Raw genomic sequence first — 72,089 nt, forward strand, 5'->3', positions numbered from 1 at the left:
ACGGTGGCGTCCAAAAGGGAAGAAGATAGAGAAAAAGAGTCGCCAACAAGTTTTTAAGGAACTTGTAAACCGTTCACAAGGTGAAGGTTACACCCCTTAACGATCCAAGAGATTGCCAACTCCATAAGGTCATGAACCAAATAAGGGTTCGGGGATGAAGGTACAAATCCAACCTAAAAGAGATTGAACCTGTCCTAATAATAGGCCTCTACTTTATTCTGCTTGTATACATGTGTGCTTTCTGACTAACGTGCAATCAATAGGATTAACCCTAAACCTGTTTAATCTATGTTGGTTGAATTTAATGCACAAATAAACTATTATTGGCGGTCACTTGAAATTATAATCACAATTAACCTAACAAGATTATTAAATATCTTATTAAGTGTGGTTACAAATACCAAGTTCCCTTTAACCTGCATGAAAAGGTGATCAAGAAATAACAATATTTAACATATATCAAGTAACATAATAAATAATAATAATCAATTACAATAATAACCATAAATGTTAGGAAATACATAGGAAGCATCACAACAATCATATTTAATATTAAAAATACCCTAGACATCATACTAGGAATCATCAAAACAATCTAAGCATGATATCTACATCATGAAATCAGTTAAACCATTAGAGTACTTACTTGGATGCCTCGTACCTCTTTCTAATTACAAAATACACGCGTTAGTAGCTTCAAGGAAAATAATAATCAAACCAATTAAATTAAATAATTGAAATAGAGATTTGGGACCAAACCCAAAGAAATTAAAACCTTTCACGTCTAGGGCGAAGGCAACTTCGAATATGGCTAGGTGTTTCAAGATCTTGTGAATGCGGAATTTTGTATTTGAGAAAGCAAGATAGAAAAGAATACTAAAGAAACAATGTTATTGAAAATTGATGAACAAAAGATGATGAATGAATAAAGAGAATTGATTAAAAGCCTTGATGAATGAAGAGAATTGATGAGAATTTATTAATAGATGTAGATGATGAAGATAGTTGGTGAATAAAAACGGAGTTTTGATACGATATATATAGAGAAAATCAGCCAAAAAAAAAAAGATAATTTATCAAAACAGAGTCTGAAGATCACATCACCACCTTGGCGCCAGCCCTGGCTCATTGGCGCAAGGACTAGTGGCTAGCGCCAGGCGCCAATGGCTGGCGTTTGGCGCCAGTCCTGATTCCAGGCGCCAAGGCCTGGGGTTGGACGCCAAACCGGCTTTTAATGCGTTTTCGAAATTCTGATAAAATTCCCGTACTGGAAGATAAAATAATATAATTTCAGTCGAAAATACTATTTGATCTAATTAAAACTCTAAAAAATCCTAATTGAGTGATAAGACCTTCTAGAATCTTCTAGAAGACCAAAACCGTTCCTAATTACATTAGGAATGATAAATCATATTAGGCCCTCCCCTAGATCATTGGGCCGTACTTAAAGCTCAAACCGGGCCCAGTTTAGTAAATTGGCGATAACTTCCTCAATATTCATCGGAATTGGGCTTATAATATATCGTTGGAAAGGTCTTTGCAAGCCCCATCCAACTACACCACTATTGGACCCATATCATGGACCACCCAAACTATATTGGCTGTCTTCTTTAAATAAAGTTTTCAAAAACAGAGGGAAAAGAAAAGAAAAGAAAAGAAATAAAACTTTCCACAACACTAGACCTTTCCACACTTTCGTTTCATTCGATTATGATTCGACGTGAAAGGAACTCATCACTGGGTTTGGTTTTTGGGGAGACACAAATGGGGACGGAGAATGATTCAGAACGTTCTAGAAGTTTGGAGAAACGCAAGTTTCGAAAAACGAAAGTCAAAGTATCGATAGGGACGGAGAATGATTCAGAACGTTCTACGATCCTAAATCAATCTTATAACGCCGATACCTGCAAAACTAGCGTTAGTTAAACAGATAAAAGAGTTTAGAAACGCGTATCTTGCACCGTCGAGCACACGTCTCTGAAAGTAACCAATTTTTTTTGCTGCTTTGTTGTTTTGATGACCTCCTACAAGCTAGAGAATGTCATCCGGCTTGAAAACCGCTACGCTCGTAAATGCTTCCAAATTAGAAGATTGCTTCGCCTGAAACTACCTTCTCTGCAATGAAAATATCCCATGTCCAAGGAAATATCATTGAAAATTATTTCTCTTGAAATAACTCTCATCCGCATTATGATCATCTTCCATGCCTCAGGAACTATGATCGAAGACAATTTCGCCCGAAATTACCTTCAGTTGTTTATGACAACTTTCCGCAAGCCAGGGAATGATGTCGAAGACATCTTCTCTTGAAGTCGTCCTCATTTGATGCGATAATCTCCCAAAGGAAAATACCGAAGATCCACGCCCGTCGATCTTTAAAAGTTCGCCTGAACTTGCCTTTTGCTATGCCTGTATGTCGGCGCTCTTTGCTCTTGAACCTGTATGTCAGTGCCTTTTGCTAATGAACCTGTATGTCGGTGCTTTTTGCTAATGAACCTGTATGTCGGTGCTTTTTGCTAATGAGCCAATGCTTAGACGCTTTAAGCTTAGTGAGACGATCTTTTCATCAGGTCAATCACTTTATGTAATCAAGCCGATTACCTAATCATGTCAAATTGCTTAGAGGGGATAACTGGCGTACCAAGGAACCCAAAATATACTGCAGAAGATTAGCACAAACCCAAAAGGAGATTGGCTGCTTTGGCGTCGCTAAAAATCAATCAGTGCCAAACATATGGCATTAGCGCCATGCGTTGAAATTTGCGTCTGGCGCCAAGCCCAGCACGGGAATCACTTTAAATTCCCGTTTTCAGTTCATTTCGTGCTCTGGTTTGTTGCAAATGCTGCTCGAAAGAAGTCGAAACTTCAATTGATCGTTGCTCATTCGTTTCTCAACCGAATTCGCTCAAATTTGTTGCAAATCAAAGCTCTTTTCATCCATATTCCCGATCTATGTAAGTTTTCTTCCAACTCACACCGGTTTTTACGAATTATTGGCATGTTCATTCACGAATTTCATGAAAATTCGAAACTTATAATGCTCAATTTGCTTTGTTTATCAAGTTTTATGACATGAAATTGCTTGTTTATGTTTGTATATTGCTTTGGGAGTAATTTGAGACTTGTTTGACTAAATTTGGCGAAGAAATGAGCAATCCGCCATTGTTGGACCTCCTAAGGTCGTGAAGAACAATGTGGCCCGTTCTTGATGTTTTTGCTAGCAATTCCTGTTCAATTTGTCACAATAATCACTATAGTGTTGCAAGAAATTGTTTGATTGCTTGAAAAAATGCTGTCATGCTCAATTCGAATTTGTGCTCTGTTTTAGTACTACGTACTCTGTTTTTGCGAATATAGTATCATGCGGCAAGGCAAACCTTTAGATATTATAGAACTTTGATTTATGATGATTCTGCACAATGTAGCATGGCTAGACAACGAGGCTCAGGTTCACGGTCCCAAACACACTAGACGGGAGCATGAGCCCGTGGAAGACGACACTACACCGTCCACTTCGCTTGGTCAGTTCCCTGAGTGGGATGAGCAGACCTTGTTCGTTTCCCCTGTCCACCACATTTCTGAGAGGGTGAGATGGGGAACCGAGCCTGGGAGGACACGACATCACGACTCTGGCTGCGATGGCCTAGGCGATTTGTATAGGATGCATATCGCCAGAGAACGAGAGACGAGACTCCTATGGGAGTCTTGCGGATTGGTTGCCCTGTTTGAGACCTCCGAGGCTATGGTGGCCTCCAGCGGGGGTCACCACGTAGTACGCCCTCTGGTAGAGTTCTTTTGGGACACCACCAACACCTTTCATTTTCCATCGGGTGAGATGATGGTCACTCCTACAGACTTCAGTCTCATCACAGGACTGGAGTTCTCTTCTGTGCCGCTGCCATTCGACGGCGGTATCGACGTCTTTTCTCTGGAGGTCGAGGAACTGTTGGGGCCGATTGCTGTCCGGGCCCGAGCTGAGGTCGAGACGACTTAGTTTAGTGCTAGAGGGATTCGCCACTCAACACTGGCAGCGGCTCTTGACGATAATGCGACCACCCGAGAGCAGCGAGTGCGCATCTTTGTGCTGATGTTGTTGTCAGGGACATTCTCCCCTGATAGGGGTCGTAGGGCGTTGCTTTACTACCTCCCTGCTGTTCGCGATCTCCTGCGGATCAGGTTATGACTGGGCCAGCTTGGCCTATACTGACTTCGTTCACGCACTGAGGGACTCGTGTCGCCACCGGTCTTTTAGGACGAATGTTGGTTTATCTGCTTTCTGGAAAGTTGTAGAGGTAAACATTATTCCCTATAAAGTTTAGCCCTATATGTTTAGTTAGCATTCACTCATGCTTTAGCTTTTTTGTAGATCTGGTTCTATGAGTACTTTCCTTCCATTGCGCCGGCGAGACCATCACCGAGAGGGTATCCGGTGAGCGCCTCTTGGGGCGGCCACCATGTGGACCTGTCTACTGCACGTGTCCGGAGTCGGATCATCTCGGAACGATTTTTGGTGTTTATCTTGCTCTTCTGCGACGTCTTATACATGTTCTTACCCGATTGGTATTTTTTATAGGGACCTGAGGTAGTATACCGGCCATGGGGCGGTTGGACAGTTCTGGATTAGCGGTACAGTACTCTGCTGAGCGCCGTTACTTTCTGGGGACCTACGGAGCGGTTGCGTACTTAGGAGAGAGAGTTGCTAGACAGCACTCTTCCGATGCCTTTGTCGTTCCTGCTCCTCCACCACGCCACATGTTCGACGAGAGAGAATTGTCGAGCATGGCTGAGGAGCCTGGTTCTCTTTGGCGGTCCCATGTGATCCTTGGGCGGAGTTATGCTGAGGAGCTGCTTCTTTTGTTAGCTCCAGCCCCCGTGCCGGCCGAGGATGTGAGGGTAAGATTCTTAACTTTTTATTTTTCGCTGAGTAGCCCCCAAATAATACCTTACTGATTTCTTTCTGTTTTATCAGGATGGTCCCACTGAGTTTGTGCCACCCCGTATGTCCATCCACTACCAGGGGATGTACGGGCCGATCGAGGAGATGGTTTCTCCGGCTCCTGAGGGCGAGCGCTTCGTGGAGCGGTCGATTCCTCGTCACCAGACCAGAGTAAGTCTAGCTCTAATTCAGAATCTTGTATTCAGTTATCGTGCATTTTTACTGACTTAACTTTCCTTGACAATTCTCACGCGAGGTGGTTTCGGCTATGGCACGATGCATTGATGCCTTCCGGAGCCAACTCGTCCGGATAAGGAACGCGACTACCTGTCGTCAAGACGACGCTGTCCGAGAGGTAACTTTTCTTTACTTATTGTTTCTGCACTATGCTTCAGTTTTCACCTTGTTTCTGATTTAATTCTTTTGCAGGGTCAGCCGATTGCTTCTCACACCCGTACGAGGCCTGAGGGGCGGAGAGAGTCGGCGAGGTCTAGCTCGAGACGTCGTCGCACTTCGTCAGGAAGTAGAGGTGGCCGTTCCGAGGCTGCTCAAGCCGACATTGCTGAGGGCTCAGGGTCTTCTTCTGAGGACGCTCCTGCTGCACCGTTAGGAGAGGCTACCTCGGCTTTCAGAGGTGGTGGGATGTACGAGGTTGGCTCGTCATCGCAGCAGCCTCCGCGGTCTCAGCCTCAGGTTGGTCTTGGCTGGAGCGGTCCTGTTTTGCGTTTCCCTCCTCTTACGGAGACTGGAGCTAGTGCTGAGGCTGGAGCTGGTGGAGAGGTGACTCCTCGGACGGCGCAGTTTTATGGCAGGATGGGCCTACGTCCTCCGGCGCCGTAGTTTATTTCTGTATATGTATTTTATTTTGACTTTTTATAGAACTTTGCCTTTGACTTGTTATTTATACACTTTGTTCTGTAAATCTATTATTATCTATTATTATCTATTATTATGTTAGTGTGTGTTAGTGTGTGCAGATGTGATAACAATTTTGCGCAAAAATTCCGTCATTTTCATTATTGATGGAGTGTATTATCCGACTCTCTCCCCCAAAAGGAAAAAAAAATAATAATAAAAAGGAAAAATAAAACGGAGAGAAAAGTTGATTTTTGAATTTTAATATAAAATCCAAAAAAAGGAAATAAAAATTAACTAAACATAATTGCTATATTTAATTAATTAAGAAAAGGATAGAAAGATATTTAGAAGAAATTGAAACGGGGCCATAAAGTCATTAACCGTCTTCAATTTAATATCAAAACGCAAACTGAGCACGCGCGACTGTTCTGCTGACTTGGCGCCAGCTGGCGCCAGGCGCTGTTGGTAGCGTGTGGCGCCAATAGCAGATGGGTGACGCCAATTTCGGGTGTGAGACGCCAATTGACGCTGAATACGTTTTCCAGTCAGGTTGAAATTCCTCGCAATTTGTGCATAAATAGCCCCCTGCTCAGCCGATTATTCACATAATTCCAGCGAAAAAAAAAAAAAATTATTCTTCTCTTTAGAAAAAATAATAATCATGTCTTTAGCCACTAAAACCTTCACCCAATATTCTCATGAATGGGGGGAATATATGGCATTAAAGGGGTAGATCTAGACATAGACTTCATACATACTGCTTTAGAATATTGGAACATTGATACACATTGTTTTAGAATAGGGTATGATGAAATTAGCCCTTTGCCAGAGGAATTTGGTGCTATTTTAGGCGTCCCTGCAATAGACTTGGTAGTAATCCCTAGAGTAGATGCATATTACTATAAGGATTTTGAGCACTTTTTTAACTTGAAGGAAAGGGATTTATCAAGGATAGTGAATGGCAACGTGGTGAACTTAAAAGAATTCGCACGCTATTATTTTGATAAACCGCTTTCTGAATCTTTTAACATATATAGAAGAAGGGTGTTCTTATTCTGCATGCTTAATCAATATTGTCTTAGTAGTGTGTAAAATTAATGAGGGTCAATCAATTATAACCACTGTGCTTGAACAAATTGAATCAGGGAGAAATCCAATGCCTTTAATAGTTGGAGAGACTATGATTAGTCTAGATGAGTTAAAAAGGGACCCAAAAGCACCTCTTTGCGGTTCTCCAATTTTATTACAGGTAGAAAAATAATATTTTTAATTTACAGAAATCAAAAAATATATTTTTGTATTATTTTTTTTTTCAGATGTGGCTAATGGAAAGGCTAGGATTAATTAGCCCTCCGAACGACATTGAAAGTTATATGCCCACTTGCTTTGTGAGAAGAAAGAAGCGCATCCCTAAAATTGGGCGCCATGGGTGGAAGAAAGTCTTTGAATCACGTGATTTCACTATCAAGTGGGTCATTCCATGGTGGAAAATAAAAAGGATGGTTGGTGTTAACAAGCAACCTTTCTGCCGTCTTCCAAGCTTGTCTCGCATGACATATTATTACCCCTGCAGAGAAAAGAGACAATATGGCTTGCTTCAAAATATTCCTTCCGGGGATCTTCGTCCTCCCTATGAGTATCCCATATCTCAAGAAGTAGATAAATTTGACACTTACTGGAGCGCTAGACCTTTATGGGAAGTGATTACCCAAAAGGTTCCCCCTTCTTTACCTAATGACGTAAAGAAGTGGTTGCTGAAGAAGTCTTCAATTGATCAGGGTAGAACCGATGTGAAGAATCGTCTAGGTGACAGGGTGACACCGGCCAAGGAATTCTTAGGTGCAAGAATTGAGTTCAAGACACCTATAATTCCTAAGAAGAAGAATACTACTAAAGACAAGGGGAAAAGGAAGGTTATAGATAAGAAGACTTGGGTGGAAAAGAAGCATGGGGTGCTAGCTGAAGGAGAAACAATCTATTCTAAGATTGAATGTAGGTCCTCTAAAGGATGCCTACTAGCTTAAGTAATGGATGAAGAGGAGGTAGCAGAAAAGAATTGGAAAAGAGCAAAGAAGGATAAGAAAGACTAGACCATTGCTTAGCTTTAGATTTATTAGATTCTTAATTTAAAGTTAATTAATTTCAGCCTTATTTAAATTCCATTAACAATGCAATTTTATTTTATTAATGAAATTTCAGCTTTCAATTAAATTGTTACTTTAAATTTATTTTATTAAAGCAATGAAAAACCGAAAAAAATTGATTTTCCAGAAATTCTTCGAGTACGGAAGTCGAAAATTTTCTGAAAAACACCGAAATTCGCCCAGATTTTATTACTGAATTAACGTCAATAATTGCGAATTGCCGCCAGTTATTGAAGTCTGGCACCAGGCGCCAATATCGTCGTCTGGCGCTAAGGGCTTTTTGCTGGCGCTAGGCTCTGTTCTGTGACGCCAGTTGCTTTTCCGACTTTTGTTGTCTTTTTGTTGATTCTGGAATGCGGAGATGTCGAAAAATAAAGTGGCCGCACCCATAATGGGTTTCCTACGTATCCTTTCTTAAGGAATCAGGCCGAACGTAGCTCTCTTGAGTGTCCTACTCAAGTAATTATGGGTAGTATTTTTTAAGTTGGTCAAGATTGGTCATGTTTGAGAATTCATTGCCATCCATGTCAGTTAATTTTGCTGCACCACCTGACAGGATTTTTTTGACAATGTAGGGGCCAGACCAATTAGGTCTAAACTTTCCCCTTGGATCTAAAACATTTTTTCTTAGCGCTTTTAATACCAAATCTCCTACTTTGATATTTCTTGTCTTGACCTTCTTATTAAAATGTCTAGCCATACGAGTTTGATAGCACTGAGTGTGATGTAGGGCTTCTACTCGTTTTTCATCGAGTAGGATCAATTCTTCATATCGTGCCCTAGTCCATTCGACTTCATCGAGTTTACTCTCTAGCGCAATATGTAGAGATGGTATTTCTAGTTCGACAGGTTGTACGGCATCCATTCCATATTCAAAAGAAAATGGTGTATTTCCTGTTGACGTACGGATTGACGTGCGATAACCCCACAATGCAAAGTGAAGCTTGTCAGGCCAATCCTTATAATTTTCTGTCATTTTCTCGATGATAGTCTTTAAATTTTTATTAGTTGCCTCGACTGCTCCGTTTGCTTGTGGTCTATAAGGGGACGAATGATGATGTTGGATACCATATTTATGTAGCAATTCTTCACATTCGGCTTGAAAGTGAGTTCCATTGTCGCTTATCATTTCATGTGGGACTCCATATCGACAAATGATATTTCTCTCGATAAAGAGTGCTACATGTTTTGCGGTGAGTTTAGCATATGATTGTGCTTCAACCCACTTCGTAAAGTAATCAATTGCTACTAAAATAAATTCATGGCCTCCTGTCCTTGGAGGAGCGATCTTGCCAATTATGTCAATTCCCCATGTAGAGAATGGCCATGGTGATGTGTAGGTGTAGAGCAAAGATGGAGGAACGTGCTGTAAATTGGCATAAATTTGACACTTAGGGCATCTTTTTACATATTGATGGCAATCCCTATTCATGGTAGTCCAATAATACCCTTCTCGCATTATTTTCTAGACTAACATTTTGCCATTTATATGAGTTCCACAGATTCCTTCGTGGACCATTCTCATTATTCTTTGTGCATCCACCTTCCCTACACATAGGAGGGCTCGACCTTTAGGTACCCTTTTATGTAGCTCGTTGTCTATGAGTACATATTGAGAAGCCAAAAGTCTCAAGGCTCGCTTAGCTCTTTTGTCATCATGAGGAGGGTATTCTCCATTGGTGACATAGTTGAGAATGTTTGTGTACCATGGTTCTTCTTCTTGTTCTTCATCTTCGTCTTGGACTGGGTCGTCATCTTCTATAGCCTGTATGTATGCCGGTTTGTGCCTTTTTTTTTTATAGTTAGAGGAATTTGCTCGATATCCGTGGGAATCCTAACCATTGAGGCTAATATTGCCAAGGCATCAGCAAATTGATTTTCTTCTCTAGGTAGATATGTGTATTCTACCTTCTCTAACTGATCGGTAAGAGTTTCCAGATAAGTTTGGTAAGGAGCTAGGCTTTTGCTCCTTACTTTCCACCTTTTAGATATTTTATTGATGATTAGAGAGGAATCTCCGAATATCCTTAACTTCTTTACTCCCAATGCCAGGGCTGTTTCAAGGCCTACCACACATGCTTCATATTCAGCAGCATTGTTGGTAACGTCGAAATCAAGCTTTATTGAGATTGGGACGTGTTCTTCTTTAGGTGATACTAGTAGCACTCCGACACCACATCCCTTTTGGTTTGAGGCTCCGTCAAAATACAAGGTCCAAGTATCATCTTCGGTGACCATCAAATCTTCATCTAGAAATTCATTGTCCTGTATTGGTGTCGAGTCTTCTATTGGAAAGTTTGCCAGAAAGTCTGACACCACGGATCCTTTAATAGCTTTTTGTGACATAAACCGTACATCGAACTGGGCTAAGTTGACTATCGATCTTGAAATACGTCCATTGAGCGTTGATTTCTTGAACAAGTATTTGAGTGGATCCAATCGAGATACCACGAGAACGGTATGCACCAACATGTAATGTCTCAACTTAGTTGTGGCCCACACCAAAGCGAGGCACAATTTCTCGAGTGGTGTATAGCGTGTTTCGTATTCGAGCATCTTCTTACTTAAGTAATAGATTGCATTCTCTTTGTTTTCTACCTCTTGTGCTAGCATGGCTCCCATTGTCTCTTTGGTAATCGTCAGATATAACCTAAGAGGTATTCCAGGAAGTGATGGCGCTAATACGGGAGGATTTGCGAGATAGGCTTGGATCCGTTCAAAGGCTTTTTGACACTCGTCATCCCATATTACTAGTACATTCTTCTTGAGATTTTTGAAGATTGGTTCACATATCGTTGTTAGTTTTGATATGAACCAACTTATGTATTGTAACCGGCCAATGAATCCTCGAATTTGTTTCTCGGTCTTGGGCGGTGGCATTGACATGATTGCTTTAATCTTGGTTGGATCTATCTCTATTCCTCTAGAGCTTATGACGTACCCCAAGAGCTTACCTGAGGTGACTCCAAAAGCACATTTTGATGGATTCAACCTCATATTGTATTTTCTTAACCTTTCGAAAAATTTCCTTAAGGCTACTTGATGGCCTGGACGGTCTTTTGATTTCACAATCATGTCGTCTACATATACCTCGACTTCTTTGTGCATCATGCCATGGAGCAAGGCAGTTGCTTCACGTTGGTAAGTAGAACCTGCGTTTTTCAACCCAAATGGCATTACCGTGTAACAGTAAGTGCCCCATGGTGTGATGAAAGTTGTCTTCTCCATGTCTTCTTCCGCCATGAGAATCTGATTGTACCCTGCGTATCCGCGTGATTTGCTGTGTTGCCTACTAGAATATCGATATGTGGCAAAGGGAAGTCGTCCATTGGACTTGCCTTATTTAGATCTCGATAGTCGACACACATCCTTACCCTTCCGTCTTTCTTTGGAACAGGGATGACGTTAGCGACTCATTCGGGGTATTTGGATACCTTGATGAAACCTGCAGTTATTTGTTTTTGAACTTCTTCTTTTATCTTAAGTGCTACGTCGGGTTTCATTCGACGTAACTTTTATTTTACAGGTTTCATTCGTGGAATTAATGGTTAGTGTGTTGAGCTATTTCTCTATTAATTCCTGGCATATCTTCATATGACCAAGCAAATAAATCGATAAATTCTTTAAGCAAGTTAATTAAATCGGTTCTTTCTTGTTTATTCAATGTTAGTCCGATTTTAACTTCTCTTTTATGAGTTGAATCATTTGAGATGTCAACTGTTTCAGTCTCTTCAATTATTGGTGTTTTTTTTTCAAGTGTTTCCATTGCTTTAATAAATTCTTTATCTTTTTGATCGTTAGCTAAGAAATGTTCGTCATCTTGGGTTAGGGAAGAACACGAGAAGTAAGGAGCATGAGCGATATTATTATACTCTTAGATCATTACATCAAAAAGTGAAATGTCCTCAGGGACTGGACCACTAACTATCCTAGGAGAATAAATAGGAAGGGAAGGCGTTATAGCTAAAGACTTAGAAGATTCTAAAGGGAAAGACTCTTACTCAGACTCTGACTCTGACCCTGACGATTCTTCAAACATTGGCCCTTGTCTTGTCGTGATTGATATCTTCCTCCCACTCGGAGTAATCACCTTGATAGTCTTGCGCCACCCTTGCAGTGATCCTTCAGCTGGAGTAATTAGCTTTGAGGGGTCGAAGTTTTCGCTTTGTAGGACCATTTGAATGAGTGAGGAGTTGTCTTCCTCATAAACTGGCTCATTCTTTCCTCGCCCAAACAGTAATCCCATGACGTTAAAGTCAAAGCATGGGGGTGCTTTCTCCTTATGGACGGGAGTTGGGATTTCGTCAGTGAAATGGCAATCCAAGAAAATCTCGAATCCTGGTTGTCGTATGCCATTTACAACAAATGGTTTAGGAAATTCATAGCATGGATAGTCCTCTCCTTCTTTTATAAACTGACCATTAAGCGTAAGAGGGTACAGATCCATTGGAATTGCTTTCTTTTGAATGCGAGCATCCCTACGTGCTTTTAATTTGTCCTGGGCTCGCTTGAGATCTTTCCGAGTCGGTTCGAAACCAAGTCTGAAAGTATCTATTTTAGGGAGGCCAGGTGACTTTATCGATTTTTCTATCCCCTTCTTCTTTCCTAAGGTCATCTAGGGAAGTGTCCTTGTTTCTTTAGCATAGTGTTGATAATCATGTTGGAATGGGGGTCGTGGCAAAGAGATGTCCTTTCATCCTCTTGGATTATGGAGACTTCTTCGTTAAAGCCCCATAGGTCTTCATCATCTTCGTCGTGCTCCACGTTGATGATTGAATTCTCTATTGATTTGATCCTCATTGGCGAAGCATCAATGGTGATGGGGATTCCTCAAACTATAGCTTTCACTTGTTGGTGGAGAGATGAAGGGACGGCCTTTAGGTCATGGAGCCAAGGGCGTCCTAACAACAGATTGAATGAGGCTTTGATGTCTACCACTTGAAAAGTAGTAGCATGTTCTATTGCTCCTGCCGTCACATTTAGGGTTATTTTGCCAAGAGCTTGACGTCGAGTATTATCGTAAGCTCTTATTCCTTGTGTGGACGGAGTTAAATCCTCATCCTTTATGCCGAGCATCCTCGCAGTCCTAAGTGGACATACATTAATAGCCGATCCATTGTCTACAAGAGTCATGGGAACATTCATTCTTTTGCAGACTATTGTGAGGTTTAACGCTTTGTAATACTTGTCACCTTCCGGGGGTAAATCTTTATCGGAGAAGGTGATTAGATTAATTGGACCAGGGAGATCACTCATGAGGAAGTTAGCTAGTCCCTCAGGAGTGGTGTCAGAATCTATCCCGATTTTATCCAAGGCATTCATCACAGCCAACCTATGTTCTCGAGATATTGCCAGAAGTTTCCATACATTCATCTCCACTTTTGTCTTCTTGAATTGTTTAACGATGTCATTGTCTTCGATGATAGGTATGGGAACTTGTTGTACGGTAGGCATGGGTTGTGTTGAAACAGGAGGTTGTATTCTCCCGGATCTTGTGAGGACGTCTATTGATGAATCTTCTTCAGCCCAAATGTCGTCCGTGGTGTATAATATGGAAGGTGAAGGTTCTAATATGTCTTTTAGATAGACATCTTCTTCATCACTGTCCCATACTCCATTAACATTTATATTCTCTTCTTGTTGAAGTTGGACTAATTCTTTTCTATCAATCATTTTTTGCACTTAATCCTTGAATTTGAAGCAGTTTTCTATGGTGTCTCCTCCTGACTGATGGTATTGACAATAATATCTATCTATTCTTTTTAATGATTCAAATGGTCTCGGTTCGAGAGGTTTGACCTTGCCACTCTCGGAGAGCATTTTAAACATTTGTGCATACATGATCTTAATTGGAGTATAAACTTTATTGCTCTTCTTGGGTCTTTCGGTGACTTGTAAGGGAAAGTATTTTGCCTCATAAGTCGTTTTTACTGGTGTGAATTCTCTCTTAGGTTCTTGATCATATTCCTTGCGAAGTTCATTCAGAATTTTGAGAGTTTCATGTAATAGTTGTGATGTCTCCCTCAGATATAGTGTGAGTATTCGTATCTCTACCTCATTTGCTAGTCCTGGAAGATTATCTTCGACATCGAAAAAGGCCTCTTCTTCTTCCTCCTCGATGTTAGTTACTTTGACAGGCTTAATGAGAGATGAGGGGTCAACTTCGCCTTCTTCATCGGAGATAGCTAATGTGTGAGCTAGAGGTGCATTGTCAATACTCGGTTTCTTACTGGCAGGAGGCAACGACAGCTTATTACTGTCAATCAGGTCTTGTATAGCTTCTTTAAGCTTCCAACAGCTTTCAGTGGAATGGCCCCTACCTTGATGATATTTGCAATGTGCATTGGGGTTCCAATTAGGCGACCTCTTCTCGACTGGTGGATCTCCAAATGGTCCAATGGGAGTTATAAGACCTTTTGCGTTTAGCCGATTAAACGCGGTGTCATAACTCATGCCAATAAGAGTGAAGTTTTTCTTAAACAGTTTCTTTTGTCCTTGGTTGTTCATTGCGAGGACTTCTCCCAGATTAAAGGTGCTAACATTATTTGAGTGGGCGGTTTTTGAAGAAGAAGGATTGTCGTTCTTCTTTCCTTTCCAGCCACTGTTGGAGTTATTGTTGGCAGCTTTAGATTTAGCTAAGTCATCTTCAATATTAATCCCAATATCATAAACAGCCTTAAAGGTATGAAGGTTATTTTGATATTTAAGATGTTTTGAATATTTTTCTTGGAGATTTTTAATGAACAATCTCACAGACTCTTTTTCACTTTGTACCTCAATCATTTTAGCTGAGGTTTCTCTCCACTTGTTGAAGAAAGATGTGAAGCCTTCATTCTCCTTCTGCTTGAGAATTTCAAGTTCTCTATGGTCAGTTTCGACTTGAACGTTGCATTTGTACCTATCGACGAAAGCGTTTGCTATGGATTGCCAGGTAGAGGTCTTTTCTTTTTCAAGAGAAAAGAACCATTGTTGGCAAACGGTCTCGAGAGATAGCGAAAACAAAGAAGGGAAAATTTTCTTATCGATACCCTTGATGCTCATTATTGTTTCAAATGCCCTTAGATGGAAGTAGGGGTTGTCGATTGCCCTAAACTTTGGTATGTCGTTGGCACTGAACTTCTGCAGAAGAAGATCCTTATCCACCGAGACCCCTTGGGATGTGAGTTCTTGAAATTTGTAGTCAATGGACAACTTTCTTAGGCTTTCTTGCATGAGGTCCATTTGTTGTTGCTTCGCAGGATCCTCGATCTTAAGTGCGAGAAGCTTTAGTGTCTCAGTTACAGTAGCCAGTTGGTTCTTGAGATAATTAACTTCTTCCTGAGTCGCCATTATAACTCTTGCTTTCCTCTTGCGAGCTATAGGTTTGTCGAAAAGTTGGACTTGTACGAAGAGGTTATCTTTGATTAATCGTCCTTCCTTTCTTAACCACGCGCTGTAAATTAAGCCAGTTTGCGTTTTAATTACTTGTTTCGAATCAGTTTGACTTTATGGCTTTTGTTTTAAAAAAAGTATGCATGTTTTTAGGGAGCAATAATGTACATGTGTTTAGGGAACTTAAGTACTATTATTTATTGGAGGATTAATATCCGACTTACCCCCCCTAAAAAAATGACGAAAAATAACGCGCGCACACAAGAGTCCCTTAATCATGGTCAAGACATGTGTATTGGTGTGTGTATTGAGTGTAAGTGACATTCTTGGATTCTTGTGTAAGACCATGGGACTTAGTGCCTAAACTCGAATATTGATTCAATTAAGCATTATTGCCAGCAAAATTAACCGAATTAAACAGGAAACTGATTAATTAGACATTAGGTGATGACACGACAAATAATCCGAACTGTTGGCCAAACGACAGGACTGGCGTCACAATATGGTGGTTGGCGCCAGACTTTTTAGTAAATGTCTGGCGCTACACACCATACAGTGGCGCTACAGCCCTGATTTTGGCACCAACACTAGAGCCTCGGTCTGGGACTGTTTTCGATATTATTAGTCAACTGGGGTATGCCTAAAGTCGTACTAGGTCATTTCCGATTAAAAGAAGAAAAAACTTTATTGACTCGAATTAATTAATTAATTAATTAATTAGGCAAAGTTCTTTAAGTCATTGATTATAATCTCAACACAAATCAACAAACGGTTAGGAGGAGCATAGGATATATATGCACAACAAATAATGCACAATTAGGCAAGTAAGCACAATATGATGCAATAAGTTCGCAGCCTAACCATGGCTCTAGTTCTCTAAAGTTCGGGATATGGTTTAGTCAAACAGGGTCCATGGTTAATTGTTCAGATGCGCCGCGTAGAAGCCTTACCGTGAAGGGTTAACGCGTGTGGATAGAACACCGCGAGTTTTTAGAAAAAACTCACTTCCATGGTTTGGTGAATTCAACATCTCAGATGTACCCTTTGTTGCCAGGAGCGTTCAATCGGGTAGATAGAGCATGAATTCCCAGAGGGTTATGTCCATATGTAGAACACATATGGGTTTCAGAAAAGTGAGAAAAAATTCAATCAGGAAGTAGGATTGAGCAAACAATACGAAAAACCGGTCGAAATTAGAACGCATATTTCTGGCTCGGTATTGGGGGAAATTGGCGCCAGCAAACAGAGACTGGCGCCAACTTTTAACTGTAGCGCCTGGCGCCAATTTCAGTCCTAGTTGTGAAAGACGTTTCTCAAATTTCCGACGTGTAAAATCCTATGTTTTTGACTCATTACGGATGGTCTTTCCAATGAGAACATTTTTATGCATATGACAATAATTTTAATCAAAATGACGCACATGAAATACTTAGAACTTTTCGAGTCTCATCCACTCATTCTAGATCATTGCCGAAACAAATTCAGGAATTAAAATAGAAATCCTCCCAGTGGAGTCGCCAAAAACTGTAGGGAATAGTTTCAAGCCTTTAAAATCCCACTAGCTTTAACCCCACTGTGATCATACACTAAAGTACGGTGGCGTCCAAAAGGGAAGAAGATAGAGCAAAAGAGTCGCCAACAAGTTTTTAAGGAACTTGTAAAACTTTCACAAGGTGAAGGTTACACCCCTTAACGATCCAAGAGATCGCCAACTCCATAAGGTCATGAACCAAATAAGGGTTCGGGGATGAAGGTACAAATCCAACCTAAAAGAGATTGAACCTGCCCTAATAATAGGCCTCTACTTTATTCTGCTCGTATTCATGTGCGCTTTCTGACTAACATGCAATCAATAGGATTAACCCTAAACCTGTTTAATCTATGTTGGTTGAATTTAATGCACAAATAAACTATTATTGGCGATCCCTTGAAATTATAATCATAATTAACCTAACAAGATTATTAAATATCTTATTAAGCGTGGTTACAAATACCAAATTCCCTTTAACCTGCAATAAAAGGTGATCAAGCAATAACAATATATAACATATATCAAGTAACATAATAAATAATAATAATCAATAACAATCATAACCATAAATGTTAGGAAGAACATAGGAAGCATCACAACAATCATATTTAATATTAAAAATACCCTAGACATGATACTAGGAATCATAAAAACAATCTAAGCATGATATCTACATCATGAAATCAATTAAACCATTAAAGTACTTACTTGGATGCCTCGTACCTCTTTCTAATTATAAAATACACGCGTTAGTAACTTCAAGGAACATAATAATCAAAACAATTAAATTAAATAATTGAAATAGAGATTTGGGACCAAACCCTCAGAAATTTAAACCTTTCACGTCTAGGGCGAAGCCAACTTCGAATATGGCTAGGTGTTCCAAGATCTTGTGAATGCGGAATTTTGTATTTGAGAAAGCAAGATAGAAAAGAATACTAAAGAATCAATGTTATTGAAAATTGATGAACAAAAGATGATGAATGAATAAACAGAATTGATCAAAAGCCTTGATGAATGAAGAGAATTGATGAGAATTTATTAATAGATGTAGATGATGAAGATATTTGGTGAATAAAAACGGAGTTTTGATACGATATTTATAGAGAAAATCAGCAAAAAAAAAAAGAATTTATCAAAACAGAGTCTGAAGACCACAGAACCACCTTGGCGCCAGGACCAGTGGCTAGCGCCAGGCGCCAATGGCTGGCGTCTGGCGCCAGTCCTGATTCCATGCGCCAAGGCCTGGGGTTGGACGCCAAACCGACTTTTAACGCGTTTTTGAAATTCTGATAAAATTCCCGTACTGGAAGATAAAATAATATAATTTCAGTCGAAAATGCTATTTGATCTAATTAAAACTCTAAAGAATCCTAATTGAATTAAGAATGATAAGACCTTCTAGAATCTTCTAGAAGACCAAAACCATTCCTAATAACATTAGGAATGATAAATCATATTAGGTCCTCCCCTAGATAATTGGGCCGTACTTAAAGTTCAAACCGGGCCCAGTTTAGTAAATTGGCCATAACTTCCTCAATATTCATCGGAATTGGGCTTATAATATATCGTTGGAAAGGTCTTTGCAAGCCCCATCCAACTACACCACTATTGGACCCATATCATTGACCAACCAAACTGGATTGGCTGTCTTCTTAAAATAAAGTTTTTAAAAACAGAGAGAAAAGAAAAGAAAAGAAAAGAAATAAAACTTTCCAATACACTAGACCTTTCCACAATTTCGTTTCATTCGATTATGATTCGACGTGAAAGGCACTCATCACTGGGTTTGGTTTTTGGGGAGACACAAATGGGTGTCTACAAGATGCCGAAGTTAAAAAGTTGTTGGATGCTGGGTTCATTCGGCCATGTAACTTCCCCAAGTGGGTGGCTAATGTTGTGCTTTTAAAAAGCCGAATGGAACCTGGCGTATATATGTTAACTACACAGATCTCAACAAGGCTTGTCCGAAGGACAGTTATCCGCTTCCAAAGATCGACAGTCTTGTCGACTCTACAACCGGTCATGCCCTGATGAGTTTTATGGATACCTACTCTGGTTTCCATTAGATACCCTTGTGGAAAAAAGATCAAGAGAAGACGACGTACGTCACTGATCAAGGGTTATTCTTTTATAATGTGATGTCGTTTAGGTTGGAAAAAACGCCTGCTACTTTTCAGCGAATGATTAATACAGTTTTTATTAATCAAATTGGAAGAAACGTAGAGGCGTACATTGATTATATGATAGTCAAATCTAAACTCCAGGAGGATCATCTTGCTAATCTCCGATAAGCATTCATCACACTCAGGCAGCATAAAGTGATGTTAAATCCCAAGAACTGTGTTTTGGTGTTGAATTTAGGAAGTTTCTCGGATTCCTGATTGATCAAAGGGGGATAGAGGCTAACCCCAAAAAGTTACAGGCGGTCATTGACATGAAGTCACCCCGCACTATTAAGGAAGTTCAGAAGCTCACTGTTGTCTGGCGGCATTGGGAAGATTTCTTAGCCGGTCAGGTGATAAATGCTCATACTTCTTCCAAGCAAACAGGAAAAAGACTCGGTTTGAATAGGGGAATGATGCTGAGGCGACCTTTCAGAAATTGAAAGAACATTTATACTCCTTGCCAAGGCTTGTTAGTCCTCTGCCAAAGCAGACACTCTTTATGTACTTAGTCGTTTTAGACCATGACCTCTATGCCGTCCTCCTTGCTGAAAGGGATGGCATCCAGCTCTTGGTCTATTTCATTAGCCTTGTGTTACGAAATGCTGAACTCCGGTACCCCATGGTTGAAAATTTTGGCCTTGCCCTTTACATGGCTATCAAGAAATTGAAACCATACTTCTTAGCTCATCCGATGGTCGTCTATACAGATCAACCCCTCAAGCGGCCAATGACAACCCTTGACTCATTCGGTAGAATGCTTAAATGGGATACTAAACTGCAGTGTCTTGAAATCTCCTACGAACTGAGAAAGGAAGTGAAGGGTCAGGCGTTCGCCGACTTCATTGTCGAAATGACAAGGCCGGTTTCTCTGGATAACCTTGATCAGGTTTGGAAGGTGCATGTAGACGGGAGCTCTACTACGAATGGCTATGGTGCAGGCATAATCTGTGAATACCCGGAAGGGGACAAATACGAGTATGCACTACTATTCAGGTTCTAAGCCTTAAACAATGAGGCGGAACACGAAGCCCTACTCGCCGGTATCCGCATGTATAAGGCGTTAGGAGCAACAAAAATTGATGCTTGCATAGACTCTTAGTTGGTCGTTTGCCAATACCATGGTGAGTTTGAAGCCACCTATCCGGCTATGATAAAGTACCTAGAGGCAGTCAAGGCTGAAGCGAGGAAACTTGAGGTATTCCATCTAACCCAAATGCCACGGTCCAAAAATAATCAGGCGGATGCTCTGTCAGAGTTGGCATCCTCCGCCTCGGTTCATCTTCTAGGAAATAATGGAAAATGAAGCATAACTGATGACGAGCCCATTAGAATTTTAGACCGAAGCTCTACTTGGATGGATGGCATCCGGGCGTATCCAACATACGGCACACTCCCGGATTCACCTCAGGAGGCGGCCGTGTTGAAAAAGCGTGCAGCAAACTTCGGGTTCAGAGAAGGAGAACTCTACAATGCGGGATTTTCGGAGCCCTTATTGAAGTGTGTTACCTCATAAAAAAGGAAAGAGGTTCTAGAAGAGCTGCATGGGGGATGCTGCGCCTCCCACTCAGGTGGCAAATCCCTAGCTGTCAGAGCCAGGCGGCATTATTTCTGGCCTACCCCGGAGTCGGACGCAATGGAAATGGTAAAAAAATGTGACAAGTGTCAAAAATTAGGCAAGATAATCCATCGTCTGGCTACTGACCTGATGACAATCTACAGGCCAGTCCCGTTTTCTAAGTGGGGCATTGACAATCTAGGTCCGTATACGCCTGCACTAGGAAGAAAACGCTATATCTTGGTGGCTGTTGATTATTTCACCAAATGGTTGAAAGAAGAGACGGTCAAAGGCATCAAAACAAAAGATATCATCTCCTTCATTTGGAAGAACATTATCACCCGGTTCGGAGTAGCTATGTCTATGTATTTTATAATGGACCTCAATTTGAGACGCCTTATTTCAAGACTTGGTTGGGAGATCAAGGGATCTCAATTTTTTTTTCATCTGTCAGCCGACCCGAAGCAAACGGCCAGGTTGAAGCCTTCAACAAACTCATCTAAGATGGCATTAAAAAGAAAATTGAAAGAGCCGGAGGTTTATGGGCTGAAGTATTGATTCATGTCTTGTAGGCCATTCGGACAACTGCCAAGGGGGCAACAGGAAAAACCCCATTCCTTATGGTATACGGTGCAGAAGCCGTCTTGCCCATTGAGCATTATGAGCCGACTCTTCGAGTCATGCTGTATGATGAAGTGGAAAACTGGGAGGCCATGCGCCTAACATTGGACTCGCTCCCAGAACGCAGGGGCAATGCCGCCCTGCGTCATGAGATTTACCATCTAAGAGTGTCTCGTGCCTACAACAAGAAAGTGCACAAGCACCCTTTGAAAAATGGGGACTTTGTGTTACGTTAGATGGAAGCAACCGGTAAGGCGAATGAGCTGGGAAAGCTGACTCCTAATTTGGCAAACCCCTACCGTATCTATGAAGAAGTAAGTAATGGCACCTATCGCCTGGAGACCCCAGACGGCAGGCGACTGCCCAGAACTTGGAATGTAGACAATCTTAAAAAGTAATACTTCTAAATGTTGTAAATTTTTGTAAATGGAAAACCTATCAATGAAAAGCTGCTTTTTGTTTCCAAATTATTTTATCTATTCCTATGCATACATACGGCTTATTTTATGCGTCGCCTGTTTTTATTACAGACGGTCCCCTTTCTTTAACTAACATGAAAAAATTGTTGGAACTTAACATCAAAAGTAATGTGAGGCCAATGGCTAGATAATAAGCTAAACATTAAAAGGTTTGGTGGCTATACAACCGTCTTCCAAAAAATTAGACATGAGGCCAATGGCCGGATGGTTACCCATTTTATAAATTCGCCTGCTCCAATTTGAAATATGGCGTCCGACGATGCCCCTCCAGGTGTTATCGTCGCAGAGGGCATTCTATCGTTTGCTCTACAACTGCATACAGGCGGCAAAAATTGAACGGCCTAATTGGTCAACTCATAACTACCTAACCATGGCAATCTAAAGAATTATTAAGTATGCGGTTGCCGGAAGTTAGATACATCAATCTGTTGCCGACTGAAATTCTAACAGAGATTACCTCGCGAAATTATACGAGTCCTCCTAGTACGGACATGCGAACATTGATTATAATTAGATTATGGCCACCTACATAGACGGCTAGTTTGAAAATTAGCCTAAGTAGGGTGAAACTGACTCGAGATGGGGTGAGCGCATAAGGCTTATAGAACCACCTGCTTATGTGATAGAAAATTAGCAGGCAGGCAATCGCAAACTTACTATTTCATGCAACTTGTAATATTGGTAGCATGATCACTCATCCGGACCCGTTGGATATGGGTAAGAATAAAGGGCCGCATGGGAAATACGGGACGCCTATAAAGGAAGAATCTCAGGCGGACGGATGCTAACTTAACACTTAAGTTAACTCATCTTGTAATATTGTTGTATGAATAACCCTTCGACAATGGTAGAAAGGTCTAGTGACCGCCGGCAATAAAATCCGGATGATCGAGTGGCCGACTGCGCGCTTGGCTTTGGGCAATCACCTTAGTGATTTATTGACATGAAAATCAGTCATACCCCCATCCGACATCACACATTTTCAAGCCAATCAACCAACTTATAAACCTAAGCACACATTCGCCTAGGGGCAAAACCATCTGGTATACCATTCGAATTCAATTCAAATTCAAACTTCAGAAACTAAAACCACACAAGTGTTAGAAACCATACACAAACGTTAAAAAACGACCTATTGGCCGGATGATTTATCATAAAAAGCTGACCCTTTGGCCAGCAAAATTAAAAATTTTAATTGTTGAACCGACTACACAGCCGGTGAAAAGAAAGAGAAATTGTTGGTTAACCCGACTCCTTAGTAGGTAAAGAAACAAGAGATACTCGGCACGCAGGCCGGAGATGTATTTGAAATGGCCATCCGGCCGTAGAAACAACTAAATTAAACAGCTTCAGGAGAGGACTCGGCTTCATTTTAAACCGCCACTACTTCATTGGCCGGATGATCTCCATCAACCTCCTTAATCTCATCCTCATGCTGGTCCCCTTCGCCGCCATCAACTCCCTTATCTGCATCAGCATCCAGCTCCTCTGTGGCTTGCTCATTACGATACTCCCAAATGGAGTAGTCGTCTTTGGGAAACAAATCCTTCCACGCCATCTTCATTCGAGTGACGCAGTAGGCCTCGTTTTCCTCAACGACCAGCCTCTTAGTTGGCAATCTTATCTCGAAGTTTTTCATTTTGGATCTTAACACTATATGTCTCTTTTCCAGCATCTTGAAGCTCTTCAACCTTCTCTTTAGCCTCTTTCATCTCAGCCTTCAGCTCAGTCACCTTCCTCTGGGACGACTCCTAATCTTCTTTTACTTGCACTACTACAAAATAGCCAATATAGAACGCCTTAAATAGACAATATAGGACGCCTTACAGGCGTTCTTCAGCTAGGGTGCCTTTTAAAGTTTTTAAGACGCCTTTTGGAGGCGTTTTATATCCAATAAAATATAGCACACTTATCTTAGATAAGCGTTTCCAATGCTATGTGCCAAATAGTTAGAAAAAAGCAAAAGGGAACGCTTACCTTATGATAGGCGTTCCATATGCCCATAAATAAAGAACGCCTATCTCAAATACCAGTTCTCTTTTCATTCCCTTTTTTTCAAAAAAAAAATTAAAACGATTAAAATTTTATAGAATCATTAATTTCAAATTCCAGAAATACTGGTATTTTGGAATACCGAAAGTAGATAGATCTTAAGCATGATAACTAACTCTTTATTAATTTTGATCGAGAATTTACAAAATGACTAATAAATTAAGATATCAATTAAATAATAATACATACATAACAACAAAAAATGAAATCTGGTACAAAATCTATGTTTTATAATGAAATTCATAGCTTCAATTTAGAATATAATGCTAAAAACAATATCCAATTTCTAAAATTATCCCGGTGGCCAGTTGATATGACAGAATCAATTGATGTTGTATCAAGCTCATTTGCTTCAAATCCATATCAACTGAAGCATGAACACAAATTCGGTAAATTTGAAAGAAAAAAATTGATTGAATTTTTTTTATAAAAGAAGAACAGTATAATTATAAAAATTCCATATCCATTTCATACACAATTCATCAATAAAACAAATATTGTATTCCCATTATCCTAAGAATCCTATTGATCTGGTAGAAGAATATAATAAAAACCGATGAAATAATTATTAACCTTTAAATTATAAAAACAAGAACTAATAAAATCTCATATCCAAAATTAAGTTAATATTGCTCAAAAAAAGTGTTGATTACCTCCGTATCTTTCGAAATTCGAATTTAAAATGCTCTTGCTAAGTAAGACGATACAATCTAAACATCCTGCTGTGGTGGCTATGCAACGAAGGTGATGGAGTTCTACGATTGTGGTAGTGGCAATGATGGCGTTGATGTTGGTGCTAGTGGCGCTTAGGTTTCTCCGGCTAATCATTATCAGATGAGAACAAATCTGATTGTGATGAGATTCATGGGAATCGTTTGCCATGGAGAAAGAAATTCGTGGGTTTTGATTTGCGTTTAAAGAACTTCATGGGTTCGGAAATGGTTTCGAATTGAAACTCGAATGAAAAGGGGGAAAAAGAATTAATTGGAAGGTGGAGAGAGGAAGTAAATAGAGAAAGAAAAACCTCTGCATTTTATTGGAGAAGGAAAAAAGCATAGAGGATCTAAGAATGAAGACAAGTAAAGATCCATGGAAGAAGAGGAGTTATAGAGAAAATGGAGAAAGAGGCGGTAGAAGCTAATTAAGGGGCACTAGGAAGTTAGGAGAATTAGGTTTTTAATAGTGGGGTGGTTGAAATAAAATATAAACTGACAAATCAAGGGGAACTGTTAACTTAGAACACCGTTCTGTAATGTAAATCCATATTTTATTTTATTTATATTTTAATTATGGTAAAAAATATTTAACTGTTCTTACTTAGGGGCGTTTTATTTGATTCAACTTATAAAGTTGTTCTCTATCATAGGCGTTTCATTTACTTCTAGAGAACGCCTATACAACTTAACAGTTCTGTATCATGAGTTATTTTTTCCACTTTTTGTGGTAGTGTTGCAAATTTGCAGTCGCGTGTGAGTATATGATATCTTGAGTCAACAACTCAATCTTATTTACATCAAACATAGCTTTATCAATATTGGAAGCGGCCCTTAAGTTGGCAGCTCTTACCTTTTTCTGCTTGTCGGCAAATGGTTTTTTTAAGACCATTGACTCTCAGCATGGCCTGCACCCGGTAGAAAGAAAAATGGTTAGCATACAATCGTCAAAGGCAAGAGTTAGAAAATAACTTAAAAAATACCTCTGCCAAATTCGCAAGGATAGCGTGTTAAAGTTCAGGGAGCCGACTCCTTTGATAGAGTCGCGCTGATCAGCAGAGACGGCGGCGAGCATGTGCTTGGCAATCCGCTTAACCCCCTGCACCTGGGGAGCATCTGCACAATCAATACATGGAGAGAGGCTGGCATAGATCCGGCCAAAAGACCGACTGGTTTCAGACTGGGTTAACGAATGGCTGTATATCTTAACCTTACAAGGGTAAGGTAAGGGATCAAAGGCGGAGGTACCTGGGATGATGACCAAATCCTGATCATTCTTGTCCATCCGCTTGTCTGAATGGCCACCTGGAGAGTCGGTGGCCCCAGTTTGAGTTTCATCCTTTGTCTTAGACTCCTTCGCCCGCTTTAAGGCATCCAATACAACCGGCGACTTGCCGCCTATAGAGGGGTTGGACTCAGACTGGCTTGCCGACGACTTGTGAGAAACAGTCTTCCTCCTTTTAGTTGGAGTCTGGCCCTCATCTGGAGCTAGGTGCTTCGGGGGCCTCACCCCAAGTGTTGGTAGCATAGGTGGCTTCACTGATCCTTCCTGAAATAATTGATTTTAAAATAAGAAGTTTGAAAAAAGGCCAATGATAAGAGGACGTATAAAGAAAAGCTTACATGCTCAATCTGTTCTCTCTTGAATACTTGGTTTTTGTGCTTCATTATTTGGCGGTAAGTAGAGGCTTTGATCCTGGTTTTTTGCTCGGTTTAAGCTGAGACATGGCTTCTTCTGCAAAAGGCCGAAGGAAATATTTAAAAAAATGATGAATAATGAAACAATGGCCATGCAAAGACTCAGGCGGCTGCCCACCTCTTCCTTTCTCAGTGCTAAGGCCACAGGCGGCCAAAAAGAAAGGATATGTTAGCCAATTGAATTATGGGATATAACTTTTAGGGGTAATCTCTTTCTTGGTTCCCCCCTTAATAGTTTTCACATCAACTGTAAAATGACCAGGCGTCAAAATCTGGTCCCAGCCTTCATCAGACACAGGCGGGAGAATAGCTTTTTGACTAAGGAGATAAGGATTTTGGTTCCACGAGTCTAGTTCCGGATGGTATAAGGGGAAGAGATAATGTAAAATTTGTTTCTCCAATCCTTCCATTTGTTCTCTTTCCCTAAAGTCATCATGTAACCTTAGTTACATGACAAGGTGAACCATCCAGGGCCAGCTAATGTAGGAGCCTTGCTAAGGTAATGCGTATAGGTGAAGGCCTCAAAGCTATGCTCAACATCCTGCATCCTGCAGGCGGCTACGAATCCTAGAATATTAACCCAAGAATTGGGTGCTAACATCCATATCCCCAAGCGATACCTGTCTAGGATCCTTTCAATTGTCGTATCTAGCGGAAACCTAAGGCCCGTCTGTATTGTAGTCGCATAGCACCCAAAGCACCTATTCCTAAAGCTCTGGTCAAGCGGCCAGACGACCGAATCGTCAAGAGTCAGAATGTTTATCTTATAGCGGGCACCCATGACATAGGTGTTGCGAAAATCATCCAAGTTTTTCCGCATGAGTCTCTGGGTAAACGCGGATATATGGGTGAAGTAAGCTGTAAATATTTCTTGAAGAGAGGAAGAAGTTTCTTTCTGGCCTCGCTCAATAGAGGCGGCCTCGTATTCAGAGCCTTCTTCAGCATTCACAGGAGGATCTCCCTCATTCCTGAGGCCGCCTGAGCCAGCATCCGATAGAGACGAATCCTCTCCAGAGCCGGATGCCTCTTCGCTGGAAGCATTTTCTGAATCACTCAGAATCGAGTAAGTCGGCATCATTGGGACGTCCGATGGGTAATAAGAAACCTCGCTTCTGGGCACCATGATTGGACCCTCGTCCTCTTCATCACTAGGCGGCTGGGCTATCCTTTTTGATCTAGCTATAGTTTCCTTCACAGACACAGAAGGATTCGTTGGCGAGAGCAGTTTAGGACAAGCGGTACCCCTAATTCTAGATTTAGCCGTCCTAGGTGACCGGCTGACAGCGACCCTAGGTCGTGCCGTGTGTGTTTGTGATACCATTTTCAAAAAAGAAAAGAAGCAAACACAGGCGAACTGAAAGGAAATTGAAAAAAGAGCAGGCGGTTACCTGAAAGAGGTAGTGTTGAAGTTGAAAAGCCGACTGGGTTAGGCGACAAATGGCAAGCGGCAGACGAAAGAGTTGTTCTCAAAGAAAAGTCAAAGATTCTCTGAGATTCTCTCAAGACCTTTTTTCGTAAATGAGCGAAAATGAGAAGGGAAAAGTTTCTATTTATAGAGGGGTAACTTCAGGGGCATCCTGGTAAATTCCCTAAAAGGTGAACAGTAATTCCGGTTCCACCACTGTGTGAGAGACGCGTGTCACAGATGCCACGTGGCTAGCCACGTCACATCTGTGAGAGGCAAATGTTTTAGGTAAAATTACCCCGCCACGTGGTCCAATGAGAATAGAATACGTGTCCATCTTATATTGGCCTAAATTGGGCCACTTACGAAATGACTCGTGGAATCCACTGTCATCTAAAGGAATGACGGCTTTCCAAGGCCCAATTCCCAAAAAGCTGCCAAAAGCGCGACAACCCACTAACTCTAGGTCAAATTACCTAGGTAAGGGCACTCTTATCAAGAACGACCCTATAAATAGGGAGATTTCCCCCATTTGTGGGACAGATTGAATTTATTACAAAATTACTGACATTCTCTTACATCAGAGAAATCTCCTGATCTCGAAATCCAAGAAAGATCTCACCTTTATCTTTTTTCTAACTTTTTACTCACCCCTACATGTTCTAACTTGATTGTCGGAGACAGAGCTCCATCCTCCCGGAGTCTCCGTTGTGTTGCACGTACAGGCGATCCCCAACAAGTCTTTGAGTGGTAGCTCTCCCGAGGGACAAAAACACCCATAACAGAAATAGACTAACAATTTGAGATGCTAAAGCAAAAGGAAAATGAAGGGTTCACTTCTTTCTTTAATAAGAGATTGTTAATTGCATTCAAATGATCAACCGAGTACACCGTTTCTCTCTCACCATCTTGCCAATCTCTAAAATACTTCACAACATCCTCAATGATGTCCACCACTTCTTCTTCAGTCCTATTCATGATGGGACCACCAGCTCCTCCATCTAGGCATGACTTGCCTTGGGGACTTAGGCCTCCATAGAAGATTAGATAATGACCTAGTTTACCCCTCGTCAAAATGGCGTCGTTGCCGGGGAATGACATTGGTGCTTTGTTATAGTTGTTGAGTCTATTTCATTATATAAAAACAACAAAAAGATTTTCCTCTTTAAGGCTACACTTGTAGCCGTGCTACTAAAAATTTAATTTGAGTTGTATGCATAGAGCACGTGGTCGTTCTCTTTTGCCATTTGATCCGGAGGTCGAGAGGACTATCACAAGGCTAAGGGTTGCTAGGAGATCTTTTTGCTCTAGCATTTCAAGTGAAGAAGAACCGCAACAAGTGGAACAAGCAAGAACGGGAGAGAATTTGAGTGTAACATTGAAAGAATTGGGGATTCCCAGTGCATATAGATTTGAGAGTGGAATTGCTCCACCTACAACATCGGCAAATGATTTTGAAATTAGGCCAGCTATGATCACTTTGATAAAAGGCGATAATTTAGTGGAGCCATGCATGAGAGCCCGCGAAATCATCTCAAGGAGTTTGGAAAGTATTGCAATTCTACCAAGGTGAATGAAGTTTCCCAAGAATCCATCCGCCTGAAGCTCTTTCCCTTTTCTCTCATTGGGTGTGCTTTGGAATGGCTAGACAAGGAGGTTAAGCCGAATTCTCTAACAACATGGGACGAGGTTACAAAGGAATTTCTAACTCGTTTCTATCCACAAAAGAAAATGGCGGAGGCAAGTGCTTTGATTCAAGGTTTCAAACAAAAGCCAAGTGAGAGCCTCTATGAAGCATGGGAGAGGTATAAAGAGTATCAAAGGGAGTGTCCTCACCACCGGACTCCAACCTATCAAATTATTCAAATATTCTATGGAGGCCTAAGTCCCAAGGCAAGTCATGCCTAGATGGAGGAGCCGGTGGTCCCATCATGAATAGGACTGAAGAAGAAGTGGTGGACATCATTGAGGATGTTGTGAAGTATTTTAGAGATTGGCAAGATGTTGAGAGAGAAACGGTGTACTCGGTTAATCATTTGAATGTAATTAACAATCTCTCTTCACAAATGGCAAACTTGGGGAAGGAAGTAAGTGCAGTCAAGGAAAAATTAGAGAGTTCTTCTTCCCAAGCTTCAAGTCTTCCCTCCCAATTTAAGGGAAGAGGTAATCCTTCTAACTCTCATCCCCCTCTTTAATTTCTTCTAGTAACATGCCTAGTGGTTGTTTGTTTTGTGATGTGTGTGGTTAATATGATCATGATTCTAGTAATTGCCCTCATGCTTTTCTGCAGAGTAATAATGATTTTGACAATAATGAGAGTGAACATGTGCACTCTGTATCAAACAATATTAATGTGAAAATATTTGATATCTAAAGGGGTCAATGGAATAGGAATTACCAAAACCGTGGAAATTTTGACAATAATTATAACCAAGGTGGTGGTTATAGGAACCAAGGTTCTCGAGGGAACTATAACAATTAAGGTTATAGTGGCCAAAATCAAAACCAAAATTACGGTAATCAAAACCAAGGTTATGGAAATCATAATCAAGGTGGTGATAACCATAATCAAGGTTATGGTGAAAATCAAAATAAGGGTAGTTGGAACAGTTAAGAGAGAGGCAATTTTTAAGGTAATGCTCAAAGAGGCCCTCTACCCGGATTTGCTCCAAAGACTAAAGTTGATAATTCCTATTCACAATCCTCTTCTTCTATGACTAATTTGGAGGAAATCATTGAAAATTAAACAAAGTTGTTGAGAACTTACATGGCCGTAAGTGACAAGAAATTCAATGAAGTGATGAATCATAATAAGATGCTTGAAAACCAAATATCTCAACTTGCTAATTCTTTGAAAGACAATGCTAGTCCTTCTTCGTTACCTTCCCAAAGCTTAGATCCAAAAGACCCGTGAATGCTATTGTTACAAGGAGTGGTAAGGTTCTTGAGGAGTATTTGCCTTGAAAGAGTGGAACTAAGGAGGGTCTTAAGGAGGTCTTGGTAGAGGATGAGAGAAACGATGAATCTTTGAGTGAGGTTTTGATTGAGACACCTAGAGAGGTGAGAGTGGAAAAAGATATTGTGAAACCCAAGCTTCCATATCCACAAAAATTCATGAGACATAAGTTGGATAAACAATTTGTAAGATTTATTGACATGTTTAAGCAACTTCATCTTTCTCTACCTTTTACCGAAGTTGTTACCCAAATGCCTAATTTTGCAAAATTTCTCAAAGACATTTTGAGTGGTAGAAGGTCTTGTGATGTGGTGGAGACGGTCAACTTGACCGAGAATTGTAGTGCAATAATAATGAACAAGATGCCACCCAAGTTGAAAGATCCCGGAAACTTCTCTATCCCTTGTGCCATTAACAAGATGAAAATTAATAATGCCTTATGTGACTTAGGAGCTAGTGTCAGGTTAATTTCATTTTCGGTTTATCAAAGACTTGAGTTAGGTGAACTTATGCCTTCTAAGATTACCTTGCAATTGGTCAATAGGTCAATTAAGATTCCCAAGGGGAAGGTTGAGGATGTTCCTTTGTGAGTAGGGAAGTTTGTAATTCCGGTAAATTTTGTGGTGCTTGAAATGGATGAAGATGCTACTATTCCCATTATTCTTGGTAGACTTTTTCTTGCTACCTCAGGTGCTATGATTGATGTTAAGAGTGCAAAGATTTCACTCAAGGTAGGAGAAGAGGTTATTGAATTTGACTTGAATGAGAGCATGAAATATCCATGTTCATCTTTAGAAAATTGCATGTTGATCGATTCTCTTGATCTTGTTGTATCTTCCATGCATGAGAACTTGCTCACTTCTAACGATCCTCTTGAGAATATCTTGTTGAATAAGGATAAGGTAGGTGCTCCTATCAAGGAAGTGACATTATTTGAAGATTTGCTTAATGGAAGCATTGAGGAAGTGGATGAGCATATATGCATGAATATCTCAAGCCAAGAAGCTTTGTAAGCCGCAACTTCGAAGGAAGGTGAAGGTGTATCAATTGTTGAGGTCAAACCTTTTCCATCACACTTTAGCATCAAGGGATCAAGATGGAGTGGTCCTAATTCGGTCAAGGGTGGTTTTAATTTCTAAATATTTTTGTGGAAGTCTCAATGAAAGATTTTCTTTCTCCGTTCAAGGCTAAAGGCAATCGTCTAATGAAGTATTTTGACAATGCTGTTTTTTGGTTTGGCGGACTCATTGTTTCTCTGCCAACCACCTTAATTGGTAGAGGACGTCGAGCTAACGACGTTAACCAAAAGCGCTACCCGGGAAGCAACCCGATTTTCTAACCGTTTTCTTTGATCTAATATTTTTTTTTTTATTTCCTCCTTTGAGAAATTTTCTCATATCTCTCTATCTTTGTTTGTTCTTTTGATTTTAGGTACCATGGGATTTTAATTGGAGAAAATTTCCAACAATTTTTGTCCTAATTCAAGACTTCGTGAGGTTTGGTTATGCTTAGAGGAAGGGGGTTGTCGAGGTAATATGGTCTCGTGTTTGCATTCCCATCGATTTATATTCATGTTCGAACATATTTTGGATTCTTTCTTATAAAATTTTTGAGTCCTTGATCATGACATTTGGTAGGGACGATGAGAATGCAAACACAAACACGCTTTTTAGGGGGTATTTCTCTTTTTAGTGCCATCCCGAGAAGTGTGGGGTGCGCGCCCACCAAGCTGCACGCACTCGCACACCCGCGGGCTCGAATACCTGTGCAGCGAAAATGCCAAAATCCGACCAGGAACTTCTCGTGGGCTGGTCGTAGTTTACCTGCTGGCACGGCATTATCAGGAGCGGGCGCGGCACTGCTGGAAGCCCTATAACCCCAAAACGCACCTTCTCTTTCAATTCTTTCATTTTTCCCTCCTAAAACCCTATACCCTCTCTTGCAATACCAAGCCTACTTCACTTATTTTGCTATCATTTCAACATCAATTTCAATTACCAAAATCAAAATTTTCAAATCTAAAACACAAAATAAATTTTTAGATTTCTTTCCCCAATTCAAGCAAGAAAAAAATTGTGTCTTTTTCAAAATTTTGAATATTTGTGTTAAGGTTTGGAGGTTGTTTTTGGGAATCTTATTTGTTCATAGATCTACATTATGAGCATTTTTCAAGCATTTCAAGACTTCATTGAAGTATGGTTTCTTATTGTCTATTCATCATCTTCATCTTTGATTTAAGCTTGAACCTTTATGCTTTCATGGTGGAACTCTATGGTTAATACTTTTCAGTTAAAATTTATGTTGAATGATATCATTAGATGTAGAATTGAAGTTTCCTCATGATAAATGTGTGAACTTTGATTGAATTCTTGAATAATAATTGTTGGCTACTTTCTCTTTCATGGGTTTTTCCTTATATTAGTTTCATATATTTGATGATTCAATGATTGGGATTTATTTTTCAAATTGACTCATGATCTGGTTTCTTATGTTCAAGTTTGCCTTAAATCCATGTTTATTTGCTTAATATTCATGATGTTATCAATGACATTGCTCATTTGTTACCATTTCTTGCTTCTATTGTGAAATATTTCCATTTTGTGCTTGTTGCTGAACAACTACTTATGCTTAGTCTTGATACTTTGTAGATGGCCATACTTTGTCATAAGAAGCGGCTAGAGCTAGTTCAAGCAAGCCAAGGTATATTGTCCCGCCTCTACCATAGGTTGAGGAAAATTATGGTATTAAGTTTTCAAAGGAATCTAATTGGGAATGCTTCAAACGTCTTTCAAAGAGAAAGCTTACGCCAATGCGTTTCTATGATCAAACGACAACAAAATTTCTAGTGATTGACGAGGATTTTCGCCTCCTTGCGGAAGGCCTTGATCTTTTGGACTTCTTGGATTTGAATGCCCGTACCTATGCTAGGGTGAATTATGAATTCATTTCTTCTCTCGAGGTTGTCCATGAACCGGGTGCAAATTACTCAAAGATTTTGACTTTCCTACTCTTCACCAATGATCACTCTTTGACGGATGCTCAACTATGTTCATATTTCAATTTTCCTTAGGCCGAGGATCCGGATCATTGTATTTCTCCGGATCATAGTAGAATGGCAAGTGAGCATGGATATGATGAGCAACGTTGGTGGAGGAGTATCTCAGAAGAAGGAAAGTATGACCCTCAAACTTCAAAATCCGCTTCAATGATTCATCCGGCTATGCGATATTTCAACCGAATCCTCACTTACGCCCTTTGCTCCAAGAACTCTTTGGGAGCTATTTCTTGCGAGGAGCTCTATTGGTTGTGGATAGCCTACCAAAATGACTTTAAGATCGAGTCGGTGGATTTAACGGAGCGTTTGAACTCTCGATTCTTGAATATTCATGATGGAGTCTGCCTTTAGGGATGCGTCCAATTGGGTGGAATTATTTCTATCCTAACCCTTTGCATCAATGAGAATGACAAGGCTATGCTAGATGAGCTTCCACAGATTATTGATCCTAGAGAAAAGTCCCCCTCACATTTCTTAAACATCTCCGCTCTAGTGAATCAAAAATTTCTTGATCGAACGAGGAAGGAAGATGTTTTTATTTGGAAGGTCTCTCGGTATAGGAATGGTTTTCCATCCCTTGCAAAGAGGCAACTACTTCTCCCGAGGAGAGAGATTCTTTGTCATGGAGGGCCCCTATATGAGATGTTCATCCCTCTATCCGACGAAGGACAAATTGTACAAGAGATCGTTCAACTAAATGCATGATCATTGATTGCTCATTCCCATTCCCCGTTTGAACCGGGAGGTACATCAATTCCCTCCCCCTCTTCCACTCCTTCTATTTTCGATATGTCAACATTTCATGCCAAGCTTTATTCTATTGCTAACATGTTGTACTTCATGCCTTCTTTGCAACCCCCTTCCCTTGGTTATGATTACCATATGTATCGATTATATGATTTGCATGTTTCTACGGGTTAGATAGATCCTTACGTCAACTATCTGTACCTCCTGGTCCAACAAGGACCTATCCCTCAATGGGAGCCTTTTATCCTAATGTGGGTCCTAGACTTTGTTATCCTTATTGGGAGGGCCCCCATATTCACCCTAGTTCTATCATAGGCACTAAACTGGGAACTTACGACTATGTAAACATGAGCAAAAAGACAAAAAAAAAAAAAAAAAAAAAAGAAAAAAACAGTAAAAATGAGAAAATCTCAAAAATAATTTGATGTAATTCCTCTTCCCTTTTCAAGCATCGAGGACAATGCTTCCTTTTAGCTTTGGGGAGAAGCATTTATGCTTTTTGTATATGTACTTGTGGATATAACTTTGAATAAGCTTGGGGGTGTTAGTTTGTTTTTGTTTGGTGATTTCTTGATTGTGGTTCTAAGAAAGGGCCAGTTATTTTCTTAACTTTTAGGGAAACCACCAAATTTTAAAATTTTAGCCTACCCCTAACCTTTTACCCTTACGTTACAACCTTTGGGAAAGTGCTTTCGACCTAGTGGTTGAGTCATATACCAAGGGAGGGAATTATGAGTTAAGTCCTAAGGAAAAGGGATGCAAGGTCAAGATGTCGGCAAACCCTAAAAATTCTACTCATTTTTCGGTTCCTTCGAGGAACCATAGGGACACTCACTTAGGGAAAATTTGAAACCATAGGAGAACGCGACTAGATTGGTTGGAATGAAAGTGGATTGCGCCTCATTAGTTCTCTCCGCTTAGCATACCTTATGTTTCAATCAACCGCGTATATCTTAAAGCATGCATAGTCATTCCTTATAGAAAAGTGTTCATGCATTTGCATTTGACTATTTGTGAAAGTCCTTGTAAAGAGCTATTTGTTTGAACTTTTTTTTTCCTTTTTTTTTAAATGAATTTGCCTCAATTTTCTTTTAAAGAGTTGTGGGTCAAGCAGTTAGGAAACCCTTACGAGACCTCACTCGTCCTTTTAGGCGACTTTGGGGTTTAAAGGGCTTATTGTAGCTAAAAACAACTGTGATTCCTACATTAGTGAGTCTTAGTGTATATTCTTCTTTTCACTTTATCTTTTCTTAAAAAGCCATCCTTATTCCTTATTAGCTTTTGTTTTGCTCGAGACGAGCAAAAGACTAGCTTGGGGGAATTTGATGAGTGTCATTTATGGCACTCACAGGGTAGTGTTTTAGGATTTTTTATTATGCTGTTCATGATTTTCTTTTACCATTTTGATCATTTCTCCTCTAGTTTTTCTATTTCTTCTTTTCTCGTGTTTTTCTTTCCTTTAGGTACATTTCTTCGTGTTTTCCTTTTATATTGCTCTTTTTCTCTTCTATTTTATCTCCTTGGTTTCTCTTGTAGGTGCCTAAAGACTTAGCTTTGCAAAGGATTCAAGAGGAGCAAAAAAATCCAAGTAAAGGAGTTTCAAGTCTCATGGAGAGGGCTTGGAGAGGACTCTACTCTTTTTCTCAGAGTCGCGGGCGCGGGACCCATGGACCGCGGGCGCGGGTTTTGGTGCACTTTTTTGGGGATTTATGGCAGCAACTCTCCGCGGATCTCCCATGGGCGTGGAGATGTTGGAGAGGGCGCTTCAGATCAGAGAGACCGCGACCCCTTGCTTGTATTGGAACAGGGCATTTTGCCGCGCCGTGTTCTGCGGGCGCAGGCTACAGCACTTGAGGGCGCGGGTTTTTCCCAGACTGCCCGGGGAGGTAGTTATGGGTTCCGCACACATTTCTCCGCGCCCGCAGGGTTTTCGAGGAGAGGGCGCGGGTAATCAGCTTTTGTTCTTTGCTTATATAAACTCTTGTAAATCCTTTTGAAGAAGAACTTTTAGATAATATTTCATTTGCTTAGTTTTTAGAGAGAAAAACTAGAGATAAGTTAGAGGGAAAGTTGATAATGTAATCTTTGAATTTGAATTGTAATTCAGCATTGTTTCTTTAATCAAGTTTTTGATTCTTCATCAATATCGATAAATGTTAGTAAGATTTCTTTCCTTTGAATTTACTTGAATTGCAATTTACTTTAATGGTTGAACGTTTGGTTTGGATTTTGATTTAGTTTGAGAATTTGTTGATTGATTGTATTTCCTTTTGATTTAGCTTGAGATGAATATGTTTGAGATTGAATTTGTTCTAGTTTTAGATTTCACCATGATTAGTGAGTAGATTAGTTGCTAGGGAGAAGGGGAAAAATACTTGATTGATGATTATTGTTAGTTGATGATCCTTGATTGATTGATGGATTGTTGAAATTTAATTGGTTGACATATTTGTGCATGTGATTAATTAGACTAGAATTGATTAACCTATAAGATTAATCTATATTGCATTCCAAATTACAATGACACGAACAACTGATTTGGGAATCGCTCTAATTAATTGAATTTGATTGTGATTCTTCTTGTTAATCATTCATAGTGAACCTTAGTTTTGTTTATAGGAGATAACCCTTGAATTCTTTTGACTGCGATTTATGTTTGTCCTTTGCAACATTTATGTCAATCGGGTCATCTATCAACTATCTTGATTGTTAAACTTGCATGTCGAACCTATATCCCTAGTGTTTAGTACTTTGATTGAATTAATTATTCTTGTTATCCTAGCTACCATTCTCAACCTTTAATAATTCTTCAAAATAGCTTAACGTTAGACTATAACATTGTTTTGATTCATTCATTTGGGTTCGACCCTTAACTTGCTCTATACTCGTAGAAGGTTTGTTAAGTGTTTACAATATAGTTTGACCAAGGGAAGATTAGATAACGACCTAGTTTACCCCTTGTCACTTGGGGGAGTTTGATGTGTCTAATTTATATAGTATTTTAGCCCCATCCCTTGGTCATAATTAGTAGTGTTTTTGGCTCTTTAAAGCCACTTTTATTACTAATTGGTGTTTCTAGTGTTTTCCTAGTTTTGGTTGAGTTTTGTAGAAAATTGCACTTTCGGAGCATTTTCCTGGGTTTTCTTGGAGCAACTACGGACATTGGAGGAGCACGACCATTTTTAAAGCCCAAGGCCGGTTAGAGTCATCAAGCCGGTGATTAAGGGCTCCACTTGTGGAATACGAGCGTTGGACCGAGTATTCAAGACCCTAGGTGGGTATCCGGATTGGGTTAAGAAGTAAGCCCCATCTAAGTTCCAAGCTTCAAGGAGAAGCTGGGCCCGATCGGGTGAGCATTGGCTCGATCGGGCGCAGCTGCTCAAAATGATGTGCGACGAACAAGGCGGGCTCGATCGGGCGGCCCTTCGCCCGATCGCGCGCGTGTTTCTGAGGAGGCATATTCGGCGTTGTTTTAATTTCTAATTAGGAGTAATTTTAGATTATTGTTTAAGTACAATTTTAATGCTTTTTCTTAATACCTATTCTCTTAGACTTTCTCTCTCTACTTAGATTATTTCTCTCCCTAGTTCTCTCTTTCTTACAACTCACTCTTGTTCTTGACTCAACTCTTTAATTCCGATTACTTTGGTAACGATTTCTTATATTATTAATTTCAACAATTTTATTACTTTGTTTCTTCATGACTTGTTTAATTGATTTTCTTAGTTTAGTTTTAATTACGTCCGAGAAGTTTAATTATAGGGTTTATGGGGATCCATTATTAATATGAAGGGATAATTTGTTATGGTTGATTATTAATATTGCATGATAATTTCTTATTGAATTGTTTTAATTCTTTACAATTGGATTATGAATCGAACAGATATGATTTGATTGTAAAAGCATATCAATATTGTAATTAATGGCTATTTCCAATAGGAACTTAGATCTAATAAATTGCGAGAGCTTGTTAGATCCATGTTGGTTAATAAATTGCAAGAGCCTATTAATCATGATATTTCTGCAATGTTTATTATTGATGGTTATGCTTTATCCAGGAATATTAATTATTGGTGAACCTGTGACCCTAGGCCTTCTTATTATTGATTTTCTCCCTAAACTTGATGTTCGTAGTTAGTTCCCTTTTTATAATAACAAATTGGTTACTTGATAATCTAGATTATTTTAATTAATTAGGAATAGAAAGACTTGTTTCCCTATGGATTCGACCCTACTTCCCTCTCTACATTAGTTAGAGGACTTAGGTAATTCTTTTGATTAAGTGTTACGACTTTAGCCTGTCAGCAGCAATGTATATGCATCGTGTCACGACAGTGGCACCGTGACACGGTGCCCAGGAAAAGTTCCTATTAGCTTTTTTTTGGTCTTCTGTGCGTATTTATGTGGTCCTTATGTCTTGTTTTGTGTCATGTCTAGCTGTACGGTTATAACACGCGTCCATAACCTCACCTAATCACTCATAAGTCAAGTCCATAAACTTTTCGAGTCATGCACCATGTAATTTATAACCGTACTTTAGGAAGGTCTTATGTCATTTTTGTTTTTTTAAGAAATGTGTCGGATGGTATCTTTCCATACATACTTTTACTTTTATTTTCTAAAAATACTTTCCGAAAAATGTCTTGCCTTTTCTTTTTCCAAATGGTTCAAGGTTGAGTCTAGTCATTACAGGTGCATTTGTTTTTTATAATGAGACACTTGGTCGAGAAGCAGAGGTAGATTGTTATGATTCGAGTCACTACCTCAACAACCACTTAAACATAAGAGAAATACAAGAAAACCATCACAATCATCTCCATATAATTCATCTTCGTCTCCTGTTCATTTTAAATTCATTCTAATGGCTACTTTGGAAGACATCGAGAACATCAACAAGTCCATTGAGGCACTCAGTTCCATGATGCAAACCCTCACTACCAAGGTCTCCATGGATTAGAATAATGTCATTGTGGCCGCAATGGACAAAATAAAGGAACAAGTGGGTAAGATTTATGAGGCTCTATGGAGCAATCTACTACTTCTCTAACTGTCAAGGATAAGCTCCATGAAAAGTTTTCCATCGCGGACATTTCCAAGTTTAAACCCACTAATTACCCAATGTTCCACTTACAGGCTTTTTCTGCAACAATGGATCTCAAACGATTATATGTAGCACACTTCCCTACTGTGTTCCCTCTTTCCTTAGAGCATGCCTGTGAACAGTGGTTTTATTCTATAGATTCCTATCATACTGCGACTTGGGAGGATGTTACTGAAAACTTCATGAGTCATTACAAGTGTAACATCCAAGCCAAGAGTTCTGAACGTGAACTCTCCATTGTCATATAGAAAAAGAATGAAGGCTTCACTACCTATCTAAATAGGTGTAGAGAAACAACTGCACTTTTGGTGAATTCTTCCAAAGAGAAGGAGATGTTTCGGCTCTTTATTCAGAATCTAACTCATAAATACAAGCAGCATTTGAAATTTATGACTTTGAACACTTTTGAAGCTGTGTATGATATTGGGATCAACATTTAAGACGAGTTCATAAAGACTGCAAGTAGCAATAATAACAATAACACTTGGAAAAAACAAGAAGAACGACAATCCTTCTTCTTCGTCTTCCACGGCAAACAATGATACCCATTACATCAACCTCAATGATGTGTTGTCTCTCAATGCTCCTACTCAGAAATTCCAAAGGAAAAAGAGGGATCTGTTTGGTTTTGGAAAGTCCGACTTTCTGCGGAAACAAAACCTGATCCCATGACCCGCTCACAATTAATATAACTAATAAGCATGATTAACATGATAAGGAGAAAGATAATATTAATCTTGATGCGCGCTTTTCACTCTTTACGAACTTTTACTTCGAAAGATTTGTGTCGCGTAAGTGCGTAGACCTCCAACGGAAATCCACCCGCAACACGACCCGTTCGGTCTCTACTCGGAGTTTAGCCAAGCTTGACTAAAAATAAACTTACTAGAGTTTTTATGAAGTTAAAGGTTTCTATCTTTTGGAGATGCCTTATTGAGTTCAACTCACTTGAATAATCCCAACTAATAAGGTTGGTATTTATAGGAAAAGGCAATGAAAAATTATAATCATCTTTCCTTGTGGGAGAAATGATATGGTGAGAAAAGTAAGCTATTAATTTAATTCCAAATTAAATTAAATTAGTTATGCAATAGTCAAATTACAAGTGTCAACATGTGGGAGGGAATAGGAAAGAACAACAAACTCTCCCCTCTGTGAGCAAGCAAGCCCAACAACTCCATGTGAACGGCATTCTTCTAGCCATGGGCCTCAAGGCATGCTGCGGTGGCGCCTTGTCCTTTGGTTGGGCCTGCCTCGCAAGCCAATCTCGCTGCTGGTGCTTGCGGCATTGCAAGATGGTGTTGCTGGTTAGCAGGCGCACACAAGTGTGCTAGGCCAGTAGCCTTGCCACACGCAATGGCACGCTAGCATGTCACTCTTTCTTTACGCTTTAGGCCAGCGCTGCTAGCTAGCATTCTCGGCCAGCTTGGCCAGCCAGCACACATGCGTGGCTATTGGGCTTGCGGCAAAGGATAGCATACGACTAGCACCCTTGCCAGCCTGACGCGCCTAGCCTTAGCTTGGCTAGGCCACTGCGAGGCTAGGTCTTTGCACATAGACGCTCAGTTTCGACGCTCTTATCTCAGAATCAGACGCCTTTGTTCATAATACGTGAGTGAATCATTCATTATTTTTGGAATAATTCGTCACTATGGATCACTAGTTTGCTTGGGTTTGACACGAAAGGTTCAGTCAAGATTTAGCTGTAATATTAATTTTATATTAATATTACTAATTAGAAGCGGCCTCCAACTACGAATTTTGATCACTTGCCCTCACTGAATAATTAGCTTTCTAAGTATTCAGAACCCTCTATTAGAATAATACACTTGTTCGAAGGACATCAATCCTTTCAATTTCCCACTTGTCCTTCAGGACAAGTACGCATTTTGTGTATAGCCTATTTCCTATGTCACTTAATGTTTCTTCATAAACTATAAGGTTAGATTATTTGTCATCCTTATTACGTCCAGAAGTGTTTCTCGAAATTCAAAGCGGATGATTTCTTAAAAATTTATCTGAGCATGGCCATGCATTTTCACAGTCTCACTCTTTGAGAGGTCTTGTAAACAACAAAGACATGTTCCCTATTTAATAGGGTGACATTCCCAATCTTGTACTGTCAGCTTCTCTGACAAAGAGGACCTAGCCACCCGAGTTTTGGCATTATAACCCCCATGTACGACAGACATTTGACGAACATCAAAACAGACTGGTACTCAAGCATGATAACTCACGATACTCATCACGGTCGAGGAAAAAGGTTCCGATAGGCATAATGAGAGGTGTACTTATGACGATTTTTAAATCTCTCAAAGTATTCTCATGGGTCGATCCGATATGGTTCTAAACCAATACCCGTGCAAGTGACTTATGACAATCATGTCCTTATAGCACAGAAAACGGTTCTATAAATAAAACTGCACACGAATCTCAAGTGGTCATTAATTGTCTATCATTTAAATGACGATTAGGGATAATTTCGATTACAATATTCAACGTTTACTTAATAAGTGTTTCTTTATCCAAGACTGTTTTTAATATCCTATTTTGAATATTCTCAAAATCGAATGGACTCATAATTTAATTTTAAACCACAATTAACTAGTTTATGGAATATTTAGAAAAATTTTATTCCACTATAAAACAATACAACGTTTCATCTTATGATACATGGTTTTCCAAAATGATTTAAGAGTAATACTCTTCAAAAACATTTATAGAAATAACACCCATATTTAATATGTTTGATTTCTTTCATGCAATTTTAAATGTTCTCGTTCACTTATAGCATAGGTTTAGTTACGATTACTTTGCAAATCCTAGCATCTTCATTATCGATCACTTTCACAATAAGATGATAAAATTTGAGGGTGTTATGGGTTATATGTGATTTAGGATTTATTGACCAAGTGATGGCTCCCACTTATTTTCATGACCTGAGATCTTTAACTTGACAACCTACAATCAACAACATTGAACAACTTTTTTAATTATTGCCTTTAAGGCAACAACAATATTCTCAACATATATTTCAGTAGACTTGCTAATGGTGCTTTGCTTAGATTTTATTATAAACGGTTCACAATGATTTGGGATACCCTAAACTAGTCACTTGTGATCAAGAAATTTACCTTAAATTTCGACACAATACACATGGATGCACATCCATGTTACCATTCTCTAGCCACGACACATTTTAGCTTGTGCTTATAAATGGCTTACTTTTTAAGAATCTTGATCCTTCCTCAGGATGTGTAGGAGTTTATAGGTACTATTCAGCGAAAAATCATGAATCACATAATCAAAAACCTAATCCCAATATCGCATGCATAACACACAAGACACATAAACACACCTTTGAAGCGTGAATTCCACGTAGCTATTTGACAGGCAAATCAAGGATAGAATAGAGCCCCAATCGTTACTCCTCTATTTAGTCCACAAGCTTTGAACGAGTCGTCCACCGATACTAGATTGGTTGAGTGAAAGGGAAAACCGCAATCACCACCTTTAATGGACAAAGTTGACCACCACGAAACACCACCTCCACCAACAACCTTGAGAGGCGCCAAGAAGGAGAGAGTGTCGTGAGTGAGGGAGGGAGAGAGATTTGAGAGGGCTTGGTCTCGTGTTTGCTAACTCAGGTTTTGATCTTACTAATCAATTGAATTACCATGCATGCAAACCCTAGGCACCAAGTCCATTTATAATCACATTGTAATTAGACTAGTTTAGGAATCCCAAAACCCTACAACCTTCTCTATATGGTCGGCCATCAAAGGGGATGAGGCCCATCATGGGCCTCGTCCTCACGTGCTCGATCTATGCCCTTTGTGTGACCTCATAGGATCCTTTCAAGTGGGTTTTGGCATATTTTACTCGTCCCAAGATCGTTAGTACCTCTACCTATGATATAACAACAACCCAAATATAAATATTAATTATATCCATAATTTGATTCATTTATATATGTAGTAATTGCACACGATGAAGGCATAATTCCTTAAATCTCCTAGTTGTCTGAGACAAGTGTGCTATATTCAAATTCCGTAAGTCAATATGTGTCGATTTGATAATATGATTTCATTACATGTCGATATTATATCAATCTACAAATTAATTCTTGAAATATGGGTTAGAATTACAAAACCAAATGATTACCGAGTAATGCATTTGAACGCGGCCACATATTTTCGGAATTCACCCTCTTCAAGCGGCCATGACATAATTCCTAATTTAAAAGGAATCTTGTAGCAACAAGGCTCCGATTCAAGTTCTGAAATAACCATGAAACATCTTTTATAATCTCTAGTTACGGGAACACGTTTGAATGTAACGTAGTAAAAACATCCATTAATTGAAGTCAATGTTCCACTCATGTCAAAGGAATCCACTAATATATTAGGAAGCTCTATACTTAGCTTGAACTTCATAGTAGGTCAATAGTTTGATTATTCATCATTCATGCACATCCATGTGATTGACCAAGCATCACTATGCTCCAATAGCCCATGAAACGGTGCTATCTAATCAATCTTACATTCTAGTCCATTTATTGAAATCATTTATGTCCACTTTAATGATTTCGAACTAGGAGCTTAAAAAATATGTGAATTTTGTTCACATGTCGTGTTTCATTCATCAAGTCATCAACCTGATGAGCCCATCAATTAATAATTATGTTTCACATTTAATTTAATTTCCAAAACCATAATTAAATAAGAGAAATGAAAACTTCTATTTAAACATAATTATACAAATATATGCATTCCTTATGTGATATGTTTTCAATAAAACATATACAACTTGAATTATATAATGACAAATTTGTTAGAAAAAACCTTTCAAAAGCACCATTTTGCGAAAAAAACCTTTTAAAAGATTTTTGGTTAAAAAAAAACCACCACTTTTATTTTTTTTTGCGAAAGGAAACATATTTACTTAATTACCCTCTAATTTACTTAATTAATCTCTAATTCCCTCCTATTTATTCTAATTAAGCTATAACCCACTAACTTACTAAATAATTATATTTAATTTATATATAAAACAAATCACCATCCCCAACCACCTCCCCCTCTTTCTCCTCCCTTGGTTACAACCCCCTCCCCCCACCGAACCTGCCGCCCAAATCCCCCACCTCTGGCGACCTACCTCCACCACCGTCCAATCCTCTATTTCCTCTTTATCCCTGCCGACGACCACCACCTTTGAAAAATAAACCCTAGAAAATCAATTCGGGGGTTTTTAATTTTATGCTTCTTGCTTGCAATTAATACTTGTTTTGGATTTTTTTTATGTATATGTGTGATATTAAGGTGATTTGGAAGCAAATTGCATTTGATTTGGACTTTATTTGAGCATATTTAAGTAAACAAAAGCCAAAAATTTGGAGGTGGTGGTCGCCGACAGGAATAAGGAGGTTAGGAAGGGTGGGCCAATAGTGGAGGTAGGTTTCCGGAGTAGGGGGGATCCGGGCAGCGAGTTCAATGGGGTGGGGGTTACTGCAAAAGGAGGGGGAAGGGGAAGGGGAAGGGGAATGGTGGTGGTTTATTTATATATATATTAAATCTAATTAATGAGTAATTTAGTGGAATTGAGGTTAGTTAGAAGAAATGGCAAGAAATTAGTGATTTATTTGGTAAATTAGAGGTTAATTAAGTAAATAGGTTTCCTCTTGAAAAAATAATGGATGTGGTGGTTTTTTAAACCAAAAACCTTTTAAATGGTTTTTTTCGCAAAATGATGCTTTTAAAAGGTTTTTCTGACAAATTATGCTTATATAATATACTACTATCCAAGTTTTTAATATGACTCTCATATCATAGTCTATGGAAGGGGTTTAGTGATTTCTCACTGATAATAAAACTTTGCTGATCACGATATCCCGCCTGTCATTGATCTGATAATTGAGGTGATGTCTCATATCTTTTTGTTCGGACTTGTGATGTGACCTTGACTCCTTTGTTTTGGCAAAGGTGTCCTATTAATCATAGGACAATTTGATCTAAACTTCCTCCTGAACTACTCTTATTGTAGCTAAAGACACACATTCTGACATTGAGCATGCAACAACATTCTGCTTTGAACTTTTCAAGCTTACTATACTTCTTTATTTGAAGATAAATTGTATCTAGATCAACATCTAAAGTTATCTTGCCTATTTGGAAATCTTGCAATCGTATAACCTTTTGACAACTTGTTAACTTTCAATGCCATAAACTAGAAACATTCCTTTAGTTATTCTCAAGTACCCAAGGATTTGTTCTAGGCAACTTTTAATATACATATTTTTAATTTACTTGAAACCTTCTACACATGCACAAGTCATGTGTAACATCTTACTTTGTACATATCATGGAACATATAAAGGACCCTTTTGTAGAAGCATGAGGCACACTGAGTTTTTGAAGGCACTGAGTCTTTTGAGTGTAATACCGTGAAACATGGGAAGATATCCTCTCTTAAAGTGTTGTTTCATGAACTTGTCAAGAACCTTATCAACATAAGTCTCTTGTATTGATGTTGTCCAATCATTCTTCAAGATTCACTTTGTGTATCTTGATTCTCAATATGTACTCAACATCTCCTAAGTCTTTCATATAGAAACAACTCCTTAATGCTCGACTTATTCAAGCATTGATATGTCATTTCATGTTAATTGTATGTCATGTACACACAAGACCAAGAAGACCAATTTCTACCACTAAATTCTTTTTCTATACATGATTCCTTTTCGTTCTTCGAGGAAATCAAACTATTTTTTTGCGAAATCAAAACGAATGTTCCAACTCCTTAATGCTTACTTCAATCTATTAAATTTAAAGGAATGGTGTCCTTCAAACAAGTGTATTATTCCGATAAAGGGTTCAAAATTGTCATAAAGCTTATTATTCAGTGACTTCAAGTGATCGGAATGCCTTGGTGGAGGCCGCTTCCGATCAGTAATATTAATGTACAATTAATATTACAACTTAATCATGAATGAACCCTTCAGGTCACACCAAAGCAACTAACGAACCGAAGCGACGAATTAATTTGGAAAAAAATAATGAGTCACCCGAGTAATTAATTTTTAGACGTCGGAAATTCGAGCTTGAAGCGTCGAAACCGAGCGTCAGAAGTCTACTAAAAAATGATAAAAGACGAAACGGGAAAATTACTACTAAATAAAAAAATGACCAAAATACCGCTACCATCGAAAAGCTCGAGTGCTAGGGGCATGGCCAGCTAGCAGCCCGCACCTAGTGTGAGGCATGCTAGCTAAAGGCGGAAGCTAGCAGCCCGCACTAAGTGCGAGGCTTGCTAGCAAGCTGCGACTAGCAGCCCACACCTAGTGGGTGGGGTGCTAGCATGTTGCAGCTAGCTGCCCGCACATGTTACACAGCTTCCTAGCAGCATCCTTTGGCAGTAGGAGTCCACACACATGGTGCTAGGCCTGCTTGGCCGAAAGGGGTAGCAGCAGCCGTGGCAGCCCACCTTGGGTCCCTTTTTGCCCAAGTGTGGTGCTTCCACGTGGCGCAAATTAAGTGGAGGATTTAGTGGCGTGTTGGCCGACTATGGGAGTGGGAGTGGGGAGCAAAAATTTTTCCCCTCCCTCCGTCTCCAAATGGTCCTCACCTAACCTTTCTTGTGAGCTTGCCACGTTTTGATTTTTTAGTAGCTTGATTATTGATTTTATTTTCGATTTAAAATAAAATGGAAAAATCAAATCTTCCACATTAGTGGGTGAGCTTTTCTCACTCTTGCATTTCCTTATAAATACCCAACTCGGGGAATTAGGAGAAGCAGTTGAGTACGTGTTGAAAAAGGCATCACCATTGTGAAAACCTTTGGACACAATTAATTACTCGGGTTTAGGTTGGGCTTAGCCAACTCCTAAGCAATAGACTGTTTTCGGTCGCAGGTGGACTTCGTTGGAGGTCCTCGTGTGAGCGGGGCTAAGAGCTTCTGAAGTAAGAGCTCAAATAAGTGAGCGAAGAACTAGGGGTGAAACAAACTCGGTTAAAAACCGAACCGAATAACAAATATGGTTCTGATATATTAAAAAGTGGTTTGGTTTTGGTTTTCAAAACCAAGAAGCCGAAATTATGTGGTTCTTCGGTTTCGGAGAATGAAAAACCGAACACTTGAAACCAAACCAAAATTTCGGCCCAACCCAAAAAAAACCCTAGTATATAAAGGGAAAAAAAAGTCCTAATCCTTCTTTAGCCACTTTCCGCCCTTTCTTTCTTCTTTCCTCCTTTTCTTTGCTCTTTCTCTAACCTCTTTGATCTCTTCTTTCTCTCTCTTCTTCGATCTCCTTTTTTCTTTTCCTCTTTCTTGTCTTTCTCCTTGCCTCTACTCCTCTTTGTCTTCAAAATTTGCACAACGTTATAAATTTCTTTTAATTTCGTTTTTATATCAAAGAGAAGTAAAGATTTTTCATGGTCAAAACGAAGGTTTTCGACTTTTTGTAAAAAAATTAACGAAATTTGGCCAAAACAAAGGTTTTAATGGCCAAATTCGACCATGAAACTCTAGATCTAAAGTTTTTTGGTCAAATTTAACCATTTTAAACCAAATTCGAGATGAAATTAAAGGCCATTTTTTTAAAAAATGTATGTTTTCTTGTTTTTAAATTTTTTTTTTGAAATTTTTAATAAATCAATTAATATGATATGTTGTGTGGTAATTTTTGTGCTTGAATTTTTTTGGTAAAAATCAGCTGGTGATGGTGTTTTCTGTTTGGTGTGGGTGGGGTTCGGTTGGGTTGGTTTTGATTGTGGCTGGTGGTGTTCACAATTTGATGTCTATGATATTTAATAAGAAAATTTGGTGGGGTTTGTTTTTTTTTTTTATGAAAACCGAAATTTAGGTGGTTTGGTTTGGTTTGATTTCAAAGATATAGTGGTGCGGTGTGGTTTTCAAAAGTAAGAAACCGAAATACGGTGGTTCGGTTTCGGTTTAGGAAAAAAACCAAACCAAAAACCGAACTTTAAGCCCTACGAAGAACACTACAAAGGTATTGATCTCTTACTTAGTCTTGTGTTTAAGTTAATTATGCTTTATGGTTATAACTATTGTGAGTTTGGTTTTGGGTTAGGTTTCTTTCCGTGATGGGTCGGACTCACTGAAACCCAACAACGGTATCGGAGCCTTGCTCATTTATTTTTATAATCATATGTTTCAAAGTGTTTTTATGGCTTATTTTTTCTTGTTTTAAGTTGCTAATTAGATTAGTACGTAGCTCGGTTTTATTATTTTTAAACTCATATTAAAGCTAATTTCAGCCCCCGGACCTAGATTTTCCCACAAAAGTAGTGAATTTTTGGTGGAAAAGGCGTTCTTGAAATGTTTTTATTCTTTTGGCAATGTGTTTTTAGCCAAAAACCGACAAGAAAAGCACTTTAGAGGGATTTTTCGTTTTGAAGAAAATAATAAGTCTTTCTAACCTTTAAATTTTTATTGCATATTTATGGTGGTTATGTATTTTGTTCTTTCCTTAATTTATATGTAATGTAAACCTCTTTAAGCATGTTTACTTGGTAGTACTTTGTGCATGAAAGTTTGGTTTTATTTTGCACATAATTGCAAATTAATTGCATTAAGTGTGAAAAGTTTGTTCTTTGTTGCTTCCAAGTACTATATATTCAATCTTTTATTGTTTTAATTGATTGAAACTTTGAGATACTAAATTCCATGAACTTTTTTGTTGAAGTTTTGATTTAATCATGTATTAAGTTGATTGGAATCATAACGATTGAATCTTGTGATTGAAATTTAATTTATCTTCATATTGAAAGATATAATTTTTCAAGGATTAACAAGTGCTAAAGTTGGGATTTTTATATTGAACTTTGTGTTCATATTTCAAACACCCTTTTATTTTGTCAAAATCTCATGATTAATTTAAATTAATTAAATTAATAGTGAGTTATTGCCCTTATTATTTTATTGCACAAAGTTAAACCAATTTTATTAAAGAATAGTTCTGGGAAATAATTTTGGTTGTATGAACTTTTATGAATCTTAATTTAAGTTTGACTTGTATTGATTTTTCATTTTGGCTCAACTTCATTAATTCCAAAATTAATTTTGAACTAATTAATTATTCACGCAAAATTAGGGTTAAAAGAGTTGTGGTATTGCACGCAAATCGCGGGAGAAATGCCCCTTGGCGAGCCGGGCTGCATAGCAGCCCTCATGTGGCTGCCAAAGGTAGCCTCGACATTAGTGCAGCCATGCGTGTCTTCTTCCATAGCTAGCAAGTACGGCTGCCATCCGCAGTAGCAGCAGCACCATGGTACGGAAGCAAGCCGACCATATGTGCGGTGTTGTGCAATCACTTGGCTGCCCGTGTTTGCTTGCGTATGGTCGAGCCTTGTTGTGCGGGGCATACTACGTATGTGTATATATGTTGGTGCTTAATAAGAGCTAGTATGCGTAGACATTGCTTGCGAAGCAATACGGTGCAACGAGTTCGTGCAACATGGCAATCAAGGGCCACAATTGGATGCGTGTAAGTTCGCTGATGTGGTTGGTGTAATGCTTAGTGACATCGTTCCACTCACACATTCATTGAGAATCAATCGATTGTGCGAGCAGTGAGCACTCTAAGTTTTGGTGATAGGCAGTTGGACATTTTGGACTACGTAATTTTTTCTTAATTTTGCTGTTCTAATATTTTTTTTATTAATTTAACTTGTTTATAATTATTTTAATAAATGTTGGAGGCTGCATTTGCAAAATTTAATTTTGGCAAATATTTGGGTTTACCGGCTTAATTAATTGGATTAATTAAGATGGATGCGGAATTTAGTGGGAGTTTCAATTATGAATTGCCCTAAATTACATAATCAATTAAACAACTTTGACTAGTTATAATTAGGCATGTTAATTGTACTAACGACCTAAATTAGTTACTAGTTTACGCGCAATTTTGTTACTTATTATATCGTTGTAAAATGCATGGTTGTGAATGGATGAATGGAATGTATATTCTCTCACAGGTTTTATAAAATGGCAACTAGTTGGGCCCAATTAGGATAGAAAATACGGACTGCGATCCGTGATGTATTTTATGTAAATTTTAATACGTTCTGCGAACCGTTGTGTATTTTTGTACCTTAATATTTAGATTTTCCCTAATCGTAGATACTAGTATTTGCATAATTTTGGTCATGTCTTGAAGATGGAGGTTCTTGGAAGACGAAGCCTTGAAGTTGAAAAAGTCGTCCCTTGAAGGCTTGAAGACTCAAGGGGTCATGCTAGTTGCCAAATTCATCTCTATTTATGTTTTACGATATATATTTATGATGAGTGCCATTTACGGCACTCATTTGATGAGCATTTAGGTTGTTTTTACCTTCTTTTCATAGATTTCTTTCTTAATAAATGCTTAGTTATATGATTTTTCCCTTTATTTCCCTTTTCTCTCTTGTTTTGTGTTTAAACAGTTTTACTTGTGGTTTCTCATTTATTTCTCTTCTTTTTGTGGTTGTAGGTATTGTTTGAGGTTTGGGTCTCAATATTGATGATTTTCTAAGTTGGAAGATGCTTTTGGAGTAAGCTCATAGCTTTGACAAAGCTCAAAATGCAAGGAAGTGGATGCTCCAAGTTCTAGATCTTGCGCTCTCGAGTCGTGCTCCCACGAAGAAGTGGTGTTGAACCCACCAAAATTTCTTAAACTTACTGCTTGTACCATCATGCATCATTCGGAGTTTGCGGGTTCATTCTCGAGCGCACGAGCGGCAAAGAAAGTCGGAAGAAACCCTGAGGCGCGCGTGGCTCAGGAGAGGGTGCGCGCCTCTTCCTGCACAGGCTCTTCTCCTTGCTTTTGGCTTCGTTCGTTTTCCTTTTCCGCGCCTCTATAAATACCTTTCTTTAACCAATTTTTTGTAAGAAGTTTTAGATATAATTTTGATCATAATTCTTAGCTTAGTTGAGAGCTTATCCCTCTAGTTTTAGGGTTAGTTTAGGAGTAGATTTAGAGAGAAAAAGTGAGAAATTTTAATGGTGATTGAGAGATTGAAGATTCAATAGTGATAATTGTGTTGAAGATCTTCTCTATTATCAATGAGCATTTCTAACTTTATCTCATCTTATTGTTTTGTTTGATTTCATTTTTGTTTTGCTTGATTTTGATATTTGATTCTTGATTAGGTGTAATGATGGTATTTAAGTAGTTGTTTGGCCAAAAATTGGGTGAAACTTGTATGATTTATTGATTGTGATTAATTTTGGAATTGTATTAATTGATTCTTGAGATTAAAGTGATTAAAGGAAGTTGTGCATGTGTGTAATTTGATATGCCTTGAGAATAGTGATAGATTGCATAGTATTGCTAATGACAAGAACAATTGATCTAGGAATTACAATTATCGATTGGTTTAGATTGTGATTCTCTTAGTTTGTTATTTGTAGAGACATCTATGTTAACGATTAGGAGACAACTCTTTGATTCGAATTGATTGCTCTTATCATTAGTCTTCACAACCATTGATTGGCAAGTTTCTCCCAAGTTGTTGCAATTGTCATGATTACTAATTGATCCCCATTCCTAGTATTTTATTTCCTTGGTCCTTTCCTTGTTAGTTGTTAGTCTTACCTTTACCTTCGTTTTCGACCTAGCTTAGGCGCCCAAATTAAAAGCATTTGAATATTATGGTTCCTTTGGGTTCCACCCTTGACTTGCCTCTATACTTGTATTCAGATTTTTTAAGTGTTTATAAATATAGTTTAATTACCGAGGAAGTATTAGTTTTAACGATCTAGTTCCACCCCTCGCCAAAATGGCTTCGTTATCGGGGAACGGTGTCTATGTTTGAGTGTTTTTGATTGTTTGAGTCTAGGTCTTTGTATATACTCTTCTTTTATTTGAATTTTGCTTATTTTAAAAAAAGGAAAGTACCTCGTTTTCTCAGTTTGAGAATGAGCCATTTTTAGTGTATTTAATAGATTAGAGAACTTCATTAGTTACCATGGTTCTTATCTTTGGGAGGCTTGCGAGATTTGTTAAATGGTAGATTTCGAGCATTATCAATCGATGATGCTTTGGACTTTAATGTATATCTTGCTAGAGATACTTATAAATATGGTTTTAGTTATTCAACTGTTTCTATTGATAATTGAGATTTCTATGTTCCCAAAATGATGAATCTTGCATGCCTACTTGTTCCCCCATCCCCATTTTGATGATGCCATTCGTATCTCGAATGATGATCCTCGCACGCTTGTACATGAATCCTTTCCCCATGATTCTCCTCAATGCTCTTCACCTATCCAATCTATAGAATCTAGCTTTGAGTCTCCTCATGAGATGAAATATTTGGAGATTAGGAGAAGCCAAATGGGAATGTTGAAAAAGTTGAAAGAGATTTGATGAGTGACATTTATGTCACTCTTAGTGATTGTGTTTAGGTTCTTTTTCTTGTTTATTTTCTTGTATTTTTCTTTTATTATCTTGTTTTCTCTTTAATAAAATTTCTAGTTTATTTTGGTAATGTTGGAGTGTTTTAGTTTATTTTCTTTATTTTATTAGTTTTAGTCTATTTTTGTATTTTATTTTATTTGCTTGCTTAGTTTTAATTATTTTTAGTTTTTTTTGTGTCGTCTTCTATTTTAGTTTACTTTATTTACTTTCATTTTATTTTATTCTTTGTCCCAATCCTCTCCTCAATCTTGCTCGTGTTTGTAGGTGTGTTCGAGGTTCAAGGTATATGCTACAATATCCAAATGGAGTGAGTTTCGGGTTTTAGATAAGGGCATAAAAAGTCGTTGTGCTACTTGCTGCTGCCCCTTTTCCTTCACACACCCCCCTCTCTATTCACCTTATCCTTCACCACAACAAAACACAAATTCCCCTGCTCCATCGTCACTCCCATCACCACCAACACTCCAAGCCAACCCACAATCAGCCACAAACCGTACCACACACATCAGCCCACCAAAACCATTTAACAACCCCTGCTCCATCTCCACCATATCAACGCATCTGACCACTCAACCACTTAATTTCTGCCACCCAAACAACACCGACCTTAGCAGCCTCCCCTGTTCCAATTCAAACAGCAGCAACCTACCCTCACGCACCACCGCAACTCATAGCAGCAGCCACCGCAATCAATTGGCCCAAATTCACAATTGCAGCTACCCAGGCCGCCGCGTGCGCGTCTTCTTCTGTCGCGGGCGCGACCCTGTCCTTTCACCCCTTATCCAATTTTCGGTAGATTCCAAGGAGATGTCTAGGAGATGGCGCGGCTTAGACAACCGCAGGCGCGGTCTTCTGGGTAAATTTTGAACAGTATCACGAGCTTCTCACGTGATAATTGATGAGAACAAACAATTGATGCTTGGTGATTGGCGTTGATCTTCGATTTGTGATGATGATGTCCATTGATGATGTTGATGATTGATAAAGATCTGGGTCTGACGGTTTGGGGAGAATTATGGGTTTATTTTATCTCATTTTCTTTTAGTTTTATTTTTTTCTTTCCTTTTCTTATTTCTTTCTTTTATTTTATTTTCTCTTTTATTTCCCTTTTTTTTCTATTTCTCTTTTAGTTTTATTAAGTTAGTTTAAATACCCATTTTTGGGGTAATTAGAAGGGGGAAACAATTAACAATTATTCTATTCTCTAATTAGTTTTTAGGAGAGCTTCTCTCTCTAGGTTTAGCTTAGGATTAGAGTAGTTTAGAGAGCGAAAGTGAGGGTTTCAACAGTGTTGAGATTGGATATTGAAGAGGAAGATTGATCATCTTACTTGTAGATTTTCACATTCAATCAATGAGAATCTCTAACTCTCTCTCCTCTATTTTTTTTGCTTTCTTTTGATTATTGTTTTAGTTGTTATTATTGCTTATTAATCATGTTTATTCTTGATTATTTGATAATTAGTCTTTTTATTATCATGATTAGTGAGTAATTCCCCCATTAAGGGGATGGTTGTGGTGTAGTTGGATCTTGAGCATGTTCTAGGGTTTGGAATTGATTTATTTGTGATTAAAGTCTTTATATGTTTGATATTCTTCAATCTACTTGCAAAATGCATGTTTCTAGTTGATTGGGAGTGAATCTTTGCTAACAAGGAACGGAAGTTGACTTAGTTAAGGTTCATTACTATCGATCGTGATTTGGTAGCACCTCCTAGTATATGGTTCTAATGTGGAAGCATAGAGGCTATGTTAGGAGAAGCCAATTGACCCCGAAAGGCGGCTAGATTGGATCCTTAACTTTGATATTTGATCATGTTTAGTTCATAATTAATTCAATTTCTATGCCTTTGTTTATGTTCGAATGCTATACCTAAACCATTTTTCTTAGTGTTTTATTTCTTTTTTTAGCATCTTTAGACTTTAGTTTATTTATCTCTTATTCTGAACTAGCTTAATTGTCGATAGCATTTGGTGGTGTTTATTCGTTCCCTGTGGTTCGACCCCTATGCTTGCCTTATACTCGTATTAGGTTTGTTTAAGTTGTATAAATTGTATTTGATCTAGGGATAGACAATTGACGACGCGTTTATTACCTTGTCAAATTGGCGTCGTTGCTGGGGAACGACTTCCATTATAGTTGTGTTATCTTATTGAGACTAGTCCATTGTATATAATTTTAATTCTATTTGTTGGTTTTTATTTATGTTGCATTATTTAAAAAAACGAATATGGCCTATATTTCTTTTCCTCAATTTGATAATGAACCGTTTTGGGTATATTTCAATAGACTTGATGATTTCCTAGGCGGTGTTAAAGGTTTTACAAAGGGTGATTATTGTGAAATCATTAATTTGGGATTAAATGAGAATTTTAGAGGAGTGGTTGATAATATGTTAAATGGAAGATTTCAAGATATGTCTTCGGATGACGCTTGGGATTTCTATTTATGGTTAGCTAGGGATAATTATGAGTAGGAGAGGGCCAATCATAAAACTTATGATCGGGATTTTCATGCTATCAATGTTGATGCTAATTGTCATGATTTGTCTAATATGAATTCACATGATGTGCATGATGCTCCCCATAGTGACCATGTAATGCATGATTTCAACTCCCCTCCCTCTATAGCTCAATGTAATGAGGTGCATTCTAATGATGGTGAAGTGCATGTTCTTTCTCATATTGCATCCGATTTTTGCATGAAATCTAATAGTGTGCCTCATAGTCCCCTAGATGATTCCAATGAACAAGCTTTTGACTCATCTATCCATGATGATTTGGACTCATTTGAGATTATGACCCAAATATTTCTTGAGTTTCAAACGAAAGCCCATAACCTTTTGAGTGATTTCATTCATAATGCTTCATTAGAGAGAGATGAGTTTGAGAGAAATTTGCCCCCATTCACTCTTGAATTTGAGATGGTAGGCCTAGAGAAATTTATGGGAGAATGGGTGTTCAAGATGGTGAAGAGGAGGTTGAGGATGAATCATTTGGAGTTTTTGAACTTAAGGGAGACTTAGAATGTGAGGTTTCTTCATTTAAGGATTCCATGATTTATTTTCATTCCCTCATTAGTGATGTGAGACCTTGTGATGAGGGATTAGCTACCCCTTTTTCCCTTTCTTATACACCTTTCTCCCAAAGGTTTAGCCATATTTCCTACTATCCTATGTTCCTCCCTTATTTTCACAAAGAACCTCTTAGGGATCTTTTTCCTATTCATGCTTCCGAAACCCCAAACTCTTTCATTGTTGATAAGGAAAAGAGTTATAAAGCCAACCAAAAAGATTTTTACGAGGAGAGTTTGCCTTCCTATTTTTCTTTTTGTTCTTCTACTTTTTCTTCTTATTTTCTTGATTTTTCTTTTGATTCTTTTACTTTTTCTTTTCTCCCTTCTCTCAAGCATAAAGTCTCCTTGTACTTTATGTTTGTTTGTCATATGTGCATCGCGTATGCTCTATTTCTTGATATGTTTACCGGTGCATATGACAAGCTTTTGCGTTCTTTGTCGGGTTATTTACTAGATTGGGCATGCTTGGACGTTAAGCAAGCCTTTCTCGGGATGTAACCCGTGTTTTGTTGCTTTTATTTTCTTTTCTTTTTAAAATAGATTTTATCTCAAGGAAATGTTTCTGTACCTTTTGCTAGGTACATGACTTGATATACTTTGGTGCATTGGTTCGGATCAATAATCAAGGAAGATTGGCACTACAATTGTTAGCATATGGAAGAGAGTTCGATTCTAGTGGAATTTAGTTTTGAAAGGTTTATTTGGGTCATTTGCGAGTATTTACACCCACCTAATATTCAGTAATATCTTTCCTTGCTCTTTCTCTAATGGTTGATGCCTTGTTAGAAATGTGTTGGTTTTTTGTTTTGATCTCTTCCTTTTCCCCTCCCATGGATTATTTGGTCTATTGTAGACACCTAAAAATGTCTCCCCAAAACAAAACCCGATGATGAATACCTTTCACCGCCATTATTGGTCGGGTTGAGTATTTAATCTTTGGAGTGCTTAAACCCATGTTATATCCATATTTCCATTTCATAAATCAACCCAACTTCTAGCCCATTTCCCTAAACCATGACTTATTTTCCTCTTTTCGTGCCTTTAAACCCAAAAAAACTCATTTCGTGTCCTTTAAAATCATTTATTTCGTGTGGAGGGTCCAGTTTTTATAAAAACGTTTAATCCAATTAATTTTGGTTCGTAATCTAGGTCCAATGATTGAAAAGTTGAATGGGTCTTAAAGATCTTTCCAACGATATATTATAAGCCTAAATCCGAGTTATAACGAATAAGTTATGGCCAAAATATTAAATTGAGCCCATACCGAACCTAAGCCCACCTTACCTACAAACCATTGATCATGTGGAGGGTCCAAATTATTTAATCCCATTCCTAAACCAATTAGGATTAATTAGAATCTTATATAAGTTTCTAAAATATCTTAATTATCCTTTTTGAAAAGATAAGATTAAAATGTTTGAAATTGAATAAAACTTTTCTTTTTTCTGAAAGTCCTAATTCTATTCAAATTGAAAGACGTTCAAAGATAGTCATATACGATTTTTGTGCCTCATATTTTTTATCCAAATTTTATAAGGTTGGATAGCCCTTGAAATTATCTTTCCAATGATATATTATAATATTAATTCCAAGATATAACAGAAAAGATATGAATAAAATATCAAACTCTATCAAAAACTAACACCGTCTCACTATTTCGGCCAAATCATTTATTCCAAAATATTTTAATCTGATTCCAATTGCGTTAGAAATTAGACTTCAAGAGCTTTCCAACGATATCTTATTTATCTTATTCCAATATCTGGATCAAATGATATCATAAAAACAAAAACCGCAAAAACTGTTGTCTATCGCAAGAGTTTTATCCGATTCGAATTCTTCTCTTTTCTTGATTCTTCGACCCTCTTTTTCCCTTATAAATACAGGTCATATCTCCACTTTTTCAAGGATCAAGAAGCTTGATAACAAAATAATTATTTTCTCCCTATTTATCCAAAATTATAGCCACCCTATTCTCTCATAATACTTCCCCTAAGCACTCCAAGGAGTCCTTACAATACCTGAAGTTCAATATATACTTAAACCAAGGCGTGAAAGTTATAATTAACTAAGGGTTTGGACCGAATCAACTCTAATTTTAATTTAATTTAATTGTTTTGATTTGATTTATATTTTTATTGAAGTTACTAAGATTTTATTCATGATGTAGCAATTTAGGGAAACGCGGAAAGTGAGTACCTAATCACTTAGTTACTCTTATTTTTATTCTTATTGCTAGTATAATGATTAGGTTTATTTATATTTGATTTGACTAACGCTGTTATTGTTGAATTGCTTCCAATATTAATGGTAATTCTATTATATTTTTTTATTGATCACCATATTGCATGTTTAACGGGAATATGTAATTGAAAATGACACCTAATAAGATAATTTGGACAACCGGTTTTGGTTACTTTTTAATCTTGTTATTTAATTCAAGTGATCACAAATATTTTAGAATTATGCGTTGCATTCATATTTAACCAATTTACCTTAATAATAGTTTGGAGCAAATTGAATATTTTGTTTGTATGCGTTTGAATTCGCAGGAATCACCTTTCACTATAAAAATCGAGTAGTGGCCAATACGGGCGAATGTGACTCCATGACTCAATTCGTATCATCATCCCCAATCCTCCTTTTGTGGTTCCGAACCATATGGAGTTAGTAATCTCATGGATTATGAATGGGGTTTAACCTTCACTGGTCAATCGGTGTTGCCTATCATTGTCCCTTTATCGTGGTTGCCTTTTATAATCGTGAACGGTTTACAAGTTCCTTAAAAACTTGTTGGCGGCTCCCTACCTTATTTGTCCCTAATCGTGTTATATCATTTCCCACTTCCTATGAGTGCCAAGCATATTCACACATGCTTTAACGTAGGCGCACTTCGAGCGACGCTTACAATTTGGTGACTCCACACGGGAGGATTCTTGGTATTTATCAATTTGCGTGAATGGTATTTAATTAAGATGAGTGGATGAAACTTGGAAGATTCTTGAATTTTATTCCTCTGATTTAATTGGCATTGTCACATATGCATATGCTTTTTAGGTTACCTATTTTTCCACAATAGTACGTACGTGTTCTACGTATGTGGCTAGCCCGGGGGATTTATGCTCTATCAACCCGAAAACGCTCACGGCAATAAGGGTTCATCCGAGTTTCTAAATCCACCCAAACCATGGAGTCAAGTTTGATTTCATCACGAACTCGCGAGCCGCCCGTTAGCATACACCCTCAAGGGAGGGTGCCTTGCTAACGCGTCCAAACTCTTAACCATGGTACCCTTTGACACCCAAATAAGCTTGACCATAGTCGAACATAGAATTTGACTTTAGGTTGCGAACTTTATTGCGTCATTCGTGACAATGTGCTTATATTTGCATTTTTTGACTTTTTATTTATTTATTATTTTCTCTTATGAAACCCCTTTATTCATTATTAGAGTCGAGCCATAGATTTTTATTTTATTTTATTAATTTTTGAGCCACCCGGATTTTATTCTCGTATCCTGGACAAGAGTCAACTTGTTTTGGTCATAGCCCGAGTTCTAGAAACAGTTATGTGTCGTGCCACTAATTGGACCTGTAGCCCCGAGTTTTATCTTTCATTTGGAGCTAGTTTCGTCCCAATAAATATCACAGATCAAAAGTTATAACTGGTTTACTACAGACTGTCTAGTTTAGGTGTCTTTTTATCGTCAACTTTTTTTTTTCTTTATATCTTTTCTCGTCAAGCTAGTATTAGCCAAGTCCTTTAATCTATGTCAACTCGAATAACATAGGATTATAGGTTTTTATTTATTTTTTTTATATCCATGAGTCCTAACTCTTCTAAAATTCTAGTCCTTATCCTAGTTTCTTGTGATTTTTTGTGCTAACCTTAACATGTGTTCTTTGTCTTTGATTGTGGTTGATCTTATTTATGACTATTAATTGCCAATGGACCGTTTTCACCTTGTAAATAGCATAAACATTAACATTAAAATTGGACAAAATTAATCAAGTTAGTTTGTTTATTAGTCTTCCGTGCTATTTGGTCATTGGTCCTTTGTTTTTCACAACGTCCTTATGTCTAACCATGCGATCATACCATGAGTCTTAATAAACTCACCTAATCACACATGTTGAGTCATTGCACACACTTTGTCTTCGAGTAATGCACTATATTGTTTAGGATCGTATACTAGGACCATGCATGCATCGTTTTCCATTGTAATAGGAATGAGTGTAGTATTTCCAATTTGTTTTCAAAATCGTTTCATACACTCTTCCTTTTCAATACGAGTATTGAGTGAATTCATTAAGTGAATTCTTCCTTACACAGTACTTGAGTCTAAAATAACTAGGCAATAGTTGGAAGAATAAGGGGAACGTCACTCCTTCCTTCTTTCCTTCCAATCAAAGCATCAACAACAAGAAACTATTTTCCTCAGCAGGCGACAAGAAGTAACTCATAATTAGCCATGAAGACAAAGCACGATGCAAGCTTCTGGCCAAGATTTCATGTTTTCTTTTTCTTTTGTTTCAAACCTTTCCCCCTAAAAAGTCTAGCATATGTTCTCCTTATCCATGTGTCTATGTGTCACATTTCTTACCTTCTTCATAAAAGAGCATCTCTTTCTTACATTCAATCATGTGATTAACAAAAAAAAATAAATTGTCGTACCAAACACAAGGTATACCAATGATTTGAGGTACCTTTGCAACCCATTCATTCCCCATTAACCACTCAATCACATATCCATTTCTTCATCAACCACTTTGAGCCTCGTTTAATGATTGACCTTTCTTATTCAACCCACATTCACTTAATCCTAGGATGGGAAGGTGTGTAATTGTATAACAATCAAAAAGAAAGTAAAAAAAAAGTAGCAAAGAAACAATAAAACAATGTCTAAGGGCTAGTGTTCCAATGTCTTTGATATGAACACGTCTCAAATTGCGTCTCTCATCGAGTGCTTAGTACCGTGCCAGAGAAACATGAATACTAGGTGAGTGATGGACCGCATAATCTGAGATTGCCCACATTGATTCAAAATAAGGGAAAAATAAAACAAAAAGCAAAAAAAAAAAATAATAATAAACTTGCAAAATTCAAAATTTTCAAATTCACAATTACACATCTTGGGGATTCTCTCGGGTTTTGGCCTTTTACCCCTTTCTTCCTTAAACCATCATCTTAACCACATTACAACCCTTAAAAGACCTCTTTGAGGTTTACATTCACTTGTTCAAAGTTCGGCTAGAGCTATGTTCGGCCTGATTCCTAACGGATACGTAGGCAACCTCACATCGAGGTGCGACCACATTCATATTCATATCCATGCATGATCGAGTCAAAGAATATTCAATTCTTACCCCTGTCCATTTAGAGCTAGACTTGGGGACTTGAACCCACATCACATTAGCTTACCTAGCCTAAAGAGTCACCATCTCAACTCTTTTCACATCTATTTCCCTCACCATAGCCTTTGCAGCCTCACCTTAGTATCACATTCACGCACTTCACTCACACATCCATATCTATATAAATCATCCTTCCCTTTAAGAGCCCTTTATCATGAAATCTTGTTTCCCTATTGTGCAAGCTTCATCATCTTTCAAGACAACATTCATTAAAAGAAACACTGTATACTTGCTTAGCTTCCTGACCTGAGCAACGTTCATTGTTTCATGCATCGCATAATGTGTTGAGCAACATTTATATATTAATTATTTGTAATCATACAAAGCAATATCGTCTTGATTTTAATCATAAAAGCATATCGTGCATAGCTCCTTGACCTAAGCAACGTTCATAATCACTTCATCTATATATGTGCTTGGCTTCCAGACCTAAGTGATGTTCTAGATCGTTTCATTACACCATATATGATGGTTAGCTCCATGACCTAAGTTCATTCATCTATCGTGTCACATGATGTAATTGTCCTTAGCCTCCTGGCCTAAGAACATGCATCATGCACAAATTATTTTCAAGACAAGTAATTTAATCCGTGCGATTCATTTCGTCTTGCTCAACGAAGAAGTTCAAAACTTTTTCCCTTTCTCATAACTTTTCTTTTGGGGAAATTAAAAAACGTTTTTAAAATTTTCTCATCGAGGGAAGTTCGAAAATAAAACCTTTTTTCACCTTTTTTTCGGGAGAGAGTCGGTACCCTCCACTCATCGCATGACAAATATGACAGAATTTTTTTTGCTTTTGCATTTTCGATTGCTTGTGTCTGTGCACACACACTCAAACTATACACACACAATAACAAGTCATACTCATGTCATGTCAAGTCAAACTTGGTCAAGTCAGTTGGTCAAGTCGATCATAGTTTATACGAGTACCTTGGAAAATTTTATTTTACAGGTCTCAATTACAACCCGCATCTGGGAACAAGTGGACCATCTATAGCCCACGTCCGGGGACAAGCGGATCACCTACAGCCCACGTCCAGGGACAAGCGGACCATCTTCAGCCCACGTCCGGGGACAAGCACACCATCTATAGCCCACGTCCGGGAACAAGCAGACCATCTACATCCCACGTTCGGGGACAAGCAAACCATTTATAACCCACGTTCGGGGACAAGCAAACCATCTACAGCCCACGTTCGGGGGCAATCGAACCACTATCATTTCACGGCGCAAGGTTCTTGATACACAAAGACTTGCAATCTCATCATCCGTCAACTTTCCTCAAGCATGGAAAGTATTATCGGTGGGTTTCTTCAAGCATAGAAAACTGCCAAATTCCTTTGTCGGCTTTCCTCTAGCATGGAAAGCATTATCGGTGGATTTCTTCAAGCATAGAGAGCCAGTAAATTCATCTGTCCACTTTCCTACAGCATGGAAAGTATCATCCGGTAGATTTCTTCAGACTTAGAAAGCTACAAAACATATCAGTCGAATTTCCTCAGGAATGGAAAGCATTTCAACAAACGTCATTCAGTGGATTCCTTCAAGCATAGGAAACTACCAAACTCATTTGTCACCGATACACTGCTGTCAGATAAGCATTCTATCCCTTTACTCTTTTATCTGTGGAAATAACATTTTTTGAAGGTATCGGCGTATACAGAGTGATTTAGAACATCTTAAATAATTCTCCATCCCTATCGACTACTTTGACTATCGTTTTCAAAACTGACGTTTCTACAAACTCAGTCAAAGTGGGGGCTTCTATAGACACCTAAAAATGTCTCCCCAAAACCAAACCCGATGATGAACACCTTTCACCGTTATTATTGGTCGGGTTCAGTATTTAATATTTGGAGTGCTTAAATCCATGTTCTATCCATATTTCAATTTCATAAATCAACCCAACTTCCATCCCATTTCCCAAAACCATGACTTAGTTTCCTCTTTTCATGCCTTTAAAACCAAAATAATTCATTTCGTGTCCTTTAAAATCATTTATTTCGTGTCCTTTTTATAAAACTGTTTAATCCAGTTTATTTTGGTTCATAATCTAGGTCCAATAATTGAGTAGTTGGATGGGGCTTAAAGATCTTTCCAACAATTTATTATAAGCCCAAATCCGAGTTATAACGAATAAGTGATGGCCAAAATATTATATTGAGCCCAAACCGAACCTAAGCCCACCTTACCTACGACCCAATGATAATGTGGAGGGTCAAAATTATTTAATCCCATTCCTAAACCAATTTGGATTAATTAGAATCTTATATAAGTTTCTAAAATATCTTAATTATCCTTTTTGAAAAGATAAGATTAAAAAGTATGAAATTGAATAAAACTTTTCTTTTTTTGAAATTCCTAATTCTATTCGAATTGAAAGACGTTCAAAGATAGCACTTGAAATTATCTTTACAATGATATATTATAATATAAATTTCAAGCTATAACGGAAAAAATATGAATAAAATATTAAACTCTATCCAAAACTGACACCATCTCACTATTTCGGCCATATCGTTTATTCTACAAAATATTTTAATCTGATTCTAATTGGGTTATAAATTATACTTCAAGAGCCTTCCAAAGATATCTTATTTTTCTTATTCCGATATCTAGATCAAAAGATATGATAAAAATAAAAACCGCAAAAACTGATGTCTATCGCAAGAGTTTTATCCGATTCGAATTCTTATCTTTTCTTGATTCTTTGACCCATTTTTTTTCCTTATAAATAAAGATCATATCTCCCCTTTTTTAAGGATTAAGAATCTTGATCACAAAATAATTCTCTGCTCCCTATTTAGCCTAAATTCTAGCCACCTTATTTTCTTATAATACTTCCCCTAAGCACTCCAAGGAGTCCATACCATACCCGAAGTTTTAAACTTAAACCAAGGCGTGAAAGTTGTAATAAACTGAGGTTTGGACCGAATCAACTCTAATTATAATTTAATTTAATTGTTTCAATTTGATTTATATTTTTATTGATGTTACTAATAGTTTATTCATGATGTAGCAATTCAAGAAAACGCGGAAAGTGAGTAACTAATCAGTTAATTACTCTTATTTTTATTCTTATTGCTAGTATCATGATTAGGTTTATTTATATTTGATTTTACTAACACTATTATTGTTGAATTTCTTCCAATATTAATGTTAATTCTATTATATTTTTATTGATCACCATATTGCATGTTTAAAGGGAATATGTAATTGAAAATCACGCTCAATAAAATAATTTGGACAACCGGTTTAGGTTCCTTTTTAATCTTGTTATTTAATTCAAGTGATCACAAATATTTTAGAATTATGCATTACATTAATATTTAACCAATTTAGCTTAATAATAGTTTGAAGCAAATTGAATATTTTGTTTTCATGCCTTTGAGATCGCATGAATCACTTTTCCCTATAAGAATCGAGTAGAGGCCAATACGGGCGAATGTTACTCCATGACTCACTTCGCATCATCATCCCCGATCCTCCATTCGTGGTTCCGAACCATATGGAGTTAGTAATCTCATGGATTATGAATAGGGTGTAACCTTCACGGGTCAATCGTTGTTGCCTATCATTGTCCTTTATCGTGGTTGCCTTTTATGATCCGTGAACGGTTTACAAGTTCCTTAAAAACTTGTTGGAGGCTCCCTACTTTATTTGTCCGTAATCTTATGCCAATACCCACTTCCTATGAGTTCCAAGCATATTCACACATGCTTTAACGTAGGCGCACTTCGAGCGACGCCTACAGCTATGTTTGAGCATGTTGCCTCATTCGAGCTTGGGGGAGGGTATTCTATAATGTTTGGTGAGATGTTGATTCATATATGCCATGCACTTGAGTATATACATTTCCATGTTTTTCATGCTTTTGAAAAATCAAAAAAGATTTTCGTTTTAATTAACGCAATTAGGTGTTGTGTCTTTGTTTTAACTTGTATTGGACAATATACCTTGTGGATTTGTTTACTCTTGAATGTCTTTCTTCTGAAGTGGTTAATGTATGCACAATTTGAGAGTGTCATTGGTTGACTCTAGGATATTACATGCTAAGGTAGCCAGGTTAAGAACTTTTAGGAATCCATGAAGCCCAAATTCACGGGTATGTGGTAAGATGGTGTTTCTCTCTATTGTGTATTTGGCACCCTTAGTTGGTATTTGCTTAGTTATAATCCCGTGTGAGGTAACATTGTTCTAGCCTTCATCACTTTCTTGTGTGGCACATTTGGATCCTTAGCTATGCATGTCTTTATCCTTGATTCCTTGTTTTGACTTATAGCTCCCAAGATCGTGACCGAAGCACTCTAGGGGAGGAAAAGGGCACTCTTTCTCATTTTTCTTAATTTTCTTTTTGTTTTGTTACAAATTTTTATTTTCTATTTTGCATCCACCTACTTGCTAACCAATTTGAGCCTTATGTTTCGCGCTCTTGTTTAAACCACGTTACAAACCTAATGGCCTATGTTTACCAACCCTTTTAGTTAGTGAAGCATTGGCATGTGAGGTTTGAGTTTTGAGTTGTTGATCATAAACAAGAAGCACTTTTGGGATTTGGTTAAAGTTGATCTTGTAATGATATGCAAGAAAAGTTTCAAATGAAAGATGCAATTCAATAAAATCAAATGATGTTGCAAGAAAAATCCGTCCATAGTTAAAAAGGCAAGGACAACAAATAAAAAAAACGAAAAAAAATTGGATGAGAAACAAAAATAATAAAAATATTTTTGATGGTCTCGTTTTCTACCCTAGTTTAAGCATTGGGGACAATGCTTTGTTCAAGCTTGGGGGGGATCATTCCTTCATTTTGTATATTTTATATGTTGATGTTGAATAATCTTAGGGGAATGGAATTATTGGTATTTTTGCTTGATATTTAGTGACTTATTAAGTTGTTTTTGAGTGTCGGTCGCACTTTTTGCTTCACTTAGAGAATTTCACCAAATTTCAAATTTTTACCCCGCCTTAACCCTTAGCCTTACGTTGGAACCAATAAAAAGAACGGTGGAGGGAGATGGACTTCAAACCTATGGAAATAGTATGCATAGTTGAGATGTCAGCATTATCTTCGCAAAAGTTTTCATTTCTTTATCTTTTTCCGGTTCCTTCATGGAATCTTGAGAAGCTAGCTTAAGGGTTGATTTAAAGCTAGTAGAGAGAACGTGGCCCAATTGGTTGGGGCTAGGGTGGATTGAGTCCTAAGTAGTTCTCTATGCTTAGCTTGTGTTATGTTTCAATCAACCATTGAAATCTTGGAACTTGCATACATTTGTCCAATTAGAAAGGTTTGCATTCATTAGTACTTGTCCCTTTCTCTTGTCCATATATGAGCTTGTGTTTGTTTTCTCTTTTCATATTTCTTCTCTTTTCCCTTTTGTTGCCTTGCCTTGGTTTTTGTCGAGAGTTGTGGGGTAAGCTCTTAGGAAACCCTCACGAGAGCATCACTCGTCCTCTAGGGCGATCTAGGGGTTTAAAATGACATGTCTTTAGTTGCTAAAATTGACCGTGATTTCTACGACAGTGAGTTAGTGTACATTCTTTCTCTTTGTTTTTATTTTTTTCCTTTCACTTTCAATAATTCCATCTTGTTCTCTTTTTCCTTAGCTTTGCTCGAGGACGAGCATAGGTTAAGCTTGGGGGAATTTGATGATTGGCATTTATGTCACTCTTAGTGATAGTGTTTAGGTTCTTTTTCTTGTTTATTTTCTCGTATTTTCCTTTTATTCTCTTGTTTTCTCTTTAAAAAAGTTTCTAGTTTATTTTTGTAATTTTGGAGTGTTTTAGTTTATTTTCTTTATTTTATTAGTTTTAATATATGTTCATATTTTATTTTTGTAATTTTGGAGTGTTTTAGTTTATTTTCTTTATTTTAGTTTACTTTATTTACATTCATTTTATTTTATTCTTTGTCCTAATCCTCTCCTCATTCTTGCTCGTGTTTGTAGGTGTGTTCGAGGTTTAAGGCATATGCTACAATAATCAAATGGAGTGAGTTTGGGTTTGAGATAAGGGCATAAAAAGCCGCCCTACAATTTGTTGCTGCCCCTTTTCCTTCACCACACTCCCCCTCTCTATTCACCTTATCCTTCACCACAACAAAACACCAATTCCCCTGCTTCATTGTCACTCCCATCACCACCAGCACTCCAAGCCAACCCACAATCAGCCACAAATTGTACCACACACAGCAGCCCACCAAAACCAATCAACAGTCGCTGCTCCATCTACACCAATCCACGCACCTAACCACTGCAGTCACATAATTTCAGCCACCCAATTCGAACAGTAACAACCTACCCTCACGCACCACCGCAACTCAGTGCAGTAGCCACCGCAATCAATTTCCCCAAATTTGCAATTGCCGCTACCTAGGCCGCCGCGTGCACGTCTTCTCCAGACGCGGGTGCGACCCAGTCCTTTCACCCCTTATCCAATTTTCGGTAAATGCCGAGGAGATGTCTAGGAGATGGCGCGGCTCGGACCACCACGGGCGCGGCCTAGTATTCCGCGAGCGTGGTCTTCTGGGTTCGTTTTGAAAAGTATCACGATCTTCTCACGTGATAATTAATGAGAACAAACAATTGAAGCTTTGTGATTGCCATTGATCTTCGATTTGTGATGATGATGTCCATTGATGATGTTGATGATTGATGAAGATCGGGGTCTGACGGTTTGGGGAGAATTGTGTGTTTATTTCATCTCATTTTCTTTTAGTTTTATTTTATTTACTTTCCTTTTCTTATTTCTTTCTTTTGTTTTATTTTCTCTATTATTCTTTATTTTTTTCTATTTCTCTTTTAGTTTTATTAAGTTAGTATAAATACCCATTTTTGGGGTAATTAGAAGGGGGGAACAATTAACAATTATTCTATTCGCTAATTAGTTTTTAGGAGAGCTTTTCTCTCTAGGTTTAGCTTAGGAAAAGAGTAGTTTAGAGAGAGAAAGTGAGGGTTTCACCAGTGTTGAGCTTGGATATTGAAGAGGAATATTGATCATCTTGCTTGTAGATTTTCACATTCAATCAATGAGAATCTCTAACTCTCTCTCCTCTATTTTATTTGCTTTCTTTTGATTATTGTTTTAGTTGTTATTATTGCTTATTAATCATGTTTATACTTGATTATTTGTTAATTTATCTTGTTATGATTATGATTTGTTATTATCATGATTAGTTAGTAATTCCCCCATTAAGCGGATGATTGTGGTGTAATTGGATATTGAGCATGTTCTACGGTTTGGAATTGATTTATTTGTGATTAAAGTCTTTATATGTTTGATAATCTTTAATCTACTTGAAAAATGCATGTTGCTAGTTTATTGGGAGTGAATCTTTTCAAACAAGGAGTGGAAGTTGACTTAGTTAAGGTTCATTACTATCGATCATTATTTAATAGCACCTCCTAGTATATGGTTCTAATGTGGAAACATAGTGGCTATGTTAGGAGAAGCCAATTGACCCCGGAAGGCGGCTAGATTAGATCCTTTACTTCGATATTCGTGCATGATTAGTTCATAATTAATTCAATTTCTATACCTTTGTTTATGTTCAAGTGAATACTATACCTAACCCATTTCTCTTAGTGTTTTATTTCTTGTTTTAACATCTTTATACTTTAGTTTATTTATCTCTTATTCCGAACTAGCTTAATTGTCGATAAAATTTGGTGGTGTTTATTCGTTCCCTGTGGTTCGACCCCTATGCTTGCCTTATACTCGTATTAGGTTTGTTTAGGTTGTATAAATTGTATTTGATCTAGGGATAGACAATTGACGACGCGTTTATTCCCCTGTCAAGATTAATGAGGACGTTCTTGGGAGGAATGAGGAGATGAAGAGTCATTTGTCGTCAATGTTGTTTAGAGTATTTTATAATACCCAGTCAAGTGGCCCAATCAGAGCCTGACATGTGTCAATGGAAGGGGCGCCACCTTGGACCTAGCTTCCAGATGGTAATACGTGTAAGGCAGATACAACCCTGATTTGGGGTATTTGATGATCCCAAGTGGACGAATGAGAGAACAGAGACACCCAAATGGCCTATTAGGATTAGCGACACGTAACACTCAGATAATGTCTCTAAAACGGCGGCCTTCAAGGCCAAAACTTTGAGGGCGCCGCAAACAGCGTGCCCTAATCCCTAGGTCATCAAACCCTAGGGAGGGCACACTTTCCAAGGACCCTATAAATAGGGACATTCCCCTCATTTATGGGGACAAGGTAACATTAATTATTGCAATTAATACTGAGCTGTCGTTCTCAAGAAACAGACTCCACCTGAGCTTGGAATTCGAGCAGATAACTTAATTTACGCATGTTTTACTCCGAACCCTATGCTAACTTAATCTTCCGAGGCGGACCCCCGACCATTCGGCGGTCCGTTTGTTTTTCAGGTTCAGGCGTCCTTGTTAATCTAGTCTTGAGCTGTAACTCTCCTTAGGGACTCAAAAAACCCTGAAACATTTGGCGCCGTCTTTGGGGAGAGTACCTCTATGATGGCTTCTCAAGACAATCATGTGTCGCATCCAGAGACCAATCGGCCTCTGGAAGAAGTACATATCCAGACGGAGTATGACTCAGGTGACGACACTGATGTCGAAACCTATGTGGCCCCTAATAGATCACTCATCTCTAAGCGCCTCCGTCAGAAAGACAGGCGGGAGCGCAATTCCAGCCAAGCAGGTACTAACAGGCCCTCTAGACATAGTAAGCCCACAAGACACGCGACTTATGCCTCCTAGGCGGCAGGATCAGCCCTAGTCACTCGTGATGAGCTCATGAAATTCATGAGTAGCCTCAGAGGTGAAATCAAAGGACTAATAAACAAGCAGACGACTGCCCCTAGAAAGGAGCAGTCGGCCACAAAGCTTTCCAAGTCTGCGCAGCAAAATTTGGTCTGAGACCGACAGCCGACTCCTCATCTGGAGAAGGTTGGGCCTCGAACTCAGGTCGACATATCAAGACTCCATATCTCTCAAATAGTGAAAAGGAAATCCATCCGGCATGTTCAGCCTGATGGTAACAAACATACATTTCCTGATGCTCTCTGATGATCGTCTGTACATCGACCAGCTAAGGAATCAACAGCTGTCGGAGTCGTCTTCAATGTTGATTTATCATGACAGTTTTCAGAACACCTTGGTCAGGAATTCTCCTTCCGGGCAGAGGACCCCTTCAAGAGGTCCCCTCATTGAGTCGGGGCCTCACCTAATAAATTCGGCATAGTATATGGCACATCCACCACACACGCCGCTTGATTTACCAGACATCTATCTTGCCTTCTTCAGAGGACAGGCGACATATAATTATCAGCCCTTGGACTGTCAGCTTCGGCTACAAAACCTTGGGGAGTAGCCCTCTCCGTTCTCCAGGGAAATAGCTTAGGGGAAACAGCTGACCAAGGTTAAAAAGTCATTATTGGAACCTATGATGGTACTTCCAACCCTAAAGACCACCTCTTGGCATACACTCACCTCATGTACATACAGGGATTGAATGATGCCGCCTAGTGTCGATGCTTCCCAACCACCCTGAAGGGCATAGCCCAATAGTTGTTTGGCAATCTGCCGGCTGGTTGCATAAACAGCTTCAAGACGCTTGCATTCTTGTTTGCTTCTAACTTCTCTATGAACATCCATGCAAAGAAAACGAGCCTTGATTTAGGCCATGTGCAGCAAGGAGATAGAGAAGGGTTGTGCTCATATGTCAGGCGGTTCCATCTGGTGAGAATCCAGATACAAGGACTGTCTGACAAAGTTGCTTTCACAGACTTTTTCAAAGGTCTGAAGTATGGGTCGACTTTCAAGTTCGAACTCGTCCGAAAAAAAATCGTCACCCTCCAAGGATCCCTAATGGAGGCATACACTTATATACACGTGACCGAGCTCTACTCCTCTAATAAGAAGTGGACTCTAAGAGTCTACCCGATAGAGAGAGTCGGCCTACTCAGCCGTCTCTAAAACCAGAAGAGAGCAAAAAGAAAAAACAAATTTGGGCGGTTCATAACTCCAATCAGCTGGCCCAGAAGAAAAAGAAAGAGTGGAAACCGTACATTCCAAGGTACGAGTTCCACAAGGACAACTACTTTATCTTCAGGAGATTAAGATCGGCTGACTCTTAAGAAGTCGACTCCTATGAAAGGTTGCGCTGAAAATCGGAATAAAAACAAACATTGTCACTACCATGAGGATGTCGTCCATGACACCAATGATTGCTTCAGCCTCAAGAGGGAGTTTGACCGACTGGCCAAAAAAGGAGCGCTGAAATCTTATGTGAAGTCCAAAGTGGCTTCCAAATCAAATCCTGGGAAGTCAAGCAAAAAGACTCCTGAGCCTGCTATCAGCTTTGAAAAGGATGAGGAACTCGCCTATACAATAGCAGGCGAATTCGCCGGTGGTGGTCCAACAATCTAGGGAAACAAGGACCATCTGAGAAAGATGATCCATTCTGTTAATGAGGGACAGGCGGCCATCACATCCGTCTTCCCCGAAATCATCATTACCGAAAAGGACAGAGGCAAAGTCCGTCGGCCGCATGATGACCCTGTGGTCATAGAATGCTATGTGGCCAACCAATTGGTTGGTCGCATCTTAACTGACACAGGAATCTTCTTAGACATCATTAGCTACAAATGTCTATCCAACCTGAAATACAGGCCGGATAGTATGACGGATGTCTCCCATCCCTTAGTAGGTTTTGGGGGAGGAGTGGTGCATTCAGTCGGACGCATTAATTTGCCCATCCAACTGGGAGAAAAAGGTAGTAGTCGGCATATGACCATCCAATTCCTTGTGGTC

The 72,089-nt window shown here is 38.6% G+C and overlaps 1 protein-coding gene across 1 annotated transcript; it reads left to right on the plus strand.

The window, feature by feature from the left end:
• The first annotated feature begins 29,462 nt into the window (after positions 1 to 29,462).
• Positions 29,463 to 31,077, plus strand: LOC110701027. Its single transcript, XM_021878612.1, has 3 exons — positions 29,463 to 29,618; positions 29,822 to 29,884; positions 30,499 to 31,077. Exons 1-3 carry the CDS (start codon positions 29,463 to 29,465, stop codon positions 31,075 to 31,077), a joined length of 798 nt encoding a protein of 265 aa, XP_021734304.1.
• The last annotated feature ends 41,012 nt before the right edge of the window (positions 31,078 to 72,089 follow it).

The sequence above is a fragment of the Chenopodium quinoa genome, unplaced genomic scaffold, assembly GCF_001683475.1.
Source record: "Chenopodium quinoa cultivar QQ74 unplaced genomic scaffold, ASM168347v1, whole genome shotgun sequence".
Classification (NCBI taxonomy): Eukaryota; Viridiplantae; Streptophyta; class Magnoliopsida; order Caryophyllales; family Amaranthaceae; genus Chenopodium; species Chenopodium quinoa.

What these genes read in the sequence shown, in the direction of transcription:
- LOC110701027 (XM_021878612.1), top strand. Translation starts at nt 29,463, where the DNA reads ATGAATAGGACTGAAGAAGAAGTGGTGGACATCATTGAGGATGTTGTG. An exon ending in TGGCAAACTTGGGGAAGGAA is followed by an intron (nt 29,619 to 29,821) that starts GTAAGTGCAGTC and finishes GCTTTTCTGCAG; the next exon opens with AGTAATAATGATTTTGACAA. An exon ending in CTGTATCAAACAATATTAAT is followed by an intron (nt 29,885 to 30,498) that starts GTGAAAATATTT and finishes TTGCCTTGAAAG; the next exon opens with AGTGGAACTAAGGAGGGTCT.